General features: G+C 45.7%; 2 protein-coding genes across 14 annotated transcripts; both read right to left on the minus strand.

Annotated features, from left to right (window-relative positions):
* Positions 1-655: 655 nt before the first annotated feature.
* On the minus strand, positions 656-22,897 carry LOC125629160 (uncharacterized). Of its 11 annotated transcripts, none has more exons than XM_075119764.1 (9): positions 22,487-22,897; positions 19,340-19,459; positions 19,161-19,253; positions 18,984-19,081; positions 18,793-18,904; positions 10,562-10,692; positions 9,484-9,656; positions 6,442-6,543; positions 656-1,923 (listed from the first exon to the last, which is right to left on the minus strand). In XM_075119764.1, the coding sequence occupies exons 7-9, from the start codon at positions 9,620-9,622 to the stop codon at positions 902-904; spliced, it is 1,263 nt and encodes a 420-aa protein (XP_074975865.1). In that variant the 5' UTR covers positions 9,623-9,656; positions 10,562-10,692; positions 18,793-18,904; positions 18,984-19,081; positions 19,161-19,253; positions 19,340-19,459; positions 22,487-22,897; the 3' UTR covers positions 656-901. The 11 variants fall into 11 exon arrangements, with proteins under 11 accessions (XP_074975865.1, XP_074975858.1, XP_074975860.1 ...); XM_075119757.1 differs by having other exon boundaries at positions 656-1,926; positions 22,487-22,895; XM_075119759.1 differs by lacking the exon at positions 22,487-22,897 and adding an exon at positions 19,536-22,471 and having other exon boundaries at positions 656-1,926.
* A 28,474-nt stretch (positions 22,898-51,371) lies between these two features.
* LOC125629156 (uncharacterized) lies at positions 51,372-65,115 on the minus strand. 3 transcript variants are annotated; one of them, XM_075119752.1, is made up of 2 exons: positions 64,861-65,115; positions 51,372-54,895 (listed from the first exon to the last, which is right to left on the minus strand). In XM_075119752.1, exon 2 carries the CDS (start codon positions 54,885-54,887, stop codon positions 53,352-53,354), a length of 1,536 nt encoding a protein of 511 aa, XP_074975853.1. In that variant the 5' UTR covers positions 54,888-54,895; positions 64,861-65,115; the 3' UTR covers positions 51,372-53,351. The 3 variants fall into 3 exon arrangements, with proteins under 3 accessions (XP_074975853.1, XP_048690420.2, XP_048690422.2); XM_048834463.2 differs by having other exon boundaries at positions 51,372-54,898; positions 64,861-65,114; XM_048834465.2 differs by lacking the exon at positions 64,861-65,115 and adding an exon at positions 58,245-58,309 and having other exon boundaries at positions 51,372-54,898.
* Between the last annotated feature and the right edge of the window lie 6,162 nt (positions 65,116-71,277).

Below are 71,277 nucleotides of genomic sequence, written 5' to 3' on the forward strand. Positions count from 1 at the left end.
ACATAAAGATTGTTCTACATTTATAACAACTGAATGGAGCATGATCAGTGTTCAGAGCTTCTGAAGAAGTTACAATCTAATCCCATCCTAGCCTCTTGCTCTGTACATCTCTGTCCCAACAAAGTGATTTCATTTTCTGTTTTAATAACTACACATTGCATATCCTCACTACATGGCTACTCCAGCCTAGCCTGACCCTCTGAAATTCATGGGAATTGGCAAAGGTTATCCCTAACCAGGGCATTTCTATGATGTGTGTCCTGTGTGGAATTTCTTATGAGGTTTAGGCTCTGCCAGAAGCATTTCCCACAGTCGGGCCACTTATAGGTTCTCTCTTGCCTGTGGGTTCTCTGATGTGCTAGAAGATGTGAGCTCAGCTTTTCCCACACTCCCTGCATTTGTAGGGTTTCTCTCCCATTTAGATTCTCTACTGTTGACTAAGAGTTGAGCTTCAACTGAAGATTTTCCTTCAGTCAGAGAAGATATAGGGCTTCTCTCCTGTGTGGATTGCATGATGTGTAATAAGCGCTAAGCTCTGACTGAAGCTTTTCCCACCGTCCATACACTTGTAGGGTCTCTCTCCACTGTGGATTCTCTGTTGTGTAGTAGGGGCTGAGTCATTCTGAAACTTTTCCTACACTTGGGACATTGAAAGAGTTTCTTCCCCATGAGATTCTTTGGTGAATAATAAGGTTTGACCTCTCTGAAGCTTTTCCTGCACTCAGGGCATTCATAGGGTCTCTCTTTTGTATGGGTTCTCTGATGGGATAGACGTTGTGAGCTTTGACTGAAGCTTTTCCCACACTCACTGCATTTGCAGTGTCTCCCCCTATGTTGATTCTCTGGTGATTAGTGAAATCTGCATTCTGAAGCTTTTCCCACAGTTGGGGTAGTTATATCATTACTTTCCTGTGTGGATTCTCTGATGTTTAATAAGGGATGAGTTGTGACTGAAGCGTTTCCCGCAGCTGGGGCAATTATAGGGTTTCTCTCCTGTGTGGATTCTCTGATGTCTAATAAGGTGTGAGCTCTGACTGAAGCTTTTCCCGCACTGGAGGCATTCGTAAGGTCTCTCTCCCGTGTGGGTTCTCTGATGTGATAGCAGGTGTGAGCTCACACTGAAGCTTTTCCCACACTCATTGCATTTGTAGGGTTTCTCTCCTGTGTGGATTCTCTGGTGAGTAATAAGAGTTGAGCTCCTACTGAAGTTTTTCCCACACACAGGGCACTCATAGGGTCTCTCTCCCGTGTGGGTTCTTTGATGTGATAGAAGCTGTGAACTTTGACTGAAACTCCTCCTGCACTTGGAGCATTCATAGGGTCTCTCTCCTGTGTGGGTTCTCTGATGTGACAGAAGGTGAGAGCTCACACTGAATCTTTTCCCGCACTCACTGCATTTGTAGGGTTTCTCTCCCGTGTGGATTCTGTGATGTTGAATAAGGGTTGAACTGCAGTTGAAGCTTTTCCCACAGTCAGGGCAATTATAGGGCTTCTCTCCTGTGTGAATTGTATGATGTGTAATAAGGGCTGAACTCTGTCTGAAGCTTTTCCCACAGTGCAGACACTTATAAGGTCTCTCTCCTGTGTGGATTCTCTGGTGAATAATAAGGACTGATTTCCAAGGGAAGCTTTTCCCACAATCACCACAAGTGTAGGGTCTCTCTATAGTGGGGTTTCTCTGTTCAACAGTTTCTTTGATTTTCTTGACCCATCTGCTTCTGTGACTGGATTTAGCCCATCTCTCCCCTGAGTGGTTTTCTTGCTGCCTCTCTGGCCTGTGCTGGCTCTCACAGAAGCCTGGCTCCTCAGGACTCTGGGAAACGTCCTTTTCAGCTCTTCCGGATACCACCCCATGTAGATCCACTTGCTCAGGACCTTCTTGCTGAGGATTCTCTTCCTCATTCTCACTCATCATGCCATCACCTTCTGAAATAGAGAGAGAATCCAGACAGGAAGCAGTCTCAGTGCTGGGGGGAAGGGAACGACAGTAAGGGGAACAGGAAAGGGGATCAAAACCAAATAATTGCTAGGGAGATTAAAATATCAGCAGCTGAATCCTACTAACTCCCTGCGATCCTAAGAGCAACTCAATGCCAGAAGGCTAGGGGCTTCCTGTAGCAGTGAGTTTCAGCTGGCCTGGCCATCTCAGTGGACAACAACTCACTATTGTTATCACTTAACGTTATCCCGGTTAATGTTATTTCATTGTTACATCACTGATCTATTTGGGAACATGCTCATTTAAAGTTATGTGATGCTTCCGTATAACGTTGTTTGGCAGCTGCCAGCTTTGTCCACTGCTTGCAGGAAGAGCAGCCCATTGGAGCTAGTGGTGGGGGCTTGGAACCAGGGTGAGCAGACAGCGCCCCTATCAGCTCCCCTAAGTTCCCTATGCTGCAGCCACCCAGCAGGCTATCAATTGCCAGGCAGTTCAGGTGTCCCTGCCCCCACTGCGGTGTGCTGCTTCTGCCCTCTGCCTTGGAGCTGCTCCCAGGAGCCTCCTGCTTGCTGTGTAGGGGGTGGGGGGGGGAGGAGGGGTGCTGATGTCAGGGTGTCCCCCTCCCCCCGCTCCTGTACCTCATCTCCACAGAGCGGGGGGGGAGGGGCAGGAGACAGGGCTCAGGATGGAGGGAGCTTGCTGGCAACTTCTGTCTCAACTTGCTGATCTACTTAAAAAGGCAGTGTACTTAGAGTGGAGTCAGCGTACTTAAAGGGGCAATACACATTTCTCTCTTGCTCTCTCTCTCTCTCACACACACACACACACACACACACGGTGTGTGTCTCTGTCTCACACACACATGCACCCCCCGGCACTTTGGAAAGTGGAGGGAGTGGTGTGCTCCAGTGGGACAGTGTGGGTTCATAATCACCTTCAGTTTCCACAGGGAATGTTTGCAGCCACTGCCACGTGTCTATTGTGTCTCCTCCCTCCATTTGTGCTGCCTTGTAGAGTGTGAGGCTACATTAACAACAACGTGTTAACCCTTGAGGGCTCAGCCGAGTGCTAGTTCATCATTTAGCAGCAGGGCATTCCCTGGGACAGGTCCGTCCTTAGGATTTATGGGGCCCTGTGCAGTCTTATTAAACTGGTGCCCCTATGCCCGATGGCAGCCCGGGCTCGTAGCCCGGAGTGGGGGGGTAGGGACGAGTCAGCAAAGGATACGGAGCCGCCCGGCCCACCTCATGGCAGCAGAGAGCCACAGTTCCCCGCAGAGACCCCCGTACCCTCTCCCTCACGCAGAATGCACGGCGCTGGTGCATTCAGTTCTGTGAATACGGTCCCTTCCTAAGGAGACTGCAGCATGTGTTGGGCGTGCAGGAGCTGACCCGCTCTTACCTGCTGTCATGGGCAGTGGGTGAAGCTGCCGCTTGGGGAGGCTAGCTCCCCAGCCCACCTCTTCTGCCTGTGGCCCCGCCCATACTCCAGCCCTACTCCACCCCAGGCCATGCCCCCACTCCATCCAGGCACCACCCTCTCCCCACTATCTCCCTCCTCTCTTCCCTCCCCTTCCCTGCTCACCCCCTTCCAGACAAATCCCTGAACCCAAATGAAGCAAATGACATTTGAAAAAAACACTCTTTTGCAATTTCTTTCTAAAGAAAATGGAACACGTTTTCCACTGCAAGCCAGATGGTGAAGACTCGACATGCAGAAGGTACCTAACTAAAAGCACTAAATTTGAGAATAAAAAATGTCAGTCACAGGTTTTTTGATATACCCTGAAGTTTGTCAGAGATTTATTTGCAAAAACTTTGTAATAAAGGCAAGTCAGTTGTCCTGCTGAAGGCAACATTAAATATTATGGAATACATGATGCAGCTCTTCTCTGTTTCACATTTTCTTAATCACTATTTCTAAGCTGATTTTATATTTTAAATGTACTCTTAAGCCTTCATAATTATTCCAGATCACTACATATTTAACTCACTGAAACAAAGACATTATTTTAAATTAATCAGTCACAGGGGTTTAGTGTGTTCATAACAATGTTCATTGCTTTTAGAAAAAGGGAACACTAATTTATTTTGTGTGATCTCCATAACCATAGACATGTTTATGAAATTTCACCAACTTTAAAAAATATGTTTCCAAAGATTTTAGGCATAACAAAGCATTTTATATCTTACTAAGGTCCTTATTTTGCTGGAGGGTCTCTTAAAACTAGTTCATCAAATAGTCAGAAGTAAAGAAAGGGAAACTTGTTTGTCCAGCTATCTGGAAGGAAAAGGGTGTTGTCCCTTTAAGGGCTCTCTTCAACGGGGGCGTGAAGGGAGAAAGCGATGGACAGAAAGGACAGGAAGACTTTGGAAGCAAGTTTTTTGCACTATAGTAATTAAAATTAAAATGTATATTTTAGATAAGGGTGCTCTTTTGAAGGATTTATTTAAAAAACAATGTGTCTGAAGATCCAAGCATTTATGGCTAAAGATGAATACTCAGATTGTGCATCTAAAAATCTATGCAAGGATTTTTTAGAGATGTGATTTTACAATCTTCAGCAACACACTAATGAAATATTTGTAAAGCAAATTTTTAACTAAGGTTCTGTAGACTAATATATTCTGAGTAAATATTGCAGTAATGCACAACTGTTTTTGTCAGTAAATTCAGAAACTGACAGTATATACCTGGGGGTTGGCAAATGCCTATTAAATGGCTTCATTACCACTTGAATGGCTTTTTGAACAGTTTCAATGAACAGTTTCATTGAACAGTTTCGGTGTTGTGCTAATAGGTCTGGCAGGCTGGAAGGCTTTTTCACTTTTAAGTTAACAGATCCCTTCTGGAGGAAGACTCATGCAGCAGCCAGCTGTGGTGGGTGCCTGCAGGAAGGGTCAGAACAGGGATAGAAAGAGGCGAGAGGGTATACACTAAGACCCATGGGTGCCCCAAATTTTTGGGTGCCCTACGCAACCGCGTATGCTGTGTATGCCTAAGGACGGCCCTGCCCTGGGAAATATCCCACCCTCTTCCACCCTCTGACTCGACCATCTCAACCAAGCTTTACAGTCATCATTGCTGTGTACAGTATTAAATTGTTTGTTTAAATTTATACTGTAAATATATACAAAATGTCTTTTGTCTGGTAAAAAACATTTCCCTGGAACCTAGCCCCCCTATTTACATTAATTCTTATGGGGAAATTGAATTCACTTAACATCGTTTTGCTTAAAGTCACATTTTTCAGGACCATAAGTACAATGTTAAGCGAGGAGCTACTGTAATCTGTATCTAAAAGGTGTCATGTAATATGGCACTGGAAAATTAACAACTCGCTGATCATTAATATTCTTGTGTGATGTATGTACCACGAAGGACATGCTAGATATGCACTGGAAATATATGACTAAAATATGTTTAATCTGAGCATGTAGAGGGAGTTGATGAGCAGGTTTTCTCCACACAAAGAGGCCAACACTTCAAACCAGTTATGGCCAAATACAATGAGCTATTCGTTTGAATTGGAAGTTGCAGGAAGATAATTTGCATTGTAAAAATCACCAGCTGGGGATGGAGAGAAGACAGCATGGCATCCAGACCCAGCAGGGAAAGGAATTTTGTCGGGGCTAATTTTCAAGGAATTTTGTAGGTTTACTGGACTATAAAAAGAAAAGGTATATAATCCCATAGTTATCCATTCCTGTGCAGATACGAAGGCCAGTGCTCTTATATATCTGGGAAAAGTGGATCCTTCAACAAAGGAGGTTGAAGTCTCTGGGAACTGAATATAGGTGAGAAACCTGCTTAGATAAAAATTGTAAACTGCTGAAGTTAAACTTTAGTCTTAGAAAGCACATTTTTAAGTTTGTTTGTTTGTAACAATTTCTATCTTTATCCCTTGTACTTGAACTAACTTCAATCCTAACTCTTTAATCAAATAAACTTTTTTACTTTTTATCTAAACCAGCTCAGTGCTTGGATTGAGATAGGAGGGTTTGTCAAATACCAGTGAAATTAATGAGCTGCAGTATATTGCTTCTTTAAAGGAGCAACAAACTTAACTTCTGTGAGCATTCCAGGAGCAGTCTGGGCACTGCAAGGAGACAGTTTTCAGGAAATTCAGAACTGCAAGGGTGTTGGTTTCACTTTGCAAACAATAACTGGGCAGTGGAAGCCAGGCTGTGACCTACAGGATTGTCTGTTGGCTGTTGGTGTTTGGGCTATGAGCCACAGTAGCAGAGCATTTAAGGCATCATAGTTGTAGGACAGGCAGTGAGATAACTCCTTAATGGTCTGGGTTGAACCCCAAAATGTCACAGCCTCCCAAACCCCTCCCCAGAGGAGAGAGAGGAGGAGACGCATTCTTCCTCCACATCCTCTGAATATAGAGGAAGGTAGGGGCTGAAGGGTCAGACAGGCTTGATGAAAATTCAGATGTGATGTCTGGCAGGAGGATACAATAATTGGTCTCTTAGTCAGTTTAGCTGAATCCTCACCTGTGTGGACATTCCTCAGGCTCTCCCCTTCCTTGTAGCCCTGGAGATCAGGGACCCATGGCTCCTCCCCTCGTTCCAGCCGGGAGATCATGTCAGGTTTTGCTTGGGGAGCAAGGAAACAAGTGCTGATCGTGTTTATTAAAATGAAACTGTTATTCCTTCCAAACTGAGGATCTGAATAGCCCACCCAGATAGGCTCCTTCCTCTCTCCTCCCACCCTATAGGGACTGGGCTATAAATCATAAAAGATCCCATGCCACACTGCTCTGCAGCAACAGTTTATCCATTCTACCTAAGGAATGGCCCTGCCTTATTCCCATGGGGACCTGAGGAGAGTTGCTACACTCTGAAGGTATCTGGGATACAACTAAAGTCTTAATCACTGCCAATTCCCACCCCCACCCCCCGCCACACACACATAACTCATATCCCTTCACAAAACAAGCCACAATTGGAAGATGTTACATAGACTGTGAACTTTTTGAGGTAGGGGCTGTCTTTCACTATGTGTCCATGTACCACCTGGCTCAGAAAGGCTCTGATCACTGACTGCGGCTTCTAGGTGCTTCCCCAATGCAAGTTGTTCAGAAATAAACAGAGGAAACACCACCCATGGCCTGGAAAGAAGATCAATAGACACCTGCCCCCAGTGCAGTGCAGAGAGCAAAGAACCTCCTCTCATGAGTCATGATAGACTAGGACTAGGGCAGATCCACATGTTGGTCACTCAGCCCTTCCCCATCACCCATGAGACCTGCTCTGCCCCCATAGCTGCCCATCTGGCAGACATCAAAGGACTGGTGCTGGATCTCATCCCCTCAACCTGTTCCATACACCACAGACCCAGAGAAACCAGCTCTGGAGGTGGAGTAGCCATTCTCATCCCACCTGGCCTGATACTGCAGAATCATAGAAATGTAGGGATGGAAGGAAACTTGAGAAGTAATTAAGTCCAGTCCTCTGAACTCATGGCAGGTCCAAGTATACCTAGACCATCCCTGACAGGTGTTTGTCCAACCTGATCTTAAAACCCTACAATGATGGAGATTCCATTAGCCTCCATTAGTAACCTGTTTTAGTGCTTAACTATCCGTATAGTTGGAAAGTGTTTTCCTGATATCTGACCTAAATTTCCCTTGCTGCAGATTAAGCCTATTATTTCTTATCCTACCTTCAGTGGACATGGAGAACAATGGATCCTCATCCTCATTACAACAGCTCTTATCATATTTGAAGATTGTTATCAGGTCCTCCCTCAATCTTTTTTTTTCCAACACTAGACACATCCATTTTTTTTAAACCTGACTTCACAAGTCATGTTCTCTAAACCTTTTATCATTTTCAATGCTCTGCTCTGGATTTACTCCAATTTGTCCACATCTTTCTTAAATTGTGGTGCCCAAAACTAGTTAACACAGTACTCTAGTGTCATCAGTGCTGAGTTGAGTGGGACAATTACCTCCAGTGTTTTACATGCAAGAGTTCTGTTAATACACCCCAGAATGGCATTAGCCTTTTTTTTCAACTGCATCACATTGTTGATTCACATTTAATTTGTGATTCACTATCATGCCAAGATTATTTTCTCAGTACTACTCCCTAGCCAGTTATTTCTCATTGTGTATTAGTACTTTTCACTTGTCTTTACTAAATTTAATCTTGCTCATTTCAGGTAATTTCTGCAATTTGTCAAGACTGTTTTGGTTTCTAATCCTGTCCTTGCAACCCCTCCCAGCTTGGTGTCTTCCACAAATTTTATTAGCATACTCGCCACTTGACTCCATCAGGTCATTAATGAAAACATTGACTAGTACTGGACCCAGGACAGATCACTGTGAACCCCCACAAAATATGTCTTCCTCATTTAACAGCAATCTGTAGGTAACTATTATTTGAGTAAAGTTTTTCAACTAGTTGTGCACCTGCTTTATAGCAATTCCACCTAGACCACATTTCCATAGTTCGCTTATGAGAGCGGAATGTGGGACTGTGGTGGAGAAGACAGCTCTCCTTTCTTTGATTCCAGAACCCAACCACTGGGACACCCTTCCTAGGCACCAGACATTCACATAGTAAGACACAGTCGCTGTCCCAAAGTCTAAAATGAAAAGATAGACAGTGGATTATTATCTCCATTTTACACAGGGGGAACTGAAGACCAGAGAGAATAAACCTAGGACTGTTAAAAGAGCCCAGGCCCCCAAGTCAACAGGGTTGGATGTGTAACTCCCTGGGTCCCTTAGAAAGCCACAGTCTGAGTGATTTACAAGAGCTCAGACAGGGAGGCTATAGCAGAGCCTGGAACTTAATCCAGGTCCCAGTGTAGTGTCTGAAACACAAGAGCAGCTCTCCTCACTTTTTCTACTTTGGTGACATACCCCACAGAACACTTCCAGACCATAAAGCACTTCACAAACCCTCACTCAGCCCCACAACCCAGCCCCTCTCACTCTGAGAAACCAGCACTTCACAGAGACCAACCACGGCCAGCAAGAGACACCATCCTCCTTCCAGGGATTCAGCACATTGGCACGAGTGGTAGCCCATGAGGCATGAACAGCAGCACTCTGACACTCGTCCATGCCCTTCATGATTGGTAGAAGAGTCAGGAACATCTGAAGCCTCCCACCAACACAGCTGGCTGAGGCAGAACATGGGCAAGGTGAAGGGTGTTTGAAAATGTGGCCACTGGGGATTTAGGCAGAGCTGAGTCATGAGAAACTTGGCCATCTCTGAGATGGCAGATGGGTCAGAGGCCCCAGAGGATGTGACTAGCCTTGGGAACGGTCAGTAGAGTGTGACTTTGTCTCACTTGAAAACATTGGTTAAGGGAAGAGCAGCATCATTATGGCCCTGAAACTCCTGTCCTATGAGAGGGGATGTGGAGGGGACAGTCACTCACACACAGGATTTGGGTACTATAGGGGCTGATTCCCCTGTAATCTGGGAGACCAATGAAGAGCCCTGCACAGAAGCAAACCCAGATGCTTCAGAGACACTTCCCCAACAGCTTCTCTTACCCAAGAAGACAGGAATCCTTACCCAGCGAGGTCACAGTCTCATAATTCTCCTGCATGACGTCCCTGTACAGGGCTCTCTCACCCAGGTCCAGCAAAGCCCACTCTTCCTTTGTGAAATACACAGCCACATCCTCAAAGGTTACCAACTCCACTCCAGCCATTTCCTTTCCCCGTCTCTCAAGGGAATGAGACAACCTGAAGCAAAATGTGGATGTTATTCTGCAGCCTGTCCGGGTTAGAAGGGTGACTGGGGATGTTTTGGAAGGGGATTTTGTCCGTTTCACGCTCCTGTTCCCCACATGTTCTTTCCCCGCAGGCAGATGTTCTGGACTCTGTGAGTCTGGGGAAATGTTTTTAATAGCTTTATTCAAACAATAGCATTTTAAATCCATATTCACTTTTCTCAAAAAGTGGCCAGAGTTTCAAAAATGCTGAGCCTGCAACACTGAGGTTCAGGTCTGAGTGCCCAGAGCTACTGAAATCAGTCCACTTACTCTGGTGCCTGAATATCATCACTTTATTATACCATGGACCCAGCCCCCTCCCACCAAGACTAACCCCAGAGACTAGAGATTACGTGAATTCAAGGTGACCAGAAAGACATGTTAAAAAAATTGGGACATGCCTGATTTTCCCCTTTTACAACCCGCACCACCATGTGGTCATGGTCTGGCACATCACCAGGGTACAATTTTAAACTGTGATCGGAAGGTAAGCTTTTACCACATTTCTTTAAAATTATATATACTATGACAGCCACAGGCATAGACGACTGGTATCTACTGATAGTGGGAAAGGCACCATTTACAGGATTGCCACCCCACCCCCAACAGCTTGAGTCATGCCTCCCCAGGCACATCCCCCCACCCTTACTCTTAGTGGTCCCTCCCTGAAGCTCCCAGGCTGGGAGGTGCAGGGAGCAGCTGCTGCTTTAGCCCCTTGGAGAGAGGCAGCAGCAAAAGCATGGACTCTCCTTTCAGCTCTCAGCTGTTTTGCTGCTGCCTCTCCCCAGGGCCACAGCTTGCAGCTGGCCAATCCCAGGAGCTGCCACACAGGGAAGTTACTGACTGGGGAAAATCTGGGGGAATCAAAAAACTTGCCTGGTCCATGTTTGGGTAGTAGAGGGGCCAGATTGTGTTCCCTGGGTAAGTTGTGGGTATAGGTATTAACAATAAGCCCCAAGAGTCTTCCAGACATAGATCCCTTTAGGAGCAGGTCACAGGGAAAATATCTAAAAAGAAGCATCCTATGATAAAATATGTGTTAACTGCACAGTGTTCAAAATCCAGTAGAGTCAGATAGGATGTTCCTTCTGTGTTAAACTTGAGCATGTTATCAGAAACCCCATACACTATCATACTGACTGTAGAGGGCAGTGCTCTCTACAAAACAAAGCTGCTCTCAGGTTTCCAAATTCAATCAAAAAGAAAAGGAGTACTTGTGGCACCTTAGAGACTAACCAATTTATTATAATAAATAATTATTATTTATTATTATTTATTTATTATTTTATCGGATGCATCCGATGAAGTGAGCTGTAGCTCACGAAAGCTCATGCTCAAATAAATTGGTTAGTCTCTAAGGTGCCACAAGTACTCCTTTTCTTTTTGCGAATACAGACTAACACGGCTGTTACTCTGAAACCTGTCAAATTCAATCAGAGAATAATGATCAGTGCATTCCTGGTCTGGGGTCAGGTTACAGGCATATAGCATGTAGGCCTGAGCAAATTCACCACAATCGATCAAGTGTGTTCAGTCTTTTACATCTTTCCCAGTTGCCTGCATGAGATCCAAGTACTCCCTCATCAGGGATTTCCCTATACCTCCCCCATAGGGCTATTTACCTCCCCACCCAAATTCCCCCCCCCCCCGGGGTCAGTTTTGTGAACTAATTACATGCAAGTGTTGCCAATTTAGTGATTGTTTGGAAATTTGAATGGAAATTGAAACATTAATACACACTTTAAAAGCATACAAAGTGTATGATAAAATATGTGTATCTGAAAAAGTATAATGGATTTGAAAAGTATGAACATAGACTAGCTTCCTTATACAGCTGTTGCTTTTATGACCATGTCAGTGCATTCATCTCGGTGATGTTGGCCAACCTAATAATTTCAAATTATGATTTGTAAGCAAAGACTAAATGAGCTCTCCCTGACAGCTAGTGATGAACTGGGGGGAAAGGCTTCAGGACCAGACTGTATTTACATTCACACCTAATCTACCTCAGTATCCAGCAAACAGAGCTGTGTTGCCCAAGTGATAGATTTTGGCTGCGGTTGGGTTACAAATCACTTGAATGCAGGGGTAAAGAAATGTTCTTATTCTTATTGTATGAGTAAAGGGCAGTAGAACTGTACTTAGCCTCTGGGGATTGGTCCTGCTTTGAGCAGGGGGTTGGACTAGATGACCTCCTGAGGTCCCTTCCAACCCTGATATTCTATGATTCTATGATGACTGAGGACATCGAGAGAGAGGGTGGGGACAGGTGTTTTGCTTGATGGTCTGCCTGAGTCACAAGTACTATTAAACCTGCCCCTCTCCACTGTTTAAAGACAGAGCTGATTATGCTCCATAGATAGTCTTTTGTTGTGTTAAGTGACCACTACAGCTGAAATCACTGAGAATCAGGTCTAAATGCTTAGACCTGCTGTGGAACAGTGTTTCTGTGGCAGGCCCAATCTGCACTAGCAGCGAGGTTCCCCCACTGAGAGCTCAGCTGAAATCACTGAGAGCTGGGTGGAACCTCAAGAGACCAAGTCGCAGCGGTCACAGTGGCAGGTGGCAGCAGAAGATGACGGCGCAGGGCCATTGGCAACAGAGCGATGGAGTGAACGGTGGCACAATGAAAAACAGTGGCCAGAGCAAACAGTGAGCAGCTGGAGGAACGAGCAAGGTGCCTTCTTGCTCCCCACCTGGGAGGTGAACTCATGTGAAAGCACCTCTGAACTCTGAGTCTCCACTGACCAAGGACAACACCAGTGAGTGTTAATGAGGCTGTTAAGAATGCTGGAGACACAACAGAGTTCATGCGAACAAACATGGCTGTGGCATCATACTTTCTATTTAGGCAAGAGATAACATTGGCCTCCAGTTTGTAATGTGCGGTAAGTGCATTGTCACTTGTTCATCCTGAAGTTGAACACTGGTTCTGAACAAGACCAGCAAATGCTCACTATCTTTCTGCAAGAAACTCAACTGACTGGCTAGACACATGTGGTGCAACAGTGAAAGACTCAACAGTTAAAAAAGTGAAGAACTCTCTCACCACATTCAAAAAATTTGCATACATGGCTGATGAATGCACCGATGCAAATGGGCATCAAGTATTAAGTCATTGTGTACGTTATCTTGATGTCAGTGGCAGGCCAGGAGACGCATTTCTAGATGTTCAAGTTATTGAAGACAGATTGGCTTCATCTGTGACAACCCACATCTTAGAAGAGTTAAATGCTTGTCAGTTGGACTCCAAACAGATGGCTGCTTGTGCATTTGATGGAGCTGCAAACTTCTCTGGAAGACATGGTGGAGCACAAGCTTTGCTCAGAGAAAAGTGTAACTCTAGTCTCTCCTAGACACTGCAGAGGCCATCTACTCCCACTAGCGCTAGTATGAGCTGCAGACTCTTCAAAAGACATTTAAAAAGCTATACATTTAATGTCTTCATTATATTCTTTTTTCAGCAAGAGTCCAAAAAGACTGAATATCTTGGAAAATATAGAAGAGACACTGGGACTGAAGTTTAAATTAGTCCAACCTGGGAAAAACCTCTGGCTTTCTCATGAGCGATACTTGGCTGTTGTCTTAAAATTATTCCAGCCATTATTACTGGCTTTGGACAGTATCTACCAAGATGGGATGGATCTAAGTAGTGAGGCTGGTGGATTACTTTTGCTACTACGTTCAGAGAAGACTATTGCCATTCTCTCTCTTCTAAGTCTACTGTTGGAAACCACTTGAGTCATTAAACAATGCCATCCAGGCATCTGCTACAACAGTAGTAGACCTTTGTCTAGCAAAGCTTGTTCAGAAGCTACATTTGGATCAATCAGAAAGCTATCCTTTGAAAAAGTACTGGAAGAAGCAAATACTTCAGCCCAGAAGTTGACTAATGAAGGCATTTATATTGAATCCTTAAGTGAAGAGGACAAGAAGTGTTTGTTAAGACAACTGAAAAAGTACACAGACTTGATTCTTAAAAATCTACAACAGTGACTTCTAGATTCTACTCAACTTCTACGTAGCTTTCACAGATCCCTGTCTTATAAAACACAGACAGTTGAGTGGAGTGAGGCACTACCAGCAATGAGGCTGCCATGTGCTCAGGACAGAATAGAGAATTTGAACACAGACTGGAATATCATACGATGAATGAAAGAAGATTTGACTTCAACTTCTTTTTTATCATCACTAGTGGCTCGACCTGGTCTTTATGCTATGTTTCCTGGGCTGAAAGAAGTAGGAATTTATCTCTTGCTACTCCCAGTCACAACAGCTACCGTTGAGCATTTTTTTTAATCATTGAATAGAATTTTGTGTTTTGAAAGAAGTCGCCTTCTGCCTGATCATGTGAATGAACTAATGAGCATATCAATGGAAGGAATGGAAGTACCGGACACACGAGAAGCTACCAAAGATGAATGCATTGCATTCAAGAAGTTCATTAACAGAGTTGTGCAAAATAATAACAAAAAACCAAGAAGGATGTAGACTTAGTGCTTCATAGAAGGCTTGAGTAGCCAACTTTAATTTGTGTGATGATTTTAAAATATGAGTTAAATCTCATAAAATGGTCATGAAACATTTTTCAGTTTTTACTATGGTGCCATACAGCCCACCTTCACCCTCATGGTCTCACTCCTCATCTGTCCTGACCCTTCCCCCACCCCCTGTAAATTTGAACACACACCCCTAATTTCAATTCCCGGGGAAAACACTGTCCCTCATGCATTTCCATTTCTCAGAATCAGTTTGTAGAGGTTTAACTTGCACCTGCTCACCATCCACATATAAGGCCACAAAATTAATGTCATAATGTTTAAAGTTGAAAGCACTGTTAAAGTAATTACTACTGAAGGCATCATGATCTATAAAGCCAATAACGAACTGGTAACTGCCCCCGAAAGAGGTTTTCCTGGTTACTGACATGACTGCAGTCAGAATGCTGAACACCTTCATCATGCCCACCCAGTGCACAGGGTACTTAGCATTGGTGGTTGTTACAGCCTCTGCCTGGCCCAAACAAACCTCGGAGTAACTTTCACCTGTTTCACAAAACAGGACGCTGAAATAATGTGCACTTTATAATTCCGAGTGGCATTCCCACTCATCAGGGGAAAAGTTTCTTTGCTACATGTAAGTTTAATTTTCAAGTCTATGTCCTTCAGCAGCAATTTTTTTTGAAAAAACAAATCACTGTGTAAAGGTCCCAGCAAATCCAGCTTTCTGCTGATGGCTGTTAGGTCGGCCCTGAGTATAAAACCTGTTACCCACGCTGTCCAAAACGGTGCTATTGTGGGCCCCTGCTGTGTCTCTCTGAAACCTGTCTGTGGAAACTAGGATATGCTAGGGTATGATTGCTGTAGTTCAGAATCAATTCTATCAAGATTCTGTAAGTGTAACAATTGTTGCTCTGGCTGATAAGACAGACACCTAAAGTGACATCCAGCTGGTTAAGGGTGGTGATGGGGTAATTTGTTAGGATGACACTGGCATCTTTGTTAGCGTCTGCCCCATGTTCTTTCAGAACCTTGTGGCACAGGTACAGCAATGTGCTGTGAGGTCTAGGTAATGAGTCCCAGGCCTCAAAATAAAATTAAAAAATTCTAGAGGGGGATTCACAGTTAAGGCAGCCAAAGGTGGCACCTTGGCATAAAAGCTATTCTCAACGCTGGTTTGAGCAGGGCTAATTGAAACAAATTCAGTTCTGATTTGGGACAATTCTTCAGAATTGCTATGAATGAAAGCCATTTTGTGTTTTAAAATACATCCCTGTTACCATGGGTGATGCTTAGCTTCCTCTTCTTAGGGAGTCTTTTAGGCTTATGGCTGCAGCATCTTTTAACAGCTTTTATTTTCTTTTTTAAAGGGCAGGGAGACTCTGTAAATGGAAGGCCTGATGCCACTCTTTTTCTCCTTATCACTGCAAGACCAGAACATTCTTGTTTTACGTGCATGCTCACTTCATTCATAACAGCGCTAGATACTCGATTTACTACATCATTGTTGTAATTTTAACAGCTATTTTCATGTAGGGCTTACTGATTTCTAGACCCTTTCTCAAAATTGTTACTGTTTTTCTAAAAAGACTGGAAAACATCCTTCCTAAACCATCCTCATACATAGCAGGTAATCCAGGATAACCCAGCAAGGCATAACCAACCTGAGCCTTGTAATAGTTCCTATACAGAGCTTCAACTTTCCTGGGGTGTACATGCAGTTTAATAATCACCTTCCCAAAACAAAATGAAACGTGTTTAGTCCATTCTGTCTTTACTTCAGTAGGGATGGTTCTCATGTGCTGCTTACTCATGGAAACTTAATAGGATTTGTCACCCGTGATAGTGATAAATTTGTTGGTGCTGTCATGGCTAGCAACACAGCACAGCGACGGAAGAGAGTAGTCCCCCACTAACCGCTGTTACTCTATATCCATGTACATGTATGAAGAATTAACCCCCACCACCACTCTAATGTCAGCATGGTGAGGGGCTATAATGCAAGAATACTCCCAGTCCTATCACCAATCCCCCTCTCCCCATCCCAGGTATGGAAAAAATACTTTTCTTCATTTGTTTTTAACCAAGTCCTTCTGGTCACGGCCTCATCAATGTCACTGAGTTCTGGTTTCTTGGGATCGCTGTTAATAGTTTTGTTCATGTTCTCTAATAAATGCTGGGTGTTTTAATAATAGCAATATAAAAAAGGCTGGTACTACCGGACTATCACAAATGGTAAAGCAAAAGAAATTATGGCCCATAAGTGACCATAATGGATTTTTGATAAACCAATATCCCAATTACCAGAAGAACAGCATACTGGGTCAATCAGACCAACGGTCCATCTAGCCCAGTATCCTGTCTTCAGAGAGTGGCCAGTGCCAGGTGCCCCAGACGGAATGAACAGAACAGGCAATCATCAAGTGATCCATCCCCTGTCGCCCATTCCTGGCTAACAGTCATTAATGGACCTATCCTCCATGAACTTATCTAGTTCTTTTTTGAACGCGGTTATAGTCTTGGCCTTCACAATATCCTCTGGCAATGAGTTCCACAGGTGACTCTGCATTGCATGAAGTACTTTCTTTTGTTTGTTTTAAACCTATTGCCTATTAAATCACATTTAAAGTATAAAGCTGGAAGTAGTATTTTGAGGAAAGGTCCCCACAGATGCATTTCTAGGTAAGATGACATAAAACCCACCTTCAGTCAGTTTCCTCCTTATCACAGGTCTTGAACTTGAGACATTTTGACCCAATTGTTAAATTTTCCAGGCCAGCTTTCCATTTCACCAGAAAATACTTTTTCTCTCCCCCGTCTTTTTTTGATAGAATCTTTTCTATTTTGTAAACACAGGCCCGGCTAATGTTTACTTTTTGTAATTCTTCAGAGCAAACAGAGCCTACAACTTCCTCTTCTCTGTAATCTTTTAATGTGTACACAGTTTGCTGCCCTTATGATGAAATACCAGACACAAATATTTTAATTGGTAAAGGTTTGCGGATATCCCTTTTCAAAAGCTCCTTTTAATTTAGAAACCTTATGGGATCTCTTTTCTGAAAAAGAGAGTGTGGCACCTTTATTATAAAGCTATTCCCATAGACCATTTCTGACAGGCTCAATGAGTTAGTATGAGTAACGTCAATCAGTTCTGATAACTTCTGTTGTAACAGTAGTTGAAGGCCTGCAGGACACATCGATGTATGAAAAGGTGCTATAGGCATTAAAATACCTCCACGTCTTTGATTTTAAACTTCTCCATTTAAACCCTCACCTTGACTTTCTTATTGGTAAAAATATCACATACACCTTGTTATTTTAACAAAGTCTTTAAAGTTTTGTTAAAAGTAGATGAGGAAAAGAGTTCTTAAATTTCTGAGGCACCCAACCTTGGCTGAAAAGAGCTTTAAAACACCTTCATCACTATTTAAGGCTACAACCCAGTTTTATTTAGACAAAATATCTATCACTGTTAACATTTATTTATGACTATCATTGAGGTTCAATTTGGGAATCTCAATGATCAAATGAGCCTGGCATTGTGCATCCACATCAGACAACCATTTTATTTCTTTTAAACTTGATTCTTGCTGGCTTGTGCTACATGTGAGTATCTTGGTCTACAAGCCAAGATGCAATCTGCTTTCTGCTCAGAGTTTTACCACATTTGTTAGCAGCCTGAAATAAGGGAATGTGTGTGTGTGTGGGGAAAATCATACCTCCTAAACTCCCAACCTCCCTAGGAGAGTAATACATTTTCTTTTACAAGCCTGTGACATTCTGAGTATGTGTTCCAGATCTGAGGAATAGCTGTGTAGCTCAAAAGCTTGTCTCTCTCACCAACAGAAGTTGGCCCAATAACAGACATTACCTCACGCACCTTGCTTCTTTACCAAGCCCATCATTTCTGACTCCACGACTTAAGTATATGTAAGAAAACATTAACAAAAAAATACAGAGCAAGGCATCATATTTTACCATTAGATTCTTAAAAGCAGAGTTATATACAGTCAAGTGAAGCAACTATGCACAGCTGGTAACATCTTTCTATTTAAGATTAGTTTTGTAGCACCTATAAACATCCGTTGTGTTCTTGTTTCTGAAAGAACAAATTTGTACATCTTCATCAATATTCAGTTGTATTCTTTTTGACCCCTTAGGGAGAAGTTCTGTCATGTAAGAAGTTTTATAAGCCTTTCTTAACAACCCTTTGACATATCATCAGGACAGTTTTCACTGGCACCTTATTTCCAATGCCTGCCACCAGTGACAATCTGCTGAAGTTTCTACCTCCCTTATCATTTTAACAATGGCAGTTACAGTTTGTGTGGTCAAGTTAAGCTCCTTCAGTTTTCAGCCTGTGGCCATAATTCTATTTAAGAGCCATGCCATATTCAATTTAGAAGAAATGCATCTGACCTGGTGAAACATTTCTGTGCACCCTCAAAGGATACAATTATGGCTGTGCGAGTGGGTTCATCTATCACACAGGCTTCACAATTATCGAAGAGCTGACCCTTAAGTGGTGGTAATTGGCTTTGTCTACAACAACCCTAACAATATCAGTCATAACACCTTCTTTACAACTCAGTCAGTCAGCCCCCTTACTTTGTATCGGCTTTTTTTGGTAAGTTTCCTTTTTGCAAAAGCAGAATGTGCAGATCAGATTTATTCTTCCAGAAGGCTGGCTCTCTTTATCCAACTAATCTGCTGAAGATATCTGTCAAAAGCAGAGAAAATAATAGGTTTTTAATTTTGTTGTAGTAATTTACAAATTAAAAAGGCAAAAATTGTACTACCTAGATCATCCCCTCTTCTGTTTCTGAAATGTCATTATTCCTAGTGGCCATGCTGTTGGGCATTGTCTGTCTCTCCATCTCATCTATGATCCCGGTTACTACGAACAAACATATACATGTATTTAAACCCTTATAATTTTGCATGAATTTCTTGTAAAATGCCATAAGGGGTCTTACCTCATCTTGCAATTCTGGCTCAGACTGCTCTGCTTCTGATGGCAACTCGCTACGTACCCTGGATGTAATCCTGTATGACTCTGGCTTAGTTATCTGTCAAAAACAACAATAAGCACATTTTAAAAGTACAACTGTAATTTTTTTTTCAAAAGCTGTGAAAAAACTTCCAGTTGTTTTACCATGATGATATTGCCATTTAACCAGCAATCATCAGTTACTGCCTGACTCTCGGCCTCACTATCATCCAACGATACCATGGCTGCCAAGTCCATGTATACAGGTTCTTCTTCCTCCCCTTCCTACAAAAAGCATAAACACATTAAGCCTCTTATAATTTTGCAGCAATTTGTTATAAAATAATACAGGCCATCTCACCTTGGACCTTAACTCTGCCTGCATCATAGCCAGCAAGAAATGCCTCTGCATTCTATCTTGAAGTACTTTTACATCTTTTGCCTCATTTACAACAGGCGATGGCCCCATGGAGTCTCCCTGGTTCTTTAGTTCGATTTCTGGATAGAACGTGGGGTTCAGTATCAGTGATGCCTCTTCAGGGAAATAAGGTTAGGCAGGCTGTCTCTTCTGAACACATGCAGGTGCCCCCAGAGGCAATTCAAGCTTCTTGGCATCTGTAGGCATCTTGTAAAAGGCCATGATTGGAACATACAGGTTCCCAGTTTAAATTCCCTTGCAAAAAAGTAGGTTTTTTATACACACACCAGTCAAACAATCGTTGCTTGGGGTTTTCCAAATGATTCAGTCCTCAGGAGGCCATTCCTGACTGGCTCAACAAAAGTGACTTAAACAGTGCAATGGAGAATAGCCATGCCCCACCATTAATGTGGCACATTACAATTGGTTCAGGGAATGCATTCATTTTAATATTCTATGACTTGTCTAAAGAATATCTTCTAATTTGCTCAGCCTCGAGCCATGGCTTGTCTGAGGCTGCTGTTCTGGAATTACTGGCATTTGATTAGTGACTGCCCTTGGGGTGAGGTGCTTTTCTCTTTCTTGATTTTTTAAACACTCTCTCACACACTTCGTAATAATAGTCTTCATTTTCTCTCCCTGCCATTTGGTCAGAGAGCGACATTTTCCTTTCTTGCTGTTTTACAACTCTCTCTTTTTGTCCACTTTATTTTGCTCTCTCCTTCTGCCTTTTTTCCCCTTTCCATGTAACAAACTCTCTCTCACATTTTTGATAATCCACTTTATATTCTCTTGGTCTTTCTCTTCCCCCCCCTTATTTCTGAATATTATCCCGCTCTGTTTTTCTACAGCCGCCTTTCCACGTAGCAAACTCACTCTCAGAGATAATCTGCTTTATTTCATAAATTATTTTAAAATGACTTAACACTTATTGATGCTACTGGACTATTGAAATGACCTTAACAGCAGCTTTAAATGTAAATAAACAAAAAATCCCACACACACTATTTATACATTTCGTCCTGATGCACCCGTTGTTTTTTTTTTCAAAATGGCCACCAGGTCAAACGTGTGCATGTCCAAATAGGAGTCTGGGGTGGGATATAAAGCAAAAAGGGGTCATGGAAGCCTCTCAAAAGTTATATGATGAGTAAAGGTTTTAAACTACTTAGCTTCCCTGCATTTAGGTTAAACGTAAACCAGCCTGAATAAGCTGGCTGGCAGAACTGAGTGCTGTGAGCAGAGGAAGCAATCTCCTGTTTTGGTTGGTTTGGGGGTTTTGTTCATTAGTTTTTTTATCTCTCCTGGGTTCAAGGAAACAGGACACTGTAAATAAATAAGACAGCTATAAAGGTCCCAGAGTCCACTGTCAAGTTCTCCTCCCAACTGGAGCAGCCCTCAGTCCCTGAACTTTGACCATCTGCTCAGGTCAAAAGGAGTACCGCCGTCTTGTATGAAATCCCTCTCAAAGGCAATTTTTGCTAAAACACACACATATAATACTGACAACCTCAAGAATTCAAATTTAACCCAGAAGAGTTATGATTTTTAAAAAATACATTTGGGATTCTTTTTATTTATCTTTTTGATGCTGAGCCTTTAGGGGGCACTAGCTTCATATTTTCAAGCTCTCTTTCCCTCCACAACCATGACGGATAGAATCTCTTCTTATTATTCTGTGATTCAAAAGCAGTCTCTTGATTCCAGAAGCTGTGTTTTCAGAATAAAAAACAACAACTATTGCCACACTCATGATAAAATCATCAAAGTTGGTAAAAATGGGTGCATGTATTTAACTACCGCCTAGACACACATTGATACCAATGAGAACACTCACGCTCCATAAAGTTAAGGACTTGTTTACTTTTTTTTTTTTTCCTCTGGGTAGAGGAATTTGTTTGCAAGCGGAAACTGCAACCACTGATTGGCTGTGACCTCTCCCAAAGAATGCATGTCTAAAATATTTATACATTGCTTTAACAGTTAATACCATTTTGCACTTCCAATTATATTGAAATGACCTCACCCATTTTTACTTAAAAAAATAAACCAAAATTCTATAACTAATTCTCCCATCCTGCTAACACTGAGGCACAGGCTTTCATACTTCATTAGCCACATCAATGATCATTTATCTCCTGAAAATTTTAAATTTCTAATTGAATGTTCTATTTTCATAGCAAGGTTTTCCCAGGATCATCCGTTTTTGAAGTAGCTTTCCGGGAAATCTGTGACGGTGCTCAATACACACTCTCAGATGTCCAAGTTTAAGGACTCAGGATCATCCTTGATGGGCTGATTTTTTTGTACCTCATAAGTGGCAGCCCCCTTTCACAGCCTTTTCCTCTCTGCTAAATATTTTTGTTCTGATACATTTCAGTGACATCCTTCGTGCTGACACTTTTTTTTTTAAGAACAAAAAAAGTAAAGGATTCTTTTGAAATGAGTATTGTTACTCTTTTGCACTGGTCTCAGAAATTCCTCATGCCAATGCCATATCATAGAATTTAAGGAGATATGTCTGCAATGATTCTAACCAATGAGGTTTACAGGTTAGAGACAAGGTGGGTGAAGGAGTATCTTTTATTGGACCAACTTCTATTCACCAAATAAAAGATATTAGCTCACCCACCTTGTCTCTCCAATATCCCGGGACTGACAGGGCTACAAACACCCTGCACGCAGCTTTACATTGGCACATTCCCACAACACCGAACATTTTTCTAAGGTTATTGTTAATAACAATATTACTGCCCACCTTTCCCTCAACCTCAGAGCTCCCCACCCAGGTGCTCCCCTTCTCACAGCCCCTCCCGCCCCCCTCCAAATACCCTGGTTTTGTTTATTGGGGGCGGGGGGTCAATTTGAAATTTTAGTGCAAGTGCAACTCTTACTTCTCTGTTCCCGGGGCGGCCGCTCTCCCGGCGCTGGCTCGGCTCCTGCAGGCGCTCAGGGGGGCAGAGCCTGGGTGGAGGGGCGCAGTCAGGGAGGGCAGCAGCTCTGGGACTCGCAGACCCCCGCCGGGAGCTGAGCTGGGGCGAGGCGGGGCCGTTGGTGCAGAGTCACTTTCCTGCCCGGCCCCAGCCCTTCCCCCGGGTCTCCCCCCTCACCTGCAGGCTCCGGCTCAGGGGCTGGTGTCGGCAGAGCCCAGGGCTGCCCCAGGGGCTGGTTCCAGCCCCCGCAGAAAGTCCCCCCGGCTGGGCCCCGAGGGGCGCTAGGAAAGGCTCTCCCCGCACACACCCCGCTGGGGAGCAGCAGTAGATTAATCCCGGGGTCACAATGGAGCCTGGAGGCGGCCAGCAGCAGCGTCTGACCCAGGAAGCTCAACCCACAATCTGCTGAGGAGCAGTAACAGCTGCTGAAGCCTCTGCCCTTTACCATCAGACTTCTGCTCCTTGCAATAGGGAGAGATGTAAAGGACGGGGATGTCGGAGGGGAGGCACGGGCACAGTGTGGGCAGGGGAAGGAGAGGGGCAGACAGAGAGACGCAGCTGGGGTTAAAAAAGGGGGAGATGATCTCAACCCCCTCTGCCCCAGAGCTGGGTGTTACAGGTGCTGTGTGTGCACCCCAATGCTTAGACAAGGCAGAAATGGTGTACTAAATTGCTAAAGGAGACTGGAGTCCGTGAAATATTTTAGACTCGCTCATAAAGATCATGGGGTTTTTAATCACATATATTCTGGTGTTGAAAAGAATTCCATGTCAGTTTACGAACATGTAACATGCAGATGCAGACAGCCTCAGAGCAGTTCCCTACCTTGGCTTATCTGCTGTTCTGACTGCCTGAATTGGGCTTCCTTTCCTGTAATCCACTGCAAATGTGGTTTTCACTCCTTTTAATTATTTATTTAAAATATATACTTATGACTCTTATTGCTTTTAATACTCCATCATTTACTTTAGTTTACGTTGTGCAGATGGATGTCATTTTGCTACCTTGCTTTTATAGTGTCAATGCTCCAGGCGAAGCTAGAGTACCTCTCTAGGGCGCAAACCTGGGCAAATGATATGGAGGTCCAGAGTTGCCCATGCATCAGGACCCCCCTATTGGTATCACTGGTAAAATCCAGAGGAGAGGAAGAACCAATATATCTGGTAACCGATCCACTGCAGGAGTTGCCAGAAAGATATTAAGATGTTAGTGCCTGACCACCTTTGGGGTTCCACTCCAGATTTTCTCTCCGAGTTTACTCTCATATCCTTACATTTTCCCGAATTCACCCACAAGGCAGTGGGGCTTTTCTCTCAGGGGTTGCTCTGTTTGCGTTATGCTCTCCTGGGCGACCCACAAAGCAGTGGATTTGATGAGCCGCAGGTAATACTGTCTACTCTCATTACGGTAGTAGGCATAGCCTAATCTGAAACAACAGATATTTAGAATCTTTTACAAGTAACTTATTTTGGCCTGACAGAATTTCAGTAGGTGGTCTAAGGTTCACATTCCAGCTCATCTGGCTCCTTCTGGCTGCCTGGCACTAGGCAGGCCATTTCTCATGATGGAGACAATGAAGACCCATTAGTGTCATGGCAGATCCCGCAGTGCAAGCAGAGGATGGTAGCAGCCATGATGGAGTGAGTGTGTGATGGGTTTTCCCCAGGATGCCACCTGGAACTGGGGTAACACTGCACCCCCTGATCCACCAGCCTGGGCTCTCTCTCACACTGTACTGCTGTTACAAATTACATACACATAGGGACAACCCAGCTGCAGTTACAAGCAGGCTCTCTGACCAGCTCCTGCATGGGAAAGCTACTCCCAGCTCCTCAGGCATGCACCCCCTCTGGTGTATAAACCCAAAATTATACTGTCTTGCGCTGCACAGGGAATTGTACAGTGTACGCTCATAAAATTCGCCCCTGCCCTCAATGTGGAGAGGAATATGCAACAGCCTGCTGCCCCTGAGTTATGATTCCCACACACTGGTTTAGATAAAGCAAAAACAAGTTTATTAACTACAAAAGATAGATTGAAAGTGATTATAAGGGATAGCAATCAAATCAAAGCAGATTACCTAGCAAGTAAACAAAACATGCAAACTAAGCTTAATATACTAAATAGATTGGATATGAATAGAAGATTCTCACCCTAAGAGATGATACAAGCAGGCTGCAGATTCTTAAGGGGCAAGCTGCACTTGCTTTACAGCTTGGAATCCCCAGGTGTTCCATTCAAAGGCTAAAAATCCCTTTAGACTGGGTCCAGCACTTTTCCCAGTTCAGTCTTTGTTTCTCAGGTGTTTCCAGGAGGCTTCTTGTGTGGGGAGTGAAGAACACCAGATGATTATATAGCTTTTGCATATGGCAGGAACCCTTTGTTCCCAAAGCTTGGTTCCCAGACTGATCTGTGGAAAAACACTGATGTCCCAAGATGGAGTCTAGAGACGTATGGTCACATCACATGTCTTGCAGAGTCATAGCAGCCATTATTCACAGACTGTCTGTAGCATTCTCAGGAAGGCTTCCCAAGTGAGAGATAAGCTCCTACTAAGGCTTATTTGTTTTCTTAATGGCTCATTGTCCTGAACAGGCCCTTCCCCACCCACTACCTAAACTGAATACATCTTGTCTAGTGGGTGGGGAAGGATGTACCCAGGTGTAACTACATTTGAAATACAGATACATAGTCAATATTCATAACTTCACATACACGTCTACAAATAGGATAATCATATTCTGCAAATCATAACTTTTCCAATGACATCTCACATGACTTATCTTGCATAGAATGCATCATAATTATGTCAGAATCATAACAATAGTATCACTGCAAAGAATATGGGGCGCAGTGTCACAGAGTGCTCTGTCCAGTTCACTCACCCTGTCTAGCTATGCAGTGACCCCCACTGTAAGCAACATATACAAAGTGGTGGAACCCTTGACCCATTTAAAGTAACCAATTAGTCTACTTTTTTGCTGATCTTAATTGAAAAGATCTCTATCACCTTGGCTTCTACCTGCTCACTAACCACATGTGATGTGAACCTTATTCTTTATGATCTGGGGGTCCCTCAAGAAAATTTACCTTAGAAATTCAGTACTGTGACAGGATTCCCGGGATGCAGCCTTGGACTGTCGGATGGCTGTGCCGCCACTGAACTCTCTCTAGCCTGGGCTGTCTCTCACAATACCTTGCTAATGACCAGCAGCAACCCCTCCAGGTGCTGTTATCACTCAGCACAACCACATGTGGAGACCCCACACCCAGCTAGATTGCATGAATGCTCCCAGATCAGCTCATGAATCACACAGAGAAAGGCACCAGAGACAAATCACCCCAGCTCCCAGCACTGTACCTTGGGAATATATCATCTAATTTATTAATTGGTTCACCACTTCACCGATGGAAAGTGGATATACACCAGCCTTTGATACTTGAGCAATTTACCATTCACTTCAGGCAAACTCACTGGTAAAGATAAACAGTAAAACAAATCTATTGACTATAAAAGATAGATTTTAAGTGGTATTAAGTGATAGGCAAAAAGTCAGAGTTAGTTACCAAAAGAAATAAAATATAACCACACAGTCTAAACTCTCAACCCCGTTAGACTGGGAAACATCTAGATCAGGCAGTTTACTCACCCCACTAGATATTGCAATCCATTGTATATAGATTTCACCTTTGAAATCTGGGCCAGTCCCCATAGTTGGAGTCTCAAGTCTTCAGCATCCTTGTTGCTTGCAGTGTAGGTAGGTGAAGGAGAAAGTCTCAGCATGTGGCCACTGTGTTCTGTTTTATACCCTCAGACCCATGTGTTTGGGGAGCACAAATCCAGGCATGTCTGAGGACCTCACTGAGTCTCCAGGGCCAGGCTGAGTAATTCCCCTGGTGTGGTCTCATGTAGGTGAGTCATTGAATTGTAACTCTCTTGCTAGACAATGGCTGGTGATTTCTGCTCAACAGCAGCCACCCGGGTGTTGGTTACCTCCCTTATCATTGTCTCTGTAGAGTCAGTATCTCGGCTCCTCTCAAACCCACAGCATTTTTAGTGACAACTGTATAACATAATCTCATAACTTCATTATATATTTAGATGAAACAGTGACTTTCAGCAGCTCATAACCTTTCCCCAATACCTTACAAGGCATGCTTTATATGTAATATCACAGCTATATACAGGAATATGAGGGCTACAGGGAGCTCCCCCAAGGTATAGAGTGTCACACCCAGCATTGCCCCTTACGCATCTGTCAAGTGAGGATGGCGATGCTGATGAGTCCATGACTGCAAAGTGGTGATCCTACAGTCCAGTAGGGTGTAATAAAAATGTTTTCAGCTCAGTTAACATGCTGTGATGTCATTAATTGATTCCTCAACAAGCCACAGGCAGCCACAGAAAAGGCAGAATAAGTAGGCAAAGGAAAGCAAGATACTCTGTTACTGTCAGAGGGAGATGAGTGGTTCTAAAGTGGTGGTGTCAGGCCCAAGCTGATCTCCTTCAAGGTGGGACAACCTTGTCCACAATCAGTCAGGCCTTGTCTGCACGAGAACATTGCTCTGCCAAGTATTGTCAAAGTAAGCGATGCCACCCCTTTAATGTGGATGCACTTCTCTCATCTCAAGTTGCTTTATTTCAGTATATATGGTATATACAGAAAGGGGATTAACTACTGGGATGTAAGGCACCTTTATAGTGGTACAACGGAATCCATACTACGGCTTTCCCCATTCAAACTATTTCATTTTAAAATCACATCCCTAACTAAATTAGTGATACCATGACAACTTTCCAGTGCAGACCAGGCCTTGTCAGGCTGAGGCTGGGAAGCTGGAAACAGGGTCTTTTGACAGGCAAAGTTTCCCTTTCTCTCCCAGAAGCAGGATTAGCTGAGGTAGCATGAGACAAGCAGGCAGGTGCTACATCTAGGTTGGCTAAGGTGCAGTATCAGAGCCTGAAAGACAACCTTGATTGTCTAGACACCCAGAGACCCACAATTTAGAGCATAAGGTAAGAAACCCAAAACGTATTGATGATGGACACCAACAAACAGAACAACAACAACGACAGAAAAAGCAAAACCTTCATCTCATCCCTTCCCTCTCTCTCACTATTCATGTCTTGTCATTGGCTGTCAAGATAATCATGGAAGAATCCAGGAGTCCTTCCCAAAACACTAGCAATGATTGAGACTTTGACTTGTCTGAGAAATGTTCAGGTTGTATATAGTCTGTAAACTGTCCATGCACCTATCAATAGAATCCTCTTTATCCAAACATCCAGTAAAGGCATCTGAGTACATCAGGCTCAAACAGTGTGACTGGTCTAGGTAATAATGACTCCCCAAGTTGTCCTAGGAATTCCCATAGGCCTTAAACCACTACAGACTCTTTGCTAAAGCAGACTCTGTTGCTGGGTAGTTTCCACTGTCACATGACCTGTTTCTAGCATGGAGCAGTTCCCGAGTCACCTGTATTCCAGGTTTGTAATATAACTACACACTATGGCCAGATTAGTTTGCAACACTGGAATCTCTTTTCAGTGCTGCACTCAATCACATTTGCATGAGGAGTTGAACAAAGCAGTTATTACATTTAATTTTATCTACTAAGAAACATTTTTTAAAGTAGCAGAGAATGGATTCTGCTGCTAAATCTGCAGCCAAGAAACTACAGAAAACATGTGGCCCTGTCAGTAGGAAACAATCTTTCTTTATCGGTGAAGTATGCTCAATTAATTTGGTCATGGAGTTCACTAGGCTTTATAGTGAATACATGTATACAAAAGGAGAACAGCAGGCCCATGACTGCACAAGTATGTAACTCTACTGGTAGTAATCAGTAACTCAGATATCTCACTAAACGCTTTAGATCTGTGAATTAATGGTGTCATAAATATAAAGGGAAGGGTAAACACCTTTAAAATCCCTCCTGGCCAGAGGAAAAACCCTTTCACCTGTAAAGGGTTAAGAAGGTAGGATAACCTTGTGGGCACCTGACCAAAATGACCAATGAGGAGACAAGATACTTTCAAAAGCTGGAGGGAGGGAGAAACAAAGTCTCTCTTTTTCTGTCTGTGTGATGCTTTTGCTGGGGACAGAACAGGAATGGAGTCTTAGAACTTAGTAAGTAATCTAGCTAGATATGCATTAGATTCTGATTTCTTTAAATGGCTGAGAAAATAAGCTGTGCTGAATGGAATGGATATTCCTGTTTTTGTGTCTTTTTGTAACTTAAGGTTTTGCCTAGAGGGATTCTCTATGTTTTGAATCTAATTACCCTATAAGGTATTTACCATCCTGATTTTACAGAGGTGATTCTTTTACTTTTTCTTCTATTAAAATTCTTCTTTTAAGAACCTGATTGTTTTTTCATTGTTCTTAAGATCCAAGGGTTTGGGTCTGTGGTCACGTATGCAAATTGGTGAGGATTTTTATCAAGCCTTCCCCGGGAAAGGGGATGTAGGGTTTGCGGAGGATTTTGGGGGGAAAGACGTTTCCAAGCGGGCTCTTTCCCGGTTATATATCTGTTAGATGCTTGGTGGTGACAGCGATAAAGTCCAAGGGCAAAAGGTAAAATAGTTTGTACCTTGGGGAAGTTTTAACCTAAGCTGGTAAAAATACGCTTAGGGGCTTTTCATGCAGTTCCCCACATCTGTACCCTAGAGTTCAGAGTGGGGAGGGAACCTTGACAAATGGTAATTACAGGGAACAAAAAGGAGAACCCCAGTGTAATTATAGTGGCTATTTTATGCAGCATAAAATAAATCATAGAGGCTGTGACCGAGTGCCTGGTATGGGTCACCACTGAGAATGCCACCTCCAGGCAGACTGCAAGAAACAGGGCAGAGAGAGTCCGCAAAACAGGTGATTTATTCTATAATTAGATTCACCAAGCCAGTAACAAAAGAGCTTCTGTAGCTCCACGCTGGTTAACAAGAAGCCAAACCCAGTCCCCCTTAGGCATTCCAGCTCTTGGCTCCCATCCAGACAAACTGGCCTAATATAGAGAGAGGTTCCAGAAAACCCAGTTCAGCATATCTGAGGTTCTACCAATCCCAAAGGATCAATATATCTCTCAGATCTTACCCAAATATCAAGTTGTCTGCCAATACTTAGTCAACTAACTAAAGATTTATTAATAAGATAAAAGAATAGAGTTATAAATGGTTAAAGGATCATATACATACAGATGTTTGCAATGTCCTTAGATCAGGTTTATAGCAGTGATGGAGTATTCTGCTGGTTAGCAAAAGTCTCTCTTGTAACTTCCAAAAGAGTGGAAGGCTCTCAGTCCATAGTTCAAATTGCTCCTTTTAGTTGTAAATCCACAATCCAAAGAATTGGAGCAGGAATGAAGCAAAATGGAGATGTCTCAGGCAGAGCCATCCCATCCATAGGATGGACCAGGGCAACCGCCCCGGGCTTTGGGGGGCCCCGCACTTCAGGGGGACACGGGGTCAAGGGAAGCCTGGGGGTTAGTGGGGAGCCTGGCACCGGCAGCAGTGAGCGACCCAGCCCCACCCGACCCCACTCTACTCTGCTCTGTCCCACTGGCTCCTGGCATCACTCAGGAGAGGGGACGGAAGCTGGAAAGATGCGGGTGGGGACTTGAGGGAAGAGGTAGAGTGGGGGTAGGGCCTGGGGCAGAGTGGGGGGTGTTGTCCTGGGCTCCATACCCCCCTAGGGATGGCCCTGGTCTCAGGTGTCCTTTATATCCTCTGCCATGTACATGGAAACTTACTCAAACAAAGCCCACAGCCACTGTGCATGGAAAGTTACTGACCCAAGATGGAGTCCAGGGTCACATGAGCATAGAAAGTTACTGGGAAAAGATGGAGTCTTAGCTCACATGGCCTCATCACATGTCTTTACATGCTTTGTTGACTCACAGGGACAGCCATTGCCCATATTCTTTCTGAGCCATCCACAGAAAAGGATTACTGGGTAGAATGAGTTTCTTCAATGGTCCCTTGTGATAGTGGAGTGTCCTTAATGAGCCATCAATACATAGCTGTCTAGTCCTGATGTAAATCTGTCTAGGGTAGGGGGAAGTGATAATCACCCAGAAACAAAACATGTTTGAGATACAAATACATAACTTCAGATACAAGGATGATACATCAGATGCATCCGATGAAGTGAGCTGTAGCTCACGAAAGGTTATGCTCAAATAAATTTGTTAGTGTCTAAGGTGCCACAAGTCCTCCCTTTCTCTGCTGAATGGATTCTTTGATTTTCTTGACCCCTCTGCTCCTGTGAGTGGATTTACACCAGCTTTCCCCTGGCTAGTTTCCCTACTGTCTCTCTGGCCTGCGCTGACTCTCACGGGCTTCTCCCCCTTCAGGACTCTGGGAAACGCCCTTCAGCTCTTCTGATACCATCATCTGTGGTTCCACTTGCTCAGGACCTTCCCGCTGCAGAGTCTCCTCGTTCTCACTCCCCGTCCCATCACTTGCTGGGCCAGAGAGAGAATCCAGGCAGGAGTCACTCCCTGTGCCAGGGAGGAAAGGAACCTCAGAAAAGGGGATAGCAAAGAGGGAATGAACAAAAGTAACTCCTGGGGAGATCGAAAAATGATTAGATGAATCCTCCCCCAGCACTACCCCAGAAGAGAAAAAGGAGGGGACCAATTCTGTCTCCACATCCAGTCCAAACACTCAGAGAAAAAGGGTGTTATTGCCAGGTATCAGTCAGGGTGGATGGAAAGCCATGATGTCAGCGATGAGGATATGACACCTGCTGGAGACAGTCCTGACTTGAGTGAGACAAGGTAGAACAAACCAAAATTACTTTTGGGGTGATATCAATCAATCAATCGGGAGATAAATTTCCTGCAAACCCTTTCTAGAGGAAATAAATGAATGAACCAATTCTTCCTCCTCATGCCATCCCTATATGGATGAAGGGAAGGGGTTACATGGTGTGACATTATCTGATTACAATATGACCATACAGAGCATTGTTGCAACCACTGTTATATATTTGCAGCAAATATTGTACAAAGGTTGTAAAGTGAGGTGTCCATAAAAGGTTATGATTTTCTGGTTATGATTATGCTATCTGTATGCATCTATCATTTTTGTATTTGAAGTTGTAAGTATTGGCTCTATACCTGGATTTCAAATGTTTGCTCCTGGGGTACCGCCCACAAGGTAGATAGCCAGAACATCTTGGAGGGACTATTCAAATTAAGTGGCTCATCAAGAAACACGTGGGTGACAATGGACCATGGGAGACACCCATCTACACTGAGTGGACTGTCATGTAAACATGCTGTCTGGATTATAGGTAATGACTAGGCGAAATGCATGGACATGTGATTTGCCCATGTGACTCCAAACTCCATCTTGTTGCTGTAATTTTCCACAGTAAGAACAATGGATTTCCTTCCACATGGCAAAGGCTATAAAAGGCCTGGAAACCCCTCCATTTTGCTTCTATCCTGCTCCAGCCTCTTTCCAGCATAAGCCTCTGAACTACAGACTTATGCTAATGGGAGCATTCTAACCAATGGACTGAAGTCCTTACAATGATTTGGAAGCAACCAGAGACTTATCAAGCGAGCAGTTTATTCCATCACTGCTACAAGTCTGAAGCAAGAACTTCGCAATTATTGTATGCAATTGATTCCTTTAACCAATTTTAACTGTCATCTTTCTTTCTTTCTTTTTATGAATCCACTGTTTTTGGTGTGATATAAGAACTGGAATGCCTGAGGAAACTGCCTTTATGTCTTCTTGTTAGCCAGTGTAGTGAAACAGAAGTTTACTTTTGTTGCTGCTTTGGTACATCCTATGGGGGATTAGGCACCATTCTTGTGGGGTATCTGCCCTATTTCTCAGCAGTTCGTCCTGAATTTGGCATTCTCAGTTGCGACCTCCCCACTGGGGCACGGTTACACATGGTCAGACAAATTTTGGGAAAACCCATGAGTCACATCAGCCATGAGACTATAAAAACTGAGTCACTTTAGCCTACTCCTCACCTCTGTGAGTGTCTCTTAGGATCTCCCTTTCCTCATATCCCTGGAGATCAGGGACCCACGGCTCCTCCCAGGAAAAGGCCTGGGTAGGGACCGTCGAATAGTGGAAGTCAACGAATGGCTATGCAGGTGGTGTCGGAGAGAAGGCTTTGGATTCTTTGACCATGGAATGGTGTTCCATGAAGGAGGAGTGCTGGGCAGAGACGGGCTCCACCTTACAAAGAGAGGGAAGAGCATCTTTGCAAGCAGGCTGGCTAACCTAGTGAGGAGGGCTTTAAACTAGGTTCACCGGGGGAAGGAGACCAAAGCCCTGAGGTAAGTGGGAAAGCGGTATACTGGGAGGAAGCACAGGCAGGAATGTCTGTGAGGGGAGGGCTCCTGCCTCATACTGAGAATGAGGGGCGATCAGCAGGTTATCTCAAGTGCTTATATACAAATGCACAAAGCCTTGGAAACAAGCAGGGAGAACTGGAGGTCCTGGTGATGTCAAGGAATTATGACGTGATTGGAATAACAGAGACTTGATGGGATAACTCGCATGACTGGAGTACTGTCATGGATGGTTATAAACTGTTCAGGAAGGACAGGCAGGGCAGAAAAGGTGGGGGAGTAGCACTGTATGTAAGGGAGCAGTATGACTGCTCAGAGCTCCGGTACGATACTGCAGAAAAACCTGAGTGTCTCTGGATTAAGTTTAGAAGTGTGAGCAACAGGAGTGATGTAGTGGTGGGAGTCTGCTATAGACCACCGGACCAGGGGGATGAGGTGGATGAGGCTTTCTTCCGGCAGCTCGCAGAAGCTACTAGATCGCATGCCCTGGTTCTCATGGGTGACTTTAATTTTCCTGATATCTGCTGGGAGAGCAATACAGCAGTGCATAGACAATCCAGGAAGTTTTTGGAAAGCATAGGGGACAATTTCCTGGTGCAAGTGCTAGAGGAGCCAACTAGGGGGGGAACTTTTCTTGACCTGCTGCTCACAAACCAGGAAGAATTAGTAGGGGAAGCAAAAGTGGATGGGAATCTGGGAGGCAGTGACCATGAGTTGGTTGAGTTCAGGATCCTGACACAGGGAAGAAAGGTAAGCAGCAGGATATGGACCCTGGACTTCAGGAAAGCAGACTTTGACTCCCTCAGGGAATGGATGGGTAGGATCCCCTGGGGGACTAACATGAAGGGGAAAGGAGTCCAGGAGAGCTGGCTGTATTTCAAGGAATCCCTGTTGAGGTGACAGGGACAAACCAACCCGATGTGTCGAAAGAATAGTAAATATGGCAGGCGACCAGCTTGGCTTAACGGTGAAATCCTAGCAGATCTTAAGCATAAAAAAGAAGTTTACAAGAAGTGGAAGGTTGGACATATGACCAGGGAAGAGTATAAAAATATTGCTCGGGCATGTAGGAATGAAATTAGGAGGGCCAAATCACACCTGGAGCTGCAGCTAGCAAGAGATGTTAAGAGTAACAAGAAGGGTTTCTTCAGGTATGTTGGCAACAAGAAGAAAGCCAAGGAAAGTGTGGGCCCCTTAATGAATGAGGGAGGCAACCTAGTGACGGAGGATGTGGAAAAAGCTAATGTACTCAATGCTTTTTTTGCCTCTGTCTTCACGAACAAGGTCAGCTCCCAGACTGCTGTGCTGGACATCACAACATGGGGAATAGATGGCCAGCCCTCTGTGGAGAAAGAGGTGGTTAGGGACTATTTAGAAAAACTGGACGTGCACAAGTCCATGGGGCCGGATGAGCTGCATCCGAGAGTGCTAAAGGAACTGGCGGCTGTGATTGCAGAGCCATTGGCCATTATCTTTGAAAACTCGTGGCGAACGGGGGAAGTCCCGGATGACTGGAAAAAGGCTAATGTAGTGCCAATCTTTAAAAAAGGGAAGAAGGAGGATCCTGGGAACTATAGGCCAGTAAGCCTCACTTCAGTCCCCGGAAAAATCATGGAGCAGGTCCTCAAAGAATCAATCCTGAAGCACTTACATGAGAGGAAAGTGATCAGGAACAGTCAGCATGGATTCACCAAGGGAAGGTCATGCCTGACTAATCTAATCGCCTTCTATGATGAGATTACTGGTTCTGTGGATGAAGGGAAAGCAGTGGATGTATTGTATCTTGACTTTAGCAAAGCTTTTGACACCTTCTCCCACAGTATTCTTGTCAGCAAGTTAAGGAAGTATGGGCTGGATGAATGCACTATAAGGTGGGTAGAAAGTTGGCTAAATTGTCGGGCTCAATGGGTAGTGATCAATGGCTCCATGTCTAGTTGGCAGCCGGTGTCAAGTGGAGTGCCCCAGGGGTCGGTCCTGGGGCCGGTTTTGTTCAATATCTTCATAAATGATCTGGAGGATTGTGTGGATTGCACTCTCAGCAAATTTGCGGATGATACTAAACTGGGAGGAGTGGTAGATACGCTGGAGGGCAGGGATAGGATTCAGAGGGACCTAGACAAATTGGAGGATTGGGCCAAAAGAAATCTGATGAGGTTCAATAAGGATAAGTGCAGGGTCCTGCACTTAGGACGGAAGAACCCAATGCACAGCTACAGACTAGGGACCGAATGGCTAGGCAGCAGTTCTGCGGAAAAGGACCTAGGGGTGACAGTGGACGAGAAGCTGGATATGAGTCAGCAGTGTGCCCTTGTTGCCAAGAAGGCCAATGGCATTTTGGGATGTATAAGTAGGGGCATAGCGAGCAGATCGAGGGACGTGATCGTCCCCCTCTATTCGACATTGGTGAGGCCTCATCTGGAGTACTGTGTCCAGTTTTGGGCCCCACACTACAAGAAGGATGTGGATAAATTGGAGAGAGTCCAGCGAAGGGCAACAAAAATGATTAGGGGTCTGGAACACATGACTTATGAGGAGAGGCTGAGGGAACTGGGATTGTTTAGTCTGCAGAAGAGAAGAATGAGGGGGGATAGCTGCTTTCAACTACCTGAGAGGTAGTTCCAGAAAGGATGGTTCTAGACTATTCTCAGTGGTGTAAGAGGACAGAACAAGGAGTAATGGTCTCAAGTTGCAGTGGGGGAGGTTTAGGTCGGATATTAGGAAAAACTTTTTCACTAGGAGGGTGGTGAAACACTGGAATGCGTTGCCTAGGGAGGTGGTGGAATCTCCTTCCTTAGAAGTTTTTAAGGTCAGGCTTGACAAAGCCCTGGCTGGGATGATTTAATTGGGGATGGGTCCTGCTTTTGAGCAGGGGTTTGGACTAGATGACCTCCTGAGGTCCCTTCCAACCCTGATATTCTACGATTCCTCCCCTGGTTCCAGCTGGAAATCACATCGGGTTTGGAAATTGGAAATCCTGTGTTAAGGAAACAAGTGTTGATCTTGTTCATTAAGGTCAGTGATCTTACTACTTCCATATCCATGATGAGAGTAGCCCTCCCAGAGGGGGTCATTCCTCTCTCCTCCCCACCCTATAGGGGCTATAAATCATACAAGATCCCATGGTGCACTAGTCTGGAGCCAGGCTTCATCCACTCCTCCTAGGGAATGGTCCTGACTTATTCCCCTGGGGAGCTGAGCAGAGTTGCTACACAGTCTACGTATCTGGGGACAACTCAGTTTCCATCACTGCCAATTATTTTTCTGCTCCCCTCTGCCCTGCACATACATGCACCCACATCCATCCCCAACACAGGCCTGAACAGGAAGCTATTACTTAGAGTGTGAGTGCTTTCTCATGCCCATGTGCTGTGCTCTTGTGTTTGGGACAACAGCTGCATCATCTCCATCTCATCTTCAGTCCTGCTTCTCACCACTGGAGTAACTTCTCTACAAACTGAAGCTTTGAACAAAGGACTGATGAACACATCCAAAGGTTGGATGGGTCTCAAAGGGACTTTACAAGCCAGCAAATTCACCAATGCTAAGAACCTGATATATGGACTCTGAAGTCATATGTATGTGTAAGGGGACTGTTGCCCCCTTACTAACATTCAGTGGGGGTGCTTTAGTTGCTAGCTCCCAGTACTAAAAAGGGGGAAGGGTTGATGGGGAATCAGGACCCTGAGACTGACAGCCTCCAGGAATAATGGGGAGAGGCCAATGCTCCAGGTCAGCCTGAATGACAGGGTGGGCAGGCTAATCAGGGAGTCAGGAGGCCAGGGAGGTGCCATCCTCCGTGTGAGCTGGATTTGCCTGGGTCAAACAGAGTGGGGCCGAGCTAAATTGAAAGCAGGGGGGCCAAGCTAAGCTGTGGAGCAGAGCTGTGCCAGATCCAGAGGGACCAGAAAAGCAGCCCAGAGAGAGCAGACCCTGTCCTGGGAGCAGAACAGCAGCAGTGCAGAGACAGAGTGGTGCAGCTGGGGATGGAGCAGTCCGGAGCTGGGTGCGGTGAGCAGCTGGGGAGAGCAAGGGGGACCCTGGGCAGCGGGCCCAGCACAGGGAGACACCTCAGCGAAGAGGCTCTGCAGGCCAGGCTTGGATCGTAACCCTGACAGGGCGGGGGAGACACTGGGCAGAAGGGTCCCACCACTTAGAGCCTGAGAGCGTGTGGCCACCACCAGAGTGAGTGTCCAACCCACAGCATCCCTGCAGCACAGCCAGGGCCTGAGAAGAAGGCCTGGGACTTACAAGGAACAGACTATGAAGTGCCCTGACATTCCAGAGACATTATTTGTGATGTTCCCTGCCACAGAGCGGGCTGATGTGTTTCCTTTAATCTTTCCCATTTTTCCTTATTCTTTTTAAATTTAATTGTTGAATAAATAACTTGCATTTGCTTTAACTTGTATGTAATTGTCAGTGGGTCAGAGAAGTGCCCAGTGCAGAGAGAGTACCCTGGAGTGGGGACACCCTAGCCCCTGTCCAAGGTGACCACAGCAGGGTTGGGGGGGGTCGAGCCCCCCAGGAATCCTGGGCCCAGCCTTGTTGGGGTTACGAGGACTCTGCCAGACAGGAGAATGGAAGAGGAGTCCTCAAGGGCAGGGAGGCCACTGGGTAAAGGAAGTGGGAGTGAGGACTCAGATACTTTCGCTAGCCCACTTCACCGAGGTAGTGCAGAAGCCAGGAAAGTTCCCCACAATAGCGGGACTATTACCCCGCTTACATATGTATCTGATTGCTTTGACCATTTTAACACGTTTGTCTGATGGTTTAATTATTAATATAAATTGATATTTCCATGTAGCATCACAACAAGCGGCCTACCTTTCCACTTGCTTTCTTGACCAGACAAAGCAAATATAAATCAATAATCTACAACATATTATGAAAGAATAGTTAAAATTTAAAAAAATATTTGATGAATCGATCCAGTCACCATCCATGTTTACTGCTATTTAAATTTACCTCATCACCCAGCCAGCTTCTTGGCATCAGACCACGAAATGAAGTGTCATACAAACTGATTTTTCTCACTTTGACCTCCAGTCCCCCTGTAACCTTGTGGGTCTGCACAAATGTTATTAGAAAAGAAATGTAACACACATTACATACATACTCTGTTTTACCATTGGGTATGCTGTCAATTTTACATTAAAACTTTTACCATGCTTCATAAATAGAAGTATGTTAACAAATTGGTTAAAAAAAAACTGTGGGAGGCAACCATTCTTTGTCTTCCCCATCCTCCATGGGCATGTCATCAGCATCACTTGGATGACTGCTTGCAACTTCTTCCACAACACACTCCTCTTCTTCTGTGTCTGTGACCTCCACATTTATCTATCTGCTGTCATGAGGCTTCTGAGATACATTGCAGGAGTGGGGGGCTGTAGGGCTGCCAGTGGCCAGCCAGCAGTCAACCCCTGGGGCCATGGGAGTAGCAAGCCCTTGGGCCACCAGAGCAGCAACCTCTGAGACCTCTGGAGCAGCTGCCAGAGGAGTGGTCCCCGGGCCACCAAAGCAGCAGTCAGTGGTCAGTCCCAGGGTCACTGGAGCAGATGGTTGGAGGTCAGCCTTGGGCCACCAGAGCAGCTGCTCCAGGGCTGAAGCAGCAGCTGGGGTTGGGTCAGTCCCCCTGAGGCAGGAGCAGTGGCGGTCAGCCCCTGCAGCAGGAGCAGTGGCAGGGCTGGAGAAGTTTGCCAGAGGTCAGCCTCCTGCAGCACTGCCATTGTTAGTGTGTCCCGTCCCGTTCTTCACCCCCCCCCCAACCTCCCCAGGAATTTTTAGTAAAAGTCAGAGATAGATCATGGGCAATAGATAAAAATTCATGGAAGCCCATGACCTGTCTCTGACTTTTACTAAAAATACTTGTGACAGAATCTTAACCTTAAATATTATGGACAAAAGACTTTGTTGATTGCTCCCCTCACACCCATGAAGAGGAGATGGACCCAAATACTCGTCCCATCAGTTTGAACTCTGGGGAAGGGAATAAAAATGCCTGACCACAAGGAACGTTATCTCTACAGTGCTTGGACACTGGAGAGCAAGATGTTCTAGGCATAAGTGAGAGAGCCCTAGCTACTTAGCTTGGGCTATTCCTAAAGGACATATAGAACTTGTGTAACTCACAGCTGCTTGGGGTGGCACACTGTCCCCCTCTAATGGCACCTAGACCATTTAGAGATTGATGAGTCTGCTACAGCTGCGGCTAAGAAGCACATGGCTTTTAGCTCTTGCAGTATAGGCTCATACACTAAGCTCACGGTCCCAAGTTCAATCGCACCTGCCGACAACTGGGGTCTGTCAGCCTTACATTTGCTTATCACAGAAGCTTCTATTACCTTTTAAAACTTATGATTGCAACTTGTGTGTGTGTTTGCCTGATTTAACCTTTCAAATAACTCTCATTTCATTCTCTTGGCCAATAAATATTTAGTTAATTTGTTATAGGATTGGTTACAAGCCTTGTCTTTGGTTTGAGATCTAAGGTGCAATTGACTGAGGTAAATGACTGGTCCTTTGAGACTGGGAGTAACCTGAATATTGTTGTAATTTTTGGTGTAAGGGATGATCTCTCACAGGCTTGCCAGGGTGGCAAGATAGAAAAGGGGACTGTCTGTAGTGCAATGGTAAAGCTGTTAAGTGTTTGAGGAGTTCACACTTGATATCTAATTGTAGAACATACAACCAGGGTGGGGTTTGTGCCCGGGTTGGTGACAGTCAGTCCTCAGGTCAGTACTCACATTCCTGAGCTACTCCTGACAGCCTAATCTACAATGAAAAGAGACTGATAAAGAAATAACACCACCTTCATTCAGGAGGTTACATACAATAGCCCTGCGGTTTAACTCTGTCTAATGCTGTTCCAAATAATAAAAATACCTTTCTTTGTGTTCCAGTTTAAAATAGATAGCAAATTTTGATGGTTACCACTTCCAGACCAAAGTCTAGGTAGCACATTGTGACAGGATTGGGCCATTCATCACAACTTGCTACCCTGGACCCAAGGATGGGGAAAGGTAGTGGTAGCAAACTGTGATAGGCATACCTCTATCCATCACAACTTGTGACCTCTGGACCAGGAGATGGGGAAAGATAAAGGACAGGGAAAGGTAAGAGGCAGCAAATTCTGATGGGAATGTCCCCTGCCATCACAACTTCCTGCCCTTGGATTACGGGATGTCAAAAGGCAGAAGAGGCAAGTTGTGACATAATACAAAAGAGAGAACACACAGATGTTAATAACCGCTACCAGTAGCACATTGTGCAGGCAACGTTACACTGGCAGGGTGAGGAGCAGCACGTAGCCCTGGGAGCGGGGGGACAGAACTTTAGGGGTTTTTTTTCCCATAGCCCAGTAATGAATTAATTTGACACAACAAATAACCAGCAGAACCTGGTGACACAGCACCATAGGTGTACCGGGGGCGGGGGGGGGGGAGTGCAGGGGGGCATTGCTTTCGCAAACAGAGGCTTGGGGTGGGGTGTCACCCAGGGTCACATGCCGCTTCCCTCCCCGCATTTCTGTGAGCTGCCCTGCAGGGCTTGTTCATCTCAGCCTGCCTGGGAGGGGGGTCTCTGTCCTTCCCACGCTGCGCCTGCCCCCCGCATGTTTTGGCTTGAGGGGAGTGGCGGGGCAGGACAGAGCAACTTTTCCCATGCACTCTGGGTTGCTGTCTCAGAAGCTGGACACTGCCTCCTAAATCCTAGTGCCCACTTATTTCCTGTACCAGTGAGGGGAAGGGGGTAAGAGATAGTGGGATAGAGCAGGGGGAAGAGAAGGGAATGTAATGGGGCAGGAGACAGTGGGGAGAGGGGGAAGAGAAGGGGATGTAACAGTGCTGCCTTTGGGGGGACACTACTGAGAGTATCAATTCAGGACAAATTGCTTAGAGCAGGGCAGTCACAGCCCAAGTCTGGGAGTCCTTTATTATTAAGTCACACCAAACCAGCCAAACAGAGAGGACTTCGGTTTTACTCCACTGGCTAACCAGAAGTCATACACGCAATTCCCTCAGATACTCTAGTTCTCTTGTATCACCACCACCACCACTCCTTATGGGGATGAATGGTTATGAAAACCAATACCCCTGTAAAAGAAAAAAGGTTTTCCCGATCCCGAAGGACCAAGCCCCAGACCTAGGTCAATACACCAGTTAGATCTTTCCCACAAATCACGCTGTTGCCAATCCTTTAGGATCTAAAATCTAAAGGTTTCTTCATAAAAAGAAAGAAATATAGATGAGAGCTAAAATTGGTTATATGGAATCAATTACATACAGTAATGGCAAAATTCTTGGTTCAGGCTTGTAGCAGTGATGGAATAAACTGCAGGTTCAAATCAAATCTCTAGAGTACATCCACAACTTGGATGGGTCATTCAGTCCTTTGTTCAAAGCTTCAGTTTGTAGCAAAGTTCCTCCAATAAGAAGCAGGACTGAAGACAAAATGGAGGGGTTTCCAGGGCCTTTTATATCTTCTGCCATGTGGAAGGACACCCCTTTGTTCTTACTGTGGAAAATCACAGCAACAAGGTGGAGTTTGGAGTCACATGGGCGAGTCACATGTCAATGCATGACTCAGTTCTTTACAGGTAGAGCAGCCATTGCTCACATGCTCCCTTGAACGTTCCCAGGAATCATATGTGGATTGGAGTCTCCCAAGGGCCATTGTCAGTTAAGTGTTTCTTGATTGGGCACTTAATCTGAAGAGTCTCTTCACAATAAGTTGGCCAAATGCTTCACTGGTGCTACTTAGAATCAAACACATTGAGATACAAGTATATAGCCCACATTCATAACTTCAAATACAAAAATGATACATACATACAGACAACATAATTATAACCAGCAAATTACAACCTTTTCATAGACACCTTACTGGACCTCCTTTGTACAAGATTTGGTTCAACTATAGGACCTTGGATACAACAATGATCTATATGGTCACAGTTCATGTCAATAACGTCACAGGGAACGGGGGAGAAGAAGAGTGAAGGGGAGGGAATGGGGAAGAGAAGGGGATGGGATGGGACAGGAGACCAGAAATGTTCAGAGCTCAAGGGTTTATTTCCCTGAAGTATCAAATTCCACAACCATTGGCCAAAGGTGCTGCCCCCCATCCACCTTTCCAAATTGGTTGGTGTACCCTTCCCTCCTGCTCCATTACAGCCTTCCTTCCTCTGTTGCTCAAGATGTCACTATGCTGGTTTAAAAAATGCAGCTTGTTGCCGGGCAGGCCTGGTTATTGTAGTAGCAGATGCAGAAAGGGGAGAAGCAACAGGAAAAGTCCTTTGGCTCACAGTATGATCAGAGCCCTAAGCTTTTGGCTCCCTTTACATTTTCAACCACACCCTATTTTATGACATTAATGGTGCAAATGAGGCTACAGAGCTATTTTGTAATGCACAGAAGATAACGTATTTTGGGCTACAGTGTAAACACCTTAGGTTCAGGCCAGTTACTGCAAAAGTATATTTCGCAGTGCTCTTTGTGCTTAAAAAAAGAATTTAAGGCACAGGGACTGCTGTTTTTGGCACATACATTACAAGACAATGCAGTCTGAGGTAAGGATAGTCACGCCTAGTGGTTGGAGCAGTGGTGGTCAGGCCTTGTGGTCAAAGCCAAGGGTCAGAGCTGGAATCAGAAGTCAAGAGCAGTGTTGGAACAAGGCAAGGGTCGGGCTGGTAGCTAGGCTGGAGACGGACTAGGGAAAGACAGGAGCAAGAGCAGGAATAGAGCAAACTGAGGTCTGTAGAATCAGTCACCACTATCAGGCAGAGGTGAGTTCCAAACCATGAAACGATGTTGACCAGGCTGAACCGCTGTTTCTCCTGTGTGCCTCATACACCTGTTCTGAGAGTTACCAGACCAGCTACCGTCCTGTGGATTGGCTGGAGCCTAGCACAGGAATGACTCGTCCCCTCATATGGTTTAGTTAGGGTCTAGTTCAGGGATGGCTCATCGCCTCACACTTGGGTTGCAAAGCCTGTGGTGTTTCCCTTCCACTTCTGCTCCAGGTGGGGGGAGGCAGCTGTAGCCCCAGCCCCAGAGCAGCCTGGATAACTTCCCATTCTGCCCACTGCCCTTGTGAACAAGACCCTTCTCTTACTTTTGGGGACTCACTACAGGCTAACATCCTCTGGGGCAGTGGTTCTGAACCATGGAGCAGTATAAACAAGACATTGTCTGTATGAAATTTTAGTTATACTAATGTCACTAGTGCTTTTTAAATAGCCTGTTGTAAAACGAGGCAAATATCTAGATGAGTTGATGTATCCCCTGGAAGACCTCTGCATACCCGTAGGGGTACAAGGACCCCTGGATAAGAACCACCGCTGTAGGGTAAGGACTGCCTGGACAGCCTGTTACTATCCTGCCCTCTGCTCACAAGAGAGAACATGGACAAGTGAAAGGACACCATGGGTGGAATGTGAAGCATCCCCTGCCCTGCCCCCACTCGCTGATCTCAGCTCTCCCCCCCCCTCCCCCCACCTCCTGTGGCCCTAGCTGGGGCAGAGGGGTGGGGGCTAAGAGCTCCCCCCCATGGCCCCGGCAAGGGGTGGGAGGGTCCTGAGAGTCACCCCACACATGACCCCACCCCATTCTGCCCCTTCCCCCACTACACTCCCCGTTCTTCCACTATCTTTGTGGCCCCGTCCTCATTCTGACCCCATTCCGCCTCTTCCCTCTGAGACCCCACCCCACTCTCTCCTTTCCACCCTCTCCCCCTGCTGTGGCCCCAAGACTGGAAAAACTTGGTGACCCCACCACAGCTCCTCCAGCTCTGGAGCTGTGGCGGGGGGACATTTTTCCCAGGGGCCCAAATTGGCCAAGGCCCCTGGGCACGGCCTGCATGGGCCTGTGCCATAATCCACCACTGCCCCCCACCCCCACCCCAATGGCTTGAGGTTTGGGGAGGCTTAGCTTCCCCCAGTCTCCTTTACATGCCACCTATGAAAGACACACAGATAGGGCCAGCCTTAGGGGTGGGGAATCTGGGTGCCTGCCCAGGGTGCTGTAGTCAGGAGGCACCATGGTACAGAGGCAAGGGGCTTGGGCTCCCCATTGCTTCCTGAGGGGTGGAGCCCGGTGTGGCAGGAGCTTCCACTTCCCTGCTCCAGAGCGGAGACCCTATCTGGTCTCCAACCTATCTGGTTTCCCAGCCCACCTTCTAGTCCCACCTTTGCACTGTGCGAGATACCGGGCTCTCCCCGCACCCTGTGTGACTGTCCCAGCCAGCCGTTCCTCCTTCCATGGGCAGCCTGAATGAAAGCGATGCCACCCAATGGAAGGTGAGTGTGGCATCTCAACCAGCCAGTGGGAGCTGGAAGTTGCCAGGGTTTGGAAGGGAAGGAAGCTAAAACTGCAGGGCAAAGAGACCAGTAAGCCTGGGGGTGGGGGATCCTGACCCCATGCCCCTGTTCTCAGGGGACCCCTCCCTGTGCTCCTATCTCCCAGCCCCCCAAGGGGGCCCTCTATTTGTCCCCAGGTCCCAGGCAGCCCCTCCCTCTGCCCCCCAGGTCCCAGCCTCCCAGTTCTCAGGGTCCCCTCCCATTCTCCCCAGTTCTCAGGGTGTTCTCCGTGTCTTTGAGGTCCCCCTCCCGCATGCCACACACTGACCTCCCAGTTCTGCATGCTCCTCAGCTCTCACCACCCACCCTAGCTACCTCCAGTGTGCTGGACCATTTGCATTTTAACCTCCCCTCCCCCAATAACCCACCTTCCCTGGGACTGGGGAGGGGCACTTGAATATTAGGGTTGCTCAGTATTGGGGTGTAGGAGAGATCTGCCTTTCTGGAGCCCCCCACCCTGCCCCTTATTCCCCACACCTCTGAGACTCTTATCTGTACTCCTCTGGCTCCCTCTCCCCTTTCTGGGGCTCTCAGGTCACCATGCTCCCCTGCCACCACAACCCCCTGGTGCCCTCCTGTCACTGCACCTCCCCTTGGGCTGCTGACCCTCTGGTGCTCTGGCAGAGAAGCTGGATGCCGTGATGAGTGGGAGAGGTTGGGAGGTGCAGGAGAAGTACAACTGACACAGGAAAGAAAGGAGAGCAGCAGAATACGGACCCTGGACTTCAGAAAAGCAGACTTTGATTCCCTCAGGGAACTGATGGGCAGGATCCCCTGGGAGAATAACATGAGGGGGAAAGGAGTCCAGGAGAGCTGGCTGTATTTTAAAGAATCCTTATTGAGGTTACAGGGACAAACCATCCCGCTGTGTAGAAAGAATAGTAAATATGGCAGGCGACCAGCTTGGCTTAACAGTGAAATCCTCGCTGATCTTGAACACAAAAAAGAAGCTTACAAGAAGTGGAAGATTGGACAAATGACCAGGGAAGAATATAAAAATATTGCTCAGGGATGCAGGAGTGAAATCAGGAAGGCCAAATCACACCTGGAGTTGAAGCTAGCAAGAGATGTTAAGAGTAACAAGAAGGGTTTCTTCAGGTATGTTGGCAACAAGAAGAAAGCCAAGGAAAGTGTGGGCCCCTTACTGAATGAGGGAGGCAACCTAGTGACAGAGGATGTGGAAAAAGCTAATGTACTCAATGCTTTTTTTGCCTCTGTCTTCACGAACAAGGTCAGTTCCCAGACTACTGCACTGGGCAGCACAGCATGGGGAGGAGGTGACCAGCCCTCTGTGGAGAAAGAAGTGGTTCGGGACTATTTAGAAAAGCTGGACGAGCACAAGTCCATGGGGCCGGATGCGCTGCATCCAAGAGTGCTAAAGGAGTTGGTGGATGTGATTGCAGAGCTATTGGCCATTATCTTTGAAAACTCATGGCGATCGTGGGAAGTCCCGGATGACTGGAAAAAGGCTAATGTAGTGCCCATCTTTAAAAAAGGGAAGAAGGAGGATCCTGGGAACTACAGGCCAGTCAGCCCCACCTCAGTCCCTGGAAAAATCATGGAGCAGGTCCTCTAGGAATCAATTCTGAAGCACTTAGAAGAGAGGAAAGTGATGAGGAACAGTCAGCTTGAATTCACCAAGGGCAAGTCATGCATGACTAATCTAATTGCCTTCTATGACGAGATAACTGTCTCTGTGGATGAGGGGAACGCGGTGGATGTGTTGTTCCTTGACTTTAGCAAAGCTTTTGACACCGTCTCCCACAGTATTCTTGCCAGTAAGTTAAAGAAATATGGGCTGGATGGATGAACTATAAGGTGAATAGAAAGTTGACTAGATTGTCAGGCTCAACGGGTAGTGATCAATGGTTCCATGTCTAGTTGGCAGCCGGTATCAAGTGGAGTGCCCCAAGGGTTGGGCCTCGGGCTGGTTTTGTTTAATATCTTCAGAAATGATCTGGAGGATGGTGTGGATTGCATCCTCAGCAAGTTTGCAGATGACACTAAACTGGGAGGAGAGGTAGATACGCTGGAGGGAAGGGATCGGATACTGAGGGACCTAGACAAATTAGAGGATTGGGCCAAAAGAAATCTGATGAGATTCAACAAGGACAAGTGCAGAGTCCTGCACTTAGGACGGAAGAATCCCATGCACCGCTACAGACTAGGGACCGAATGGCTCGGCAGCAGTTCTGCAGAAAAGGACCTAGGGGTTACAGTGGACGAGAAGCTGGATATGAGTCAACACTGTGCGCTTGTTGCCAAGAAGGCCAATGGCATTTTGGGATGTATAGGTAGGGGCATTGCCAGCAGATAGAGAGACGTGATCGTTCCCCTCTATTCGACATTGGTGAGGCCTCATCTGGAATACTGTGTCCAGTTTAGGGCCCCACACTACAAGAAGGATGTGGAAAAATTGGAAAGAGTCCAGCGGAGGGCAACAAAAATGATTAGGGGACTGGAACACATGACTTATGAGGAGAGGCTGAGGGAACTGGGATTGTTTAGTCTGCAGAAGAGAAGAATGAGGGGAGATTTGATAGCTGCTTTCAACTACCTGAAAGGGGGTTCCAAAGAGGATGGATCTAGACTGTTCTCAGTGGTAGCTGATGACAGAACAAGGAGTAATGGTCTCAAGTTGCAGTGGGGGAGGTTTAGGTTGGATATTAGGAAAAACTTTTTCACTAGGAGGGTGGTGAAACACTGGAATGCGTTACCTAGGGAGGTGGTGGAATCTCCTTCCTTAGAAGTTTTTAAGGTCAGGCTTGACAAAGCCCTGGCTGGGATGATTTAGTTGGGGATTGGTCCTGCTTTGAGCAGGGGGTTGGACTAGATGACCTCCTGAGGTCCCTTCCAACCCTGATATTCTATGATTCTATGAACTCTGCCCCAGAGCCCGCTCACCCTGTCAGTGAGGGCAGACTGCCTACTACATTGTCATAAATATAAAGGGAAAGGTAACAACCTTTATGTATGCAGTAACATAAAATCCCTCCTGGCCAGAGTTACAGAATCACTTACTTGTAAGGGGTTAATCAGTTCAATTAACCTAGCTGGCACCTGACCAGAAGGACCAATGGAGAAAGAAGATACTTTCAAATCTGGGGGAAGGTTTTGTTTGTGTTCTCTTTGTTGGTTCCCTCTCGGGACCAAGAGAGAGACCAAGCAGGTAACCCAGCTCCTAAAAAGATCCTGAAATGATACATCTAAAATTACAGAAATTGTAAGTAATAGGAAGGAAATGTGTTCGATTATCTTTTGTTTTAGCCTGTGAATTTTCCCTGTGCTAAGTGGCAATTTTATTCCTGTTCTTTAACTGGAAAGCAGAGTCAGAGGGGAATCCTCTGTGTTTTAAATCTTTTTATTTATCCTGTAAAGTTATCTTCCATCCTGATTTTGCAGGTGTGATTCTTTTACTTTTTTTTTTAAAATAAAATTCTTCTTTTAAGAACCTGATTGATTTTCAGTGTCCTAAAAACCAGGGATTTGGTCTGTGCTCACTTTGTTAACCTATTGGTTGATATATTATTCTCAAGCTCCTGCCCCCAGAAAACAGGGTGAAGGGTCTTTGGGGGATATTTTTTTTTGGGGGGGGGGATAGGACTTCAAGTGGCCGCTCCCTGAATGTTTGTTTAAATCACTTGGTGGTGGCAGCAATACCATCCAAGGACAAGGAAAGGAATTTGTGCCTTGGGGAAGTTTTTAACCTGAGCTGGTGGAATATAAGCTTAGGGGGTGCAGGTCCCCACATCTGTACCCCAGAGTTCAGAGTGGGGAGGGAACCCTGACATACATTATCTTGTCTGTCCTGCTCAATGAGCAGATGAGGGGGTCCCTGTAGCACTGGCTGGGGAGGACAAAGTGACTGCTATGGGGTTTCCTAGGATGCCCATCACTGTGGCATCCAGATGTGAGTCACTGCAGAGCAGGGCCGGCCCTATGGGTGAATGACATGCTCGGGGGGGTGCCATGGTCAAAAGGCAAGAAGTGGGGCGGAATTAGAGTGCGAGGTCATGGAAGAGAACTTGGGCCAATGGGGCGGGAGGCAGTGGGGGCCGGGGCAATGGGCAGGGGAGGCAATGGGGAGGGAGCAGGGGCCAGGCAGCCAAAATACAAGTTTTCCAAGGGCGCTATATTCCCTAAGGCTGGCCGTGCACACAGGAAAGGATGTTGGTCACAATGCAGAGGTGAACAACTCTGCTGGAGAACATTGTGACACTATGTTCATAGGGAGCAACCCAGCCTAGTCATTTCCTGCAGCCTGTAGGGAACACAGGATACTGGGAGTCCCTTTCTCTAACCTAAATGGCAGGTCCTGCCCACCCCATTTCACCCACCAAGACAGGGAGAACAGTTTCCACCTACTCATTTTTGTAAGCCCACCAGCACAGCCGTGTGGGCATGCAGCACTTTGGGCGTGTTGTGCCACAGGTCCACTGGTTTGAAATGTGCCCTGTGTTATGTTAAATCAATAGGGATTTTACCATGTATAACTCAGCTGAAAAATGTCACTTGGGTACAGCTTCTTCCCAAATAATGTCAATTATTAATAAAATCCTAACACAAACACCCTGCATTCATTTCCTTGGTTATGGGTCATTCATTTTCTACCACTACCTTCTGACATCTGAGCACATTATCTCCCTGACTACTTGGGGCACCTTGTAGAAGTCCTCTCTCTGGCTATTCATAGCATACAGAAAGTCCCTGCCCTCCCCATCTCCCTCCCAGCCATCAGTGAGAATCTCCCCCATACTCTCAAGGATGTTCTGCAAAACACAGCAAGTACCTCTCACATGAGGCAGACATTGCTCATCAGCCTCCAGCCTTCTCAGAAGGCTCCTCCTCCTTCCCTTCAGTCTGCCAAATGCCCACTCCACTGCAAATCTGCAGTTATGTAGGGCCTAGCCCAACAGCTCCTTTCTCCTGACCTCCAAGTGTCCAGGAAAATGGTTCATAAGCAAGGCTACGATTATGTCACAGAGGTCATGGAAGCTGTAACTTCCATTGACCTCCATGACATTTTCTGCCCTGGGATTGGAGCTCCCAGCCAGCCCCGCCCTCGCAGATCCCAGACAACCTGGTGCGGGGGACCCTGCAGCTGCCAGCTGCCCAGGCGACTAATTAGATGGAATTACACAGTAATTCATTGGAATTATGAATTAATGGCTTTCTCATCTGACTAGCTCAGGAACACCAAATCAAAAGATGGAATTATTGATTATGGTTATTAATGAGACTGCACTCAGGCAGTAACCACATAAAAATTTACTAAGGATTCTTCTCCACCCATCCTAAACAATGTTGTAAAATAAACCACTGTACGTGGCTTTCAATAAAGAAGAATTTATTTAAGTAATCAGAAATGACAGAAGAAACCAACAAACAATCAAATCAATAAGGATTATGCAAATGAGACACACCAGATGAAAATGGTAAATAAAATAAGTAAAGCAATTTACCTATTCTTAAAATAACCTCTTAATTAAATATGACATTCTAAAATAGAAAGCAAGTATTAAATGGACTAGTGTTATAAAACTGAGTATAAAGTTCAAAAAGCTATGGGGATTAACCACAATGGTATGCACTTAATTATTTGGGATACTAAAAAATCCAGAGGTTGTTTATCCTAATTAAGTTTAACTAGTAGCTAAGCATTATTGATGGAATTAAACAGTTAAACTTAAAGAAACAGTATCAGATAACCAAGTATAAATTCAGTATAATAACTGGTATACAACAAGGAGATTCAACTTGCTACTAAAACTTTTAAACTAAAAATGAATTTGGACAAAACTAGATAAATTGGATAGGATGCGAGAAGTGAAAGTAGTGACAACTTTAACAAAATCTAGTAAAACTCTTACTATTTCTCTTTCTTCTATCTTATGAAGGTAGCATTGTGAAGCTAACAATTCACAATTATATAATTATTACAGTTGAAAATTCAGCATTGTTTAGACGTGTTTAGCTGGAAAATAATTATAATGAACCCTGTGCAAGCTGTGGTACAAGAATCACCCAAAGTGATTATTATACAACAGTTCAGAGCCAAGAGGATTAACTCTGATTTGGTGGAGTTAATAGGCAAGTTTACAAGCGTGAAAGTTCGAAAAGCAGTTTAATTAATCCAACGGTAATTCAATTTAACGAGACAAGGTGGATGAAATAATATTTTTTGTTGGGAAAGATTTCAAGCTTGTCTCTCTCACCAACAGAAGTGGGCCCAGTAAAAGCTATTATCTCACCCACCTTGTCTCTCTAAGATCCAGGGACCCACATGGCTATGACAACACTACATATTCAAATTAAAGTTAATCAAGACGGTTGAGGGAGTGTTCTTAGCTCTCTCCTGCCAACAAACAGCAGCTACACTGGGTGCCTTACAGTGGCAAGGCGTTAGTGGCACAGCTGTGCCGCTGTAAGCTGCGCAGTGTAGACATAGCCTTAGTCTACTTTAAGGCTCTATTTCTTTTTCCAATTTCTAGTTGATTCATTTCCTTTTTACTATTTTTAATTGGGATATTTTTCATAGTTGATAGGTTTATATGACTTTGGTATATAGGATGGAAGTTGATAGGTTTATATGACTTTGGTATTTTCCAAGTAAGAGTTCCTACCAGTCCAAAAGTCTGGTTTTATGGAATAGAGCTGAACTCCAGTGGATTAGGTATTCTAGGAAAACACGCTCCAAGACTAATGTCTATCTTTCTTCCAAGCACACAAAGTACCTGTTGAATTTTAGCAATGGGCACTGATTTCCTATTTTTTTCTGATCTTTAAAGAAGTGGCTCTGCTCACCCTCTCAGTCCCTTCTATTTTTGTGGGTGAAGTCTTCCTCTTTGTAGCTTGGCTTAGGATTTTCTTCTGGGAAACATCTTTTCCCCCAAGCTGCTTATTATTGGGATTCTGGAGTTTCTCAGTCAAAGAAAGTTGCTCTTAGGGAGAGTTAAACAAACACTTCTCATGTGGAATGACCCAGCTTTCTCTAAATCAGGGGCTCATAGTCTGATCACAATCTGCTGGAGGTAGATTTTGCAGGACAGAGGTTTTTGCAGTGCTCCCTCTAATTTTTCCACACATGTGTGGAATGAATTTTGTTATGTGCACCAATATGGAGGTGATGTGTGACACGTCACCTTCATATTGGTGCACATAACAAAATTCATGTGATGGGGTGGGGCTGAGGAATTCTTGTGGGAGGGGGCTCAGGGTTGGGGTGCAGGGCTGTGAGGGCTCTGGCTGGCGGTGCGGGTTCTGGTATGGGGCTGAGGATGAGGGGCTCAGGGCTGGGGCAGAAGATTGGATGCAGGGGGTGAGGGCTCCAGCTGGGGTGCAGGCTCTGGGGTGGGGCCAGGGATGAGGCTTTTGGGGTGCAAGAGGGTGCTCCAGGGCTACAGTGGGGAAAAAGGACTCCCCCCAGCGCTCTCTCCCCACAGCAGCACCTGGGCTTAGGGGGAGGAGGCACCTGTCCCCACCACGGGAGCTCTGGGGCTGGTGCTGCAGGATAGCTGCCCCTCCCCCGGCCCCAGCAAGTCTGAGCTGGGGGAGGGCCACCCGGGCCGCTCCTGGGTCCGGGCTGCTCTGGCTGTGCCTGGGCCCAATCTGGCCATCCCTGGATCTGGGCCACGGCAAATCCAGGCTGCAGGGTGAGTTGGGGCGGAGGGGGAGGGGGTACCCTAAGCATTTGCGCAGCGCTAAATAGGGTTCTGCGCGGCCATGTTGCCACACAGCTTACAGGGAATTTAGGTTTTGGGCTAGACAATCCTTTTTTATGCATTATCACTCCATGCGGTTGTAATGGGGGGACTCAATCTACCCCAAAGGACATATTAGGCAAGTTTCCATTGTCCGTTTTGGAGAGGCATTTTCTTTTATTGCAGGTGGTCATTCATTAACTGGACAGGTCAAACTGTCATAGCAAGTTTCTGTCCATCCAGCAGGTGCATTTGGGCATCACAAGAAATTCCTTTCCATCCTTTTCTTGGAATCCTTCATTAGCATAGAATCTGCCACCTCTTAGCTGAATACTTTTATACAGTGGACCAGGTTCAACAAAGGATATTGAGGAATACCTCCACCTCTGAATATCTCGTGGCTAGGGCACTCACTTGGGAGGTGGCAGATTACTTGGGGAGGTGAAGGGATTTGAACAGCATAGAGGAGACTTGAACCTCCTGGGTGCGTACCTCAACTACTGGGCTAAAGGGTATAAAAGAGGTCCGTGTCCTCTTTTCCCATACCCCAGGTATTTTGTGTAGCATTAGGTGGCTTTGGAACACTCCAACTGGATGGGGCCCCATCGGCAGAGGAGCACTTATCCCCAGTTTATGAATCACAGGAAGAGACAGGTGCTTCCCTGGAGCCTGGACTTAGGTACCTATGTACAAGAAAAGGGCAGGACTCAAGACACCCCCGACTCCTTAGCATGTCCCATTGGCTAGCTTAGGTGGCTCCCCACCTAGCATGCTTGGTTTTGTGAATCACATTCTGAGATGTCTCTTTCTCCCCATTCATTTTATAGACAGCCCAGGTGCCTAACTTAGGCTTTGTGGATCCCAGTGTTGTTTCTGTGATTGTCTAGAAGTGTGGTATCACAACACTCAGCATTGTAACACTTAAGTCCCTTGGTGGATCCACGTCTAAAAAACTATGACGAATAAATGAGAAGTCACAGAATATCAGAGAGCTTTCTAGCACCAAATAAATTTAGGAGCTGAAGAGAGGATGTCCAGAACTTCTTGAGACGTAATAAACAAATCCCATCACAGCATGGGAATCTTATCCCAGCCTCTTTTCCTACAGGGCTCTCTTCTAGAAAGGGGATTTCAATCTCTGTTTTAACAACTATTGTTCGTCCTTATTGCATGGCCACTCCAGCCTCGCCTGGTCCTGATATTCAAAGCATTTACAGGCTGTCTCCAGTGTGGATTCTGTAATGCTTAATACCAGTTTATCTCCAATTGAAGTTTAGCCCATAGTCAGGGCAGTTATAGGGTTTTTTTCCAATGTGGGTTCTCTGATGTGATAGAATGTGTGAGGTTCAACTAAAACTTTTCCTGTACTTACTGTATTTGTAGCATTTCTCCCTGTGTGGGTTCCCTGGAGATTATAGGAGCTAAGCTGTTACCGAAACTTTTCCCACAGTCAAGACATTGATAATGGTCTCACTCTGCTATGGATTCTCTGATGTGCAGTAAGGGCTGAACGTGTACTGAAGTTTTTCCCACATTCGGGGCATTTAAAGGGTTTCTCCCCTGTGTGTATTCTCTGGTGAGTAATAACATTTGAGCTTCGACTGAAGCTTTTCCCACAGTCAGGACAATTATACGGTCTCTCTCCTGTGTGGGTTCTGTGATGTAATAGAAGGTTTGAGATGTGACGAAAGCTTTTCCCACACTCTTTGCATCTGTAGGGTCTCTCCCCTCTGTGGATTCTCCGGTGTTTAGTGAGGGCAGAGCTGTCACTGAAGCTTTTCCCACAATTGGGGCATTTGTAGGGCTTCTCTCCTGTGTGTTTTCTCTGATGTCTAGTGAGGTCTGAGCTTCGACCAAAGCTTCTCTCACACTCAATGCATTTATAGGGTTTCTCCCCTGTGTGAATTCTCTGGTGTATAATAAGATCTGAGCTTGAACCAAAGCTTTTCCCACACTCAGGGCACTTAAAGGGCTTCTCTCCTGTGTGGACTCTCTGATGTTTATTAAAGTGGGATCTGTCACTGAAGTTCTTCCCGCACTCATTACACTTATAGGGTTTCTCTCCAGTGTGGATTCTCTGGTGTCTAACAAGTTTCAAGAGCTGAACAAAGCTTTCCCCACATGTTGGGCATTTGAAAGGTCTCTCCCCCGTGTGGGTTCTCTGATGTGATAGAAGGTTTCCACTCCGACTAAAGCTTTTCCCACACTCGTTGCATCTGTAGGGTCTCTCCCCCGTGTGGATTCTCTGATGCGATAGAAGTTGTGAGCTATGACTAAAGCTTTTCCCACATTCAGTGCATATGTAGGGTCTCTCCCCCGTGTGGATTCTCTGGTGCAATAGAAGTTGTGAGCTATGACTAAAGCTTTTCCCACATTCATTGCATATGTAGGGTTTCTCCTTCATGTGGGTTCTCTGATGTGATAGAAGGTATGCATTCTGACTAAAGCTTTTCCCACACTCATTGCATCTGTAGGGTCTATCCCCAGTATGGATTCTCTGATGTGCTAGAAGGTTTCCACTCCGACTAAAGCTTTTCCCACACTCGTTGCATCTGTAGGGTCTCTCCCCAGTGTGGATTCTCTGGTGAATAGTGAGAGTTGAGCTCTGACTAAAGCTTCTCCCACACTCCTTGCATTTATAGGGTCTGTTTCCTGTGTGGGTTCTCTGGTGACTAATAAAGGCTGATCTCCAGCAGAAGCTTTTCCCACAGAAACTGCATGTATGGGGTCTATCTCCACTGGGGATTCTCTGTTGAACAGTTTCTTTGATTTTCTTGACCACTCGACTCCTGTGAGTGGATTTACACTGGTTCTCCTTTGCATGGTTTCTCTGATGCCTCTCTGGCTTGCACTGACTTTCATGGGCTTCTCCCTGTTCAGCACACTGAGAAACATCCCCTTCAGATCTTCCTGATACCATCTCACCTGTTTCCACATGCTCAGGACCTTCCAGTTGATGATTCTCCTTCTTGTTCTCACTCACCATCCTCTCACCTGCTGGGATAGGGAGACAATCCAGACAGGAGTCACTTGCTGTGCTGGGAGGAAAAGAAACTTCAGAGAAGAACAGCAAAGGTGGACCCTGATGGTTCTTGGGGTACCTAGCACTGTGAGTCATCTAGTTACCCACCTGCATCCAGCATGATGCAGACATACTTGTGCTTAGCTGGGTGTCAGCTCCCTGACACTACCAGTCTGCTAGCCGCTACAGCACTCTCCTCTGGATATGCCAGCCCTTACTTTGCCTTGCAGGTTAACAATAGGTGCACCCTAATCCCCAAGTCCCTTTGAAGCATTCCTCTGTAATGTCCAGCCCCTTATGCACTGACCATACACAAAAATATCAGATCTTCTGTCTCCAAAGGAAAAGCATACACACTCGCTGGTATGATTCAGTTCAGGACCAACATCTAGCTTAATACCACAGCACTTAGACATATCTATAGTGAAAACCACAATAAGTTCATTAACAAAGATTCAAGGTTCAAGTAGCAGTGCGTAAGGATATTGGAGACATATACAACAAAAATCATAACACTCTTTCTAGAGACTTAACAGACTAACCTCCTGTCTAAAGAAGTTTTATCTCAGCCAGTGTCTTCTGCAGCATTTCAACCAAGGTTGGTTGAGATCCTGTTTTCATGAAGGTAACCGAACCACCTGTTTACTTCCTAGGTGCAGGATAAAAGGGTGTCTTCTTTGCCTTCCATTTATATCCCCAAAATTCATTCTTTGTGCCCCAAGTCAGGATGACCACCTGCACCTTATTTTCCTGAGTGCTGCTTCCCTGTTTTTACATATCTCCATTGACTTTGTATGTAAGTATGTACCATGGGGCTGGATTCCAGTACTTAATTTACACCTCAACAAAGAGAGGTGACTAAACTTCTCCTATCTGACAGAAAACCTGTTTGCCAACTCTGCCATGACACAGACTTTAAATCATATTTTCAGGATCTAGACACACCTCCTTCCACAGAATCTGCACATATATTTCACAACAACATTAATTTCCACTGTGACCCCAGTTTTCATTTAAGACTGCACAGGCTGTTCTTTGGTGAAACAGAATGTACATAAAAAGAAAAGGAATACTTGTGGCACCTTAGAGACTAACCAATTTATTTGAGTATAAGCTTTCATGAGCTACAGCTCATTGCATCGGATGCATTCAGTGGAAAATACAGTGGGGAGATTTATATACCTAGAGAACATGAAACAATGGGTGTTACCATACACACTGTAAGGAGAGTGATCACTTAAAGTGAAAAGAAAAGGAGTACTTGTGGCACCTTAGAGACTAACCAATTTATTTGAGCATGAGCTTTCGTGAGCTACAGCTCACTTCATCAGTGACTAATACAGACTAATACAGACTAACACGGCTGTTCCTCTGAAACCTGTCACTTAAGGTGAGCTATTACCAGCAGGAGTGTGTGTGGGGGGGAAACCTTTTGTAGTGATAATCAAGGTGGGCCATTTCCAGCAGTTGACAAGAACGTCTGAGGAACAGTGGGGGGAATTAATTTGCAAAACTGGATACAATTAACTTAGGCTTGAATAGAGACTGGGAGTGGATGGGCCATTACACAAAGTAAAACTATTTCCCCATGTTTATTCCCCCTCCCAACCCCCACTGTTCCTCAGATGTTCTTGTCAATTGCTGGAAATGGCCCACCTTGATTATCACTACAAAAGGTTCTCACCCCCCCCCCCACCCTGGTCTCCTGCTGGTAATAGCTCATCTTAAGTGATCACTCTCCTTACAGTGTGTATGGTAACACCCATTGTTTCATGTTCTCTATTTATATAAATCTCCCCACTGTATTTTCCACTGAATGCATCCGATGAAGTGAGCTGTAGCCCACGAAAGCTTATGCTCTAATAAATTTGTTAGTCTCTAAGGTGCCACAAGTCCTCCTTTTCTTTTTGTGAATACAGACTAACACGGCTGCTACTCTGAAACCTGTTAGAATGTACATACAAAAACCGGGATGTTCCTGTAACCCCCTTGCCAGCTAGCATCCTGGGGTTCTTGCATCACAGAAACAAACCCAAGTAACTGCTGGGGAGATCAACAAATGAGGAAATAAACTCCTCCCACCCCACCCCAAAAAAAACCCCTTCTCCAGAGGAAAGAAAGGAGGGGACCAATTCCACCTCCACATCACATCTGAATACTCAAAGAAAAGGGGAGCTCCAGCCAGGTGTGAGTCCTGCTGGGCAGGAAGCCACAAGGATATGACACCTGCTAACCTGGGTAAAACAAGGCAGAACAAACCCAAATAGCTGCACAGGAGATTAATCAATCAAATGCCCTCCCAGTCCTTGGCCAGGAGCAAGGACCTGCTGGCTGAAGCCCAGGAACAGTGATGAGCACAGCTGGCCCCCATTTGAGCTGCCTGATGGGCCAAGCCACCAAGGGCTGAGGGGGTTAGCAGACCTGCTCCGGCGGTTCATTGTATTTGCCCAGCGCTATGGTAGCTCCTGCTTATTCTCAGCCTTACTCCTGCCTTGTTTCAGCCTTGCCCTTTCCTTGCCTCATTCCGGGTAATGTGCTTCTAGCCCTCACCTCCCATTCCTGACTTCAGCTCTAACTCTGGCTTCTGGCATCCAGCCTCAGATTCCAGTTCTGACACTTGGCTCCAGCTGCAGGTTCCTGACGCTGTCTGTGACCCATGGCTCTGACCGTTAGGACTGACTCCTGCTCCAACCACTAGACATGACCACCCATGTCCTGGTCCCCAACACCCTTTCCCAAAGAAGGGAGAGGAGGGGATCAATTCTGCCTCCCCTTCCCATCTGCAGATTGAAGAGGGGAGTGGATACCCAGTCAGACAGACCCCCCCCCCGGTTTGATGTCTGCCATGAGGGTATAAAAACTGAGCCATTTTATCAGACTGATCACGAGTGGTCATCTTTACAGATCTCGCTTCCTCATAGCCCTGGAGAATAGGTAGAGGCAGAAACTGGCTTTTCCTCTCCCTGCTCCTCACCTTGTCCTAGGAAAGTCAATCTGCCCGGGGTGCTGCAGGGAATGGGGCTGGGCAGGGAGCCGGGAACCTCGCTCCCCATTGACTGCTCCTGCTGCCCCTGTCTCTCCTCCCCTCGGGCTGGGAGACTCGGTCCCTGGCTCGGCCCGGGGCGGTCGCTCTCCCGGCGTTGGCTCGGCTCCTGCAGGCGCTCAGGGGGGCAGAGACTAGGGAGGGCCAGGGAGGGCAGCAGCTCCGGGACTCGCAGACCCCCGCCCCCCCCGGGAGCAGAGCTGGGGCGAGGAGGGGCCGTTGGTGCAGAGTCACTTTCCTGCCCGGCCCCGGCCCTTTCCCCGGGTCTCTCCCCTCACCTGCAGGCTCCGGCTCAGGGGCTGGTCTCGGCAGAGCCCGCTGCTGCCCAGGGGCTGGCTCCAGCCCCCAGAGAAAATCCCCCCGGCTGAGCCCCCAGGGGCGCTAGGGAAGGGCTCCCCCCCCAAACACACCCCGCTGGGGAGCAGCTGATCAGCTCCTAGATCACAATGGATGCGGCAGCAGCAAGGTCTTCTGAGTCCCAACCAGGAAGTGTGAATGAGCAGACAGAGTGTTATTTGCTGCCTCCCCTCCCCTCGCAATGCTCAGAGCCCTCTGGTGGCCACAGCCCCAGCTCGTGAAGCCGCCGGCGCACCCACCCACCCTCACACTTTGGAGCCAGAACAGCAGCGCAGGAAGCAACAGATTTAGCTCCTTGGTTGTTCCAGGGCAGGCTGGAGCTAGGCGAATGCTCAGTGACAGCTGCTGGAGCCGCTGCCCTGGCTCTACCCCTACTGCCCCCCAGACTCTGCTTCCTGCAAGACGAAGCTGACGAGGGAGCAAGAGGGGGAAATCGGGGGGGAGGATGGGCAGAAATTGTTCAGGAGCCAACGTGTGAAACGAGGGTAAGGGGGAGGGGCAGGCAGATGGAGAAAATCGGGGACAGGGAGCAGGAGCTGGGGTTCAGAAAGGGGAGATATTGTGCCAGACCATGTCAGAGGGGAAACCCTGACAGGGAAGGGTACAGGGGATAAAAGTTACTGCAAACGGGGTGAGCCATCAGTAGTGGTTGCCAAACAGGGTGTAGATTGCTGGCAGAGGGGCTTGTGCTGTTCGCTGGACGGTCCGTCTGAGCTCCCGCTCCCCGGCTCTGTGTAGTCTATTGCCTAGATACAGAAGCTCTTTCTCTATCTGAAATGATGTAGCGAGCTACCAAGGAAACCTGGTTCATTGAAATCTCTCTCTCTCTCTCTCTCTCTCTCACAAACACACATCCTGTTGTTTTGTGTTTAAAATAATTCCTTGTCAGTTTACATAGTTCACAGATTTGTCTCATCTGCTGTTCTGATTTGCCTCATTTTGAAGGCCATTCTGTAATCACTGTCAATGTACCATCACACGTTTTAATTATTCATTTAAATATAATTTTTATTACTCCTATTTTTTAGTACTCTGGCATTTGCCTTGGTTAGCATTGTGCTGCTGTTGTGCTACTTAGCTTATATTTTTAATAACAAATAATCATGGACAATATTAATTGATGAGTGAAGGGGCATGCCCTCATTCTAGTGGAGAAGAGACTAAGCTCTTCTGGGCTCCAGTCTGCATTGCCTGAAGGGGGAGCTTTAAAGGGGGAAAACTGTCACAAGAAGCAGTAGTAAAAAGAACAGGAGTACTTGTGGCACCTTAGAGACTAACAAATTTATTAGAGCATAAGCTTTCATGAGCTACAGCTCACTTCATCGGAAGCTTATGCTTTAATAAATTTGTTAGTCTATAAGGTGCCACAAGTACTCCTTTTCTTTTTACAGATACAGACTAACATGGCTGCTACTCTGAAACCTGTCAAGAAGCAGTAGTGAACAGGAAAAAGACAGCTGAGCTTCAGAGACTGCTGACAACAGAGACAGATCAGCCAAGAGGGAGGCACTTGCAGGCCCCACCACCCCTGAAGCTGTATGGACCACCTATGAAGCAGGGTGTCCCAAAAGGAGGGGCTGGAGGTAGACCCTAATTAAAGAAACTATACTAGCTGATAAACCAACCCCAAAGGGGCACCCCAAAAGACAGCCTAAAAGACCAAACATCTTTGCCTTTTGTTTCTTTTACTCTGATTTCCCACATCTCTCCAGAGAAAGAGAGAGAAAAGGACCTTTGTGTTCTTGGTTTGTTTTTTGTTTGGAGAACACCTTGTGTGCTATGGACAGGGGAGGGGTATCATGAACATCTCGAATTGGGGTCTGGTGGGGACTCAGGGAGCTAGGGCGGACTCACTGCAGGAAGCGCACAGTGTGGAAGGGGATGCTGAATGCTCCGAGGTCAGACCCAGGAAGGTCAAAGCTGTGTAAGCTTCTTGCCCTGGAGACAGTATGTTCAGAGAGGAGGCTTCCCCAGAGTCCTGACTGGCTTCATATGGAGTAGTTCCAGAGCATCGCCCGGGTGACTCCATGATAGTCTCTTTCCATTGTAGATCAGTCCATAGGTTATCTGTTAATGCATTGAAACTAGTGTAAAGTATTGAAAACAGTATTTGAAATATTTATGTATACCTTTTAAACACAAACTATTAGGCAGAAAAATCTACCACTGTTCTTCATATGGACTTCCCACTATTGCCACCGTTACACACATTGAACAAGTTTTCAATTCAAAATTTCAACTTCTGTGCTTTGGCACACTCATATCAACAAGTTCCCCTCTGATCTCATTTCAGAGTCATTTTCTCAGGCCTTTTCCTCGCTGCTTAAACTGAAGTGCCTTATCCTCACTGAGTTTTTTTCCTCAGAATAACACCTGCTCCAATAGGCTATGCTTTGACCAAAAGTAAATTGTCATTCCTCAGAATTAAAAATAAAAAGAGAAACCACCAACACAATAATAGACATAGGAAAACCTAGTAAAAAAAAATTAAGGCACAAGAGCAAACACAACCCTTGCAAGGGTTTCTATGGTTTTAAACCTCGGACTGCTTGCATTGTAAGCAAGAATCGTATCCCTAGATGAACAAACAATGCTTTGGCCCAAAAGCAATCATCATTCCTTAGAACTGTGGGAAAAAACAGGCAAATCTAGCTATAAAATGTAAAAGTAGCGCACCTAACTTCACTTTTAAAGGTCTCTCCCATGGTGTCTCACATCTTAAAGCAAGAAACTGAAATTCAGATCCTAATGAAGCTATAACTCCGAGACAAACAAACCAGGCTTTGCCCAAAACCTCTGGTCATTCCTTAGTTTTTTTCCTCTCTCTGTAACATATGTGCATTAACTTCACATCCTTAGTGTTACACCCCATAGACATGCCCTTTATAAGGGACAGGAATAAGAGAAATTGGGGGGGGGGGGAAGAGGTTGAAAGCCTCTGTTAATTTCTTTAGTTTAAAAGGCTTTAAATGGTTTTCCATGGCACACACCCAAATGGGGGGCTCTAGACATTCAGACTCAAACACCCTGGGATAACTAACAGGCATTAGCTATCTCCCCATGAAAACATAGTGGAGACAAAGCACGTTGCTTTGGTTCCCTTTTGGAAAAACTAAAGGAGTAACAGGATAATTCATGTCCAAAAAAAAAAAAAAATCTTATTTTGGGCAGTACAGAAAAATAAACTTGTCAGAATGAAGAATTTCATTGAAAGGTATCACAAAAAGTCTATGAAATTAAAATATGTAATTAAAAGGATACACAGTTCAGTAGAAAAATCAACATGTATTAATTCATTTAATTTGTTGAAGAGTAAATTGTGCACTTCAGTGTTCGCAGGATGGTGAATTACTTACAGAAAACAGGATTTTTAATACATTTTCAATTACAAAGGGAGCGGGGAGTCACATGTTACTGGAAGTCCAGAATGGCAGTAACTGCTATAGGAATTAGAGTAGCAGCCGTGTTAGTCTGTATTCGCAAAAAGAAAAGGAGTACTTGTGGCACCTTAGAGACTAACCAATTTATTTGAGCATGAGCTTTCGTGAGCTACAGCTCACTTCATCGGATGCATACCGTGGAAAATACAGTGGGGCGATTTATATACACACAGAACATGAAACAATGGGTGTTATCATACACGCTGTAAGGAGAGTGATCACTTAAGGTGAGCTAATACCAGCAGGAGAGTGGGGAGGGAGCAGGGAGAAGAAAACCTTTTGTAATGATAATCAAGGTGGGCCATTTCCAGTAGTTGACAAGAAAGTCTGAGGAACAGTGGGGCGGGGGGGAGGGGGGAGAAGGGAAATAAACATGGGGAAATAGTTTTACTTTGTGTAATGACCCATCCACTCCCAGTCTCTATTCAAGCCTAAGTTAATTGTATCCAGTTTGCAAATTAATTCCAATTCAGCAGTCTCTCGTTGGAGTCTGTTTTTGATGTCTTTTTGTTGTAATATTGCGACTTTTAGGTCTGTAATCGAGTGACCAGAGAGATTGAAGTGTTCTCTGACTGGTTTATGAATGTTATAATTCTTGACGTCTGATTTGTGTCCATTTATTCTTTTACGTAGAGACTGTCCAGTTTGACCAATGTACATGGCAGAGGGGCATTGCTGGCACATGATGGCATATATCACATTGGTAGAAGTGCAGGTGAACGAGCCTCTGATAGTGTGGCTGATGTGATTAGGCCCTATGATGGTGTCCCCTGAATAGATATGTGGACACAGTTGGCAACGGGCTTTGTTGCAAGGTTAGGTTCCTGGGTTAGTGGTTCTGTTGTGTGGTGTGTGGTTGCTGGTGAGTATTTGCTTCAGGTTGGGGGGCTGTCTGTAAGCAAGGACTGGCCTGTCTCCCAAGATCTGTGAGAGTGATGGGTCATCCTTCAGGATAGGTCGTAGATCTTTGATGATGACTGTTCCTCAGATGTTCTTGTCAATTGCTGGAAATAGCCCACCTTGATTATCACTACAAAAGGTTTCTCCCCCCCCCCCCCCCCGCTAGTATTAGCTCATCTTAAGTGATCACTCTCCTTACAGTGTGTATGATAACACCCATTGTTTCATGTTCTCTGTGTATATAAATCTCCCCACTGTATTTTTCACTGAATGCATCCGATGAAGTGAGCTGTAGCTCAGGAAAGCTTATGCTCAAATAAATTGGTTAGTCTCTAAGGTGCCACAAGTACTCCTTTTCTTTTTGCTATAGGAATGTACAACCATTTTAAGTATATGAATTATTTGGGTGAGGTGACAGCAAAAGTATGAAGAGTGTGTTCCCTAAAGGCTCAAAAAAAAAAAAAAAATTAAAAGAATCCCAAATGTAATTATTTATGTATTTTAATTGCATTCCTCTTGGGTATATAACTCACGATTTTGAATATTTCTGGTTATTAATATATCCCGGGTTGTGAACTTATATTTAGTAAGAATTAAAGTAGAAGTTTGCCTTTGAGAAGGATTTCAGAAAAGATAGTATAGTTGTACCCTTAGGATCAGATTTTTAAAAGGTATTGAGACACATAGTGGGATTTTCAAAAGGATCTAGGTGCTTTCAACATTTGAAAAATCTGGCCTCTGGTGAATGTTTGGGAACCAAGTTCTACACACAAGTGTGACATGTAAAAAAGCACTAGGGTGCTGGATTGAGAGGCAAAATAAAAATTGACAAAGGCAATCAAAGGAAACCGAAGACGTTCTGACGGTGACCCAGGAAATCAGTCTTGATGTCAAATGGTCCCAAAGAATAAACTTGTGTGATTAAATAGTGAAAAAAACAAGCAAAAATTAAGAATGAAAAGCAAATGTCCCAATACAAACAGGAAGTGCTATACTAGAAGCACTGTGCAATGTCAATTGCTGAAACAACTAGCAACTGTTAATACTTTCAATTATTTGCTGTTAAAAATATAAACTAAATAGCACAATGACATCACAGAATATCAGAGTTAGAAGGGACCTTAGGAGGTCAGTTAGTCCAACCCCCCCTCTCAAAGCAGGACCAATCCCTCAATTTTTTTTGCCGAATTTCCCTAAATGGCCCCCTCAAGGATTGAAGTCACAATCCTGGGTTTCCCACGCCAATGCTCAAACCACTGAGCTATCCCTCTGACATCCGTCTGCAAAATGTTAACGGAGGTAAATGAAGTGCTAAGAGGTGTATTAGAGATGGAAGATTTCAGAGCAGCAGTCCTGTTACTCTGTGTTTGCAAAAAGAAAAGGAGTACTTGTGGCACCTTACAGACTAAAAAATTTATTTGAGGATAAGCTTTTGTGAGCTACAGCTCACTTCATTGGATGCATGCAGTGGAAAATACAGTGGAGAGATTTATATACATAGAGAACATGAAACAATGGGTGTTACCATGCACACTGCAACCAGACTGATCAGGTAAGGTGAGCTATTACCAGCGGGGGTGGGGTGCGGGGGGAGCCTTTTGTAGTGATAATCAAGGTGGGCCATTTCCAGCTGTTGACAAGAACGTCTGAGGACCAGTAGGAAGAGCCACTTTACCCAGGCATTGGGATGCCCTGTGCCTTTAAGAACACAGCCCTAGGAAGCGGGTGCTGAACTGCACCATCCTGTGAGGTGTGGGGTGGAAAGCCCAGGTTCTGACCCCCTTCCCCCGCGCCTTTGCAGCCAATGCGGACATTGGGCTCAGCCCACCTAGGAGGAGCTTTTACCCCTTCCCTGTCCCAGGGGTGTCCCCCCTGCCACTGGTTGTGCCCGTACCTCCTTAACCCTGGCTCCTGCCCCTGATTTTCCCCTTCAGCCCCGCTCCTGCCCCTGCCTGCGGCCAGTTTGCCGCCGCACAGACTGTGCCCATCCCACCCACCCCCCGAATTTGCCCCCTCTGACCGGATCCGCCAAGGGTCCTATGAGCCTGCTTCGTGCCAGCAGAGCGGCCGGTTCCGAGGGGCAGCAGCTCTTTGTAACATCACCGCGCAGGGAGCGGAGCTGGGGCGAGGGGGGGCCGTTGGTGCGGAGTCACTTTCCTGCCCGGCCCCGGCCCTTCCCCCGGGTCTCTCCCCTCACCTGCAGGCTCCGGCTCAGGGGCTGGTGTCGGCAGAGCCCGGGGCTGCTTCCAGCCCCCGGAGAAAGTCCCGCGGCTGGGCCCCGAGGGGCGCTGGGGAAGGGCTCTCCCCGCACACACCCCGCTGGGGAGTCGCTGATCCGGCCTGGCAGCTGGGCTCTCCCCTCCCACCCCACATCAGGGGGCGTTTGGCCGCCGCCCTTGCCGGAAGCAGATTCTGAGGGTAGTGAGGGCAGCAGCTGTTACAGCTCAGCAGAGCCGGGTCAGACGCTGTTTCTGGCTGCCCGCTTATGTGCTCTGGGAGCCATGGCGGATCAGCTGCTGCTGCCCAGCGGGGTCCGAGAAGGGGGAGTTGCGGTCAGATTCACTTGTTTTCCATAAAAAGGGTGTTTAACAATTCCTGAACAATTCTGATGCGTTCAGGCTCTAGGCTGGAGCGTTTAAAGTCAGATCCATTCCTCTCTGTCTGTTAAAGGTCTGTTTTGATGTACATTTGTTACAAGGGTTGAATAAATCTCCATTGTGCACGCACGCTGGTTTTTGTCCTTCAGTAAGATTTGAGTCTACTAACACTTACACAGTCTTTTCTTTGGCCTGAGAATAGTCCCGGGGCTTTGTTTAATCTCTATCACTGGGTGGCTTTAGCACTGTCTCCCCACATTCGGTCCTAGTGGAAGGTGTAGTCTAAGGACTAATAAAATAATCAAGGTTAGGATCTTTAAATACAGAAGTCTGAATTTAGGCTTTGAAATCCATATTCTGGTACCTGAATAAATGGCCTGATTATCACAAGTGCTGAGTACCCAGAACTGAGTCCCAGTGTTGCAAGTTTAAAATATTTTCAAACTCAGGCTCCATACTGAGAAAGATGAATATAGATTTAAGAGCTTGAAGTAGGATTTGTTTACTACTTTACAGGTTTTATCTTGCTGCTAACACATACACATGCATGTCTTTATGAATAGGAGTGGTCCTGTTGACTTAATTTAATTTCTATTAGTGGAAATGTTTCATGTGTTCACTCCCAGTGGGAGGCTGTAATTAAGTGACCAGGCCAGGATCTTTAAATACAGGAGTCTGCATCTGAGCTTCCAAATCCACATTCAGGTACCTCCTGCTTATCAAAGTCCTGCTTTGTCAGAAATGACCCCTCCATGTTTCAGGCTCAAAAATTTTTAAATGCCAGACACTACCTGAAGATGGATTTAAGAGTTTGCTTTATGTTGCTCTTTTTGAATATTTTGGCTCTTGCATTTCTCCACAATAGCAGAGCCTGGGGAGAATCATGATATGAAATACACTAAAGCCTCTAATGAGACCTCCCTAATTGTCCTTCTCACCCAGAGAGGCTCCAGAATAAACAGCCACATTTCTCTCCAGATCATCCCAACCTCCCAGGGCACAGGGAAGGGGAACGGCTGCAGAGCGGGTGACTTTTCAGGAGATGGCTGTGTGTTTTACTGAGCACCCATGAGCTCTCCAAGACCTAGCTTAGCAACACCTGTACAGGAATGCCTCGCAGGAGAATTGTTATACCATGTCCTCACTGGGTAAGGATTCCTGTCACCTTGAGTACTGGAAGATGGGAGAGGGATTTAGCTTCTGCTCAGGCATCTTCACTGGTCCCCCATATTTCAGGTGAGTCAGCCCTGATAGTCCCCAGAGCCTGTGTGTTATGTACTGTCCCCTTCCCACACCACAGGAGACTCGGGGATATCATGATGGTGCTACTCTTCCCATAACTAAGGGTTTTAAGAGGGACAAACTCACTATTTTACCATCACCTTCCTCAGGCATGTTCCCTCCTCTGGGCCTCTGACTTCACCGCTGTCTTAGAGAGGGACAAGTGTCTCATGACTTGGCTCTGCCTACGTTCCCAGGGGCCAGCTTTTCAAAGGGGCTTCACCTCCATCTTGCCCATGTTCTACCTCAGCCAGCTGTGTTAGCAGGATGTTCTTGATGCTCTTGCACCAGGCAGGAAAAGCTTGAAGCAGACTCACAGGCCTGGATCCAGTTGCTTGTTATTGCCTCAAGGGCAACCTTCTGAGCCTGATGTGTTGGAAGGGGGGTGGTGTTCCTGGGGCCTGCTCTGGGCCATGGTTGATCTTTGTGAAATTATGGTTCCTTAGAATCATAGAATATCAGGGTTGGAAGGGACCTCAGGAGGTCATCTAGTCCAACCCCCTGCTCAAAGCAGGACCCATACCCAATTAAATCATCCCAGCCAGGGCTTTGTCAAGCCTGACCTTAAAAACTTCTAAGGAAGGAGATTCTACCACCTCCCTAGGTAACGCATTCCAGTGTTTCACCACCCTCCTAGTGAAAAAGTTTTTCCTAATATCCAACCTAAACCTCCCCCACTGCAACTTGAGACCATTACTCCTTGTCCTGTCCTCTTCCACCACTGAGAATAGTCTAGAACCATCCTCTCTGGAACCACCTCTCAGGTAGTTGAAAGCAGCTATCAAATCCCCCCTCATTCTTCTCTTCTGCAGACTAAACAATCCCAAACGTAAGCCTCTCCTCATAAGTCATGTGTTCCAGACCCCTAATCGTTTTTGTTGCCCTTCGCTGGACTCTCTCCAATTTATCCACATCCTTCTTGTAGTGTGGGCCCCAAAACTGGACACAGTACTCCAGATGAGGCCTCACCAATGTCGAATAGAGGGGGGCGATCACGTCCCTCGATCTGCTTGCTATGCCCTTACTTATACATCCCAAAATGCTATTGGCCTTCTTGGCAACAAGGGCACACTGCTGACTCATATGCAGCTTCTCGTCCACTGTCACCCCTAGGTCCTTTTCCGCAGAACTGCTACCTAGCCATTCGGTCCCTAGTCTGTAGCTGTGCATTGGGTTCTTCCGTCCTAAGTGCAGGACCCTGCACTTATCCTTATTGAACCTCATCAGATTTCTTTTGACCCAATCCTCCAATTTGTCTAGGTCCCTCTGTATCCTATCCCTGCCCTCCAGCATATCTACCACTCCTCCCAGTTTAGTATCATCTGCAAATTTGCTGAGAGTGCAATCCACACCATCCTCCAGATGATTTATGAAGATATTGAACAAAACCGTCCCCTGGGGCACTCCACTTGACACCGGCTGCCAACTAGACGTGGAGCCATTGATCACTACCCGTTGAGCCCAACAATCTAGCCAGCTTTCTATCCACCTTATAGTGCATTCATCCAGCCCATACTTCTTTAACTTGCTGACAAGAATACTGTGGGAGACCGTGTCAAAAGCTTTGCTAAAGTCAAGAAACAATACATCCACTGCTTTCCCTTCATCCACAGAACCAGTAATCTCATCATAGAAGGCGATTAGATTAGTCAGGCATGACCTTCCCTTGGTGAATCCATGCTGACTGTTCCTGATCACTTTCCTCTCATGTAAGTGCTTGCACTGAGAGTGGCGAGGTTCTGGGGTTGAACATAAGAATGGCCATACTGCGTCTGACCAAAGGTCCATCTAGCCCAGTATCCTGTCTTCCCGACAGTGGCCAATGCCAGGTGCCCCACAGGGAATGAACACAACAGGTAATCATCAAGTGATCCATCCCCTGTCACCCATTCCCAGCTTCTGGCAAACAGAGGCTAGGGACACCATCCCTGCCCATCCTGGCTAATATCCATTGATGGACCTATCCTCCATGAACTTATCTAGTTCTTTGTTGAATCCTGTTATAGTCTTGGCCTTCACAACATCCTCTGGCAAGGAGTTCCACAAATTGACTGTGTGTTAGGTGAAAAAATACTTCCTTTTGTTTGTTTTAAATCTGCTGCCTATTAATTTCATTTGGTGACCTCTAGTTCTTGTGGTATGAGAAATAACACTTCCTTATGTACTTTCTCCACACCAGTCATGATTTTATAAACCTCTGTCATATCCCCCGTTAGTCGTCTCTTTTCCAAGCTGAAAAGTCCCAGTCTTATTAATCTCTCTTCACATGGCAGCCGTTCCACACTCCTAATCATTTTTGTTGCCCTCTTCTGAAACTTTTCCAATATATCTTTTTTGAGATGGGGCAACCACATCTGCACGCTGTATTCAAGATGTGGGCGTACCATGGATTTATATAAAGGCAATATGATATTTTCTGTCTTATTAGCTATCCCTTTCTTAATGACTCCCAACATTCTGTTCACTTTTTTGACTGTTGCTGCACACTGAGTGGATGTTTTCAGAGAACTAGCCACAATGACTTCAAGATCTCTTTCTTGAGTGGTAACAGTTAACTTAGACCCCATCGTTTTATAGGTATAGTTGGGATAATGTTTCCAATGTGCATTACTTTGCATTCATCAACATTGAATTTCATCTGCATGTTGTTGCCCAGTCACCCAGTTTTGAGAGATCCTTTTGTAGCTCTTCACAGTCTGCCTGGGACTTAACTATATTGAGTAGTTTTGTATCATCTGCCAATTTTGCCACCTCACTGTTTTACCCCTTTTTCCAGATCATTTATGACTATGTTGAATAGGACTGGGCCCCTGGGGGACACCAGTATTTACCTCCATTCTGAAAACTGACCATTTATTCCTATCCTTTGTTTCCTATCTTTTAACCAGTTACCAATCCGCAAGAGGACCTTTCCTGTTATCCCATGACAGCTTACCTTGCTTAAGAGCCTTTGGTGACAGACCTTGTCAACGGCTTTCTGAAAATCTAAGTATACTATCTCCACTGGATCCCGTTTGTCCACATGCTTGTTGACCCCCTCAGATAAGTCTAGTAGATTGGTGAGGCATGATTTCCCTTTATAAAAACCATGTTGACTCTTCCCCAGCAAATTATGTTCATCTATTTGTCTGACCATTTTGTTCTTTACTGTAGTTTCAACCAGTTTGCCCGGTACTGAAGTCAGGCTTACCGGCCTATAATTGCCGGGATCACCTCTAGAGCCCTTTTTAAAAATTGGTGTCACATTTGCTATCCTCCAGTCATTTGGTACAGAAGCCGATTTAATTGATAGGTTACAGACTACAGTTAGTAGTTCTAAAGGAACTCAAATGTGAAATTGTAGAACTCTTGGGTGAATACCACCTGGTCCTGGTGACTTACTGTTTAGTTTATCAATTTGTTCCAAAACGTCCTCTAATGACACTTCAATCTGGGACAGTTCCTCAGATTTGTCACCTAAAAAGAATGGCTCAGATTTGGGAATCTCCCTCACATCCTCAGCTGTGAAGACCAATGCAAAAATTAATTTTGTTTCTCTGCAATGTCTTTATCATCCTTAAGTGCTCCTTTAGCACAGGGGTGGGCAAACTACGGCCTGTGGGACAGATCCAGCCCCTCAGGGCTTTGGATTTGGCTCACGGGATTGCCACCCCTGTGGCACCGTGGGCCCTGTTTCACTCCGGGAAGCAGCCGGCACCATATCCCTGCAACCCCTGGGGGAGGGGGTCAGAGGGCTGAGCGCACTGCCCTTGCCTGTGGGTACCTCCCCCGAAGCTCTCATTGGTGGCCAGTGGAGACTGCCTTGGTCCCGGTGCGCACCGCTGCCACCCTGGAGCTGTTCCCCAAACCCCTCCTGCACCCTGCACCCCAACTCCCTGCCCTGAGCCCCTTGCCTGCACCCCAAACCCCTGCTGCACTCCACACCCATCCTGCACCCCAGCCCCCTGCCCTGAGCTCCCTCCCACACTTTGTACCCCCTCCTGCACCCTAACCCCCTTCCCTGAGCCCCCTCATACATTCCGTACCCCTCCTCTGCCCCAACCCCTTGCCCTGAGCCCCTTCCAGCACACTGCATCCCCTCCCACACCCCAACCCCCTGTCCCAGCCCTACATTCATGGTCCTGCATGCAATTTCTCCACCCTTGGGCCGAAAAGTTTGCCCACCCCTTCTTTAGCATCTCAATCATCCAGTGTCCCTCACTGGTTATTTAGCAGGCTTCCTGCTTCTGATGTACTTTAAAAAATTGCTATTTTTTTTAGTCTTTGGCTAGTTGTTCTTCAAGTTCTTTTTTGGCTTTCTTAATTATATTTTTATACTTCATTTGCGAGAGTTTATGCTCCTTTCTATTTTCTTCACTAGGATTTAACTTCCACATTTTAAAGGATGCCTTTTTGCCTCTCACTGCTTCTTTTACTTTGATGTTTAGAGTGAGGAGAATTTGGCCTTCATGTGGACAGACAGAAAAGTATCAGCTACAGCCCTACCAACAGAAGATAGCTAGATAGTCACAGAGTCATGAGAATGGGAGAGAATGGAAAAGCTGACCTGGAGTTCTTGCAGCTTCTTCCAGATAATAAAAAGTATGAGGTTTTGCGGTTGCAAATGTATCCCACTAACGAAGCATAAAGAGAAGCAGACCTCCAGAAGTTTTTACAAACATTGAAAAATAAAAAGGCTAATGAGTAGGTGGTCTTAGGCACGTGAACCCTTGCATCGTGAGAATGGCTGGTTAGTG

This window comes from Caretta caretta, chromosome 14, assembly GCF_965140235.1.
Source record: "Caretta caretta isolate rCarCar2 chromosome 14, rCarCar1.hap1, whole genome shotgun sequence".
Classification (NCBI taxonomy): domain Eukaryota; kingdom Metazoa; phylum Chordata; order Testudines; family Cheloniidae; genus Caretta; species Caretta caretta.

What these genes read in the sequence shown, in the direction of transcription:
- LOC125629156 (XM_075119752.1), bottom strand. Translation starts at nt 54,887, where the DNA reads ATGGTGAGTGAGAACAAGAAGGAGAATCATCAACTGGAAGGTCCTGAG.
- LOC125629160 (XM_075119763.1), bottom strand. Translation starts at nt 9,622, where the DNA reads ATGGCTGGAGTGGAGTTGGTAACCTTTGAGGATGTGGCTGTGTATTTC. An exon ending in TGAGACTGTGACCTCGCTGG is followed by an intron (nt 6,544 to 9,483) that starts GTAAGGATTCCT and finishes TTGCTCCCCAAG; the next exon opens with CAAAACCTGACATGATCTCC. An exon ending in CCTGAGGAATGTCCACACAG is followed by an intron (nt 1,927 to 6,441) that starts GTGAGGATTCAG and finishes TCTCTATTTCAG; the next exon opens with AAGGTGATGGCATGATGAGT.